The sequence below is a fragment of the Phyllobates terribilis genome, unplaced genomic scaffold (genome assembly GCF_046119375.1).
Source record: "Phyllobates terribilis strain yellow unplaced genomic scaffold, ASM4611937v1 Scaffold_30__1_contigs__length_15301838, whole genome shotgun sequence".
Taxonomy (NCBI): Eukaryota; Metazoa; Chordata; class Amphibia; order Anura; family Dendrobatidae; genus Phyllobates; species Phyllobates terribilis.
Genome location: NW_027362790.1, coordinates 1162102 through 1234190, shown reverse-complemented (window position 1 = coordinate 1234190; position 72089 = coordinate 1162102).

The window sequence follows — 72089 nt, the reverse complement described above, 5'->3', positions numbered from 1 at the left end:
GTATGCTGACCTTCTGTTCCTCTGTCAGGGGGTAAACCTGGAAAAAACTGTATAGCCTTTCCTTGAAGTCAGTTAGGGCATGGGGCTCCCCTGAATATTTGGGCAGCCAGGCCGCTCTAGGGATGTAGGGCAGGGAATAGGGCATCACCGCTGCTGCAGCTGCGTTGGTGGTAGTGGGCGCCTCTGTGTCCGACATCTTCCTCCCCCCTAGTCAAGAGTGGCCTACCTTCCGACGATCCTCTTCTGTAGGCCGCGGCTCCGCTGCTTCTGCTATGGACGAGGACCTGGCGTCGCGTCCTGATGACGTCAGCGTCGCTCTCTCTCCCTTCCAGGACCTTGCGCAGCGTCGGTGCGTGGGGCGGAGCTTCGGATCTCGGGCGGTTTTGACGTCCACGCCCCTCTTCTTCCCGCGCGGCGTCCTGAAGATGGCGTCCGATGGCGGGAAACAGCTGCGGATGGCGGGAAGACGGCAGAAGACGGCAGGAAACGGTCCAAGATGGCGTCTGATGGCGGGAATCGGCTCCGGATGGCGGGAAACGACACCGGACGGCGGGAAACTTCGCCACAGGTAAGTTACAAAAGTCTTTTTCAGGCACGCAGTACCCGGTGGTTGCGGGCACGAAATCCTGCCGACTACGCCAAAGCTGACTCGCCCCCTGGGCTGTGGGGCACTCGGATCCGGGCAATAGGGGGGACGATGGGAGTAGTAGTGGCGACCCGGTTCCATGGCTCAGGGTGGTCAGGCCAATGGTAGTCTGCTACGTTCTGCTGATAATGTCCGACTACGCCACCCGTGGATTGCGGTTATTAGGAACCGCCGCTGCATGCAGACCGCTGGGGCTGATGAGGTGTGCAGCTAGGGTAGTGTGACTCCCCACGGGAAGAGTGCGTCCCCAGGGCAGTATAATGGATGGTGGGAGTGATGGTAGTGAGGGTCCCAGTGCTGATAGTGCTGGAGAAGCAAGGAGCACACAGACAACAGGTTGCAGTCCAGGGTCTTTACTAGAACAGGTAAATTGACCCATAAGCAGTCCCAGCTAGGAGGGGGACCTGGATGTCTGAGAGCAACGGGGAAATTGGCCCTGGTCAGGGTGAGGGTGTAGGCCTACCGTGCTTTCTGCGCTCCTTCTGGCTATCTCCTCCTGATAGGGTAACAGCCCACGTTTCCGAGCTTTCCGTGTATTCTCGCCTGTATGGCCTGCGACGTGGGTTCCTTTCTGCTCCCAGCCTTGTACGGCTTTACTGGTCCCTTCGGTTGTGGCAGGGCCTCCAGGCTTCTTAGGCCAAGAAATATACAGTTCCTTGTGGACTGGTTCTCTGCTGGGGGATGTGGAATCCTTCCAGCCTCAGACACCAAAGTCTGGTAAGGTCAGTCTCTGATTTGCCAAGACAGGCTCTCTTCGCCTCTCGTCTCTGGCTGGTGGCTCTCCTACTGCCACACTTCCTCTTAGGTGCAATCAACTTTCTGTCCCTGCTCCACTCTGGGACACGTCTCAGTGCTGAGACAGGCCATCCAGTTCTTTCTAACCCTGCCCCCAGCACCAGCTTTTATAGGGGCAGCCTGCTCCCCCTACTGGCCTGAGACAGGAGGTACTGCATGCTAATGTTCCCCTGACTAGAGAACCTCCCCCTTGCTCTCAGACACAGCTTTATTACATTTTGTGGCATCCAGGCCAGGGTGACACATCAGTAACCCCTCCCTTCTTCTCCATTCTTCTTCCTCATTCACCATCTTCAGCCACGTTAGAAGCTTATGTGCTTCCAGCCCGTTTCTAAAAAAGTCTTTTTACCTGCTGTACATTTGCACATCATCGAGTATTCTGCTAGAAAATAAATCTTCTTCTGAATCTTCAACAATGTGCTTCTTGCAGTCGAGTTAAACTATCTGAAGACATCACTATGTGTGAGTACGGTAAAGAGACAGCCTAGAAACGGTGTCTCACAGCGCCCTATGCTTGCAGCTTAGTCATGGAGTCAGAATAGTGTGAGTTCAGTGAGAGTTAGTGAAGTGCATAGTGAAGGTCAAGTTCAGGTGCGGTGGGCTGCTAGGGGCAGCATGTGTCACTTGTTCCAGGCAGCGGGAGGCATTACTGGGATCCAGAGCAGTCGCTCCAGTCAGGTCCAGAGCCTAAGGTCTGGCATAGGAGCTGCCGGACACTTTGTGTGCTCTGAAGTACAAAGGAAGATGGGCAGGGACCTGCATAGATGGAAGTTGAAGGCCAGTCCCGGGTGCACTGTAGAGGTGGACGAGAAATACAGGATGAGCTAGCAACAGGGCTGAAGAGGAGTTATGCTAAGAAGGAGGATAATGTGAATTGCTGTGCCTTATCCCATCTGTACCCACCTGATGAACTTGAACTGTCAAGTATATGTTTGACTGTTACAAAGAACTTTGTGTCCCCTAAATTGTGTGCGGCGGCTTCTGAGGACAGAAGCCTGAAGGCAGTGGAGGCCTGCGGCCTACAAGAGAGTGTACTGCACCCCACACCCTAGAGCACACTGGGACTGGGACACCCATTGTCTGTAAAGTGCCAGAGCGAAATCAGACAGACGTTCAGTCACGACTACCGCTCTGTGCCACTTTACAAGATGAGTGATAAGGGAACTTCTCCATCAGAAGAGAAGAGGAAATAATGGTCGCTGCCCAAACTGTGACAAGAACAGGACCACAATGCAACAAGAACTGTCTCACAATGCTCTTGGAACTTACACATAATGCATTGCAAATTGAAACTAGAGCAAATACATTAAATCACTAGCAGACAGTGCAGTTATCAAACAATAAAAAATAGACAGGATTCAAATGCAAGCAACATAATGTCAGAACTGATATACACATAAAGTGACTAGATTCCCTGGATAGCTAAATTCGCAGATGAGGCCAGAACACGGGCTGCCCAGCACTATTTAAGTGCACCCCATGAAGATAGACACTCTAATTTACAAGGCCATAACATATAGGTGCATCTCACAAAATTAGAATATCATCAAAAAGTTAATTTATTTCAGTTCTTCAATGCAAAAAGTGAACCTCATATATTATATAGAGTCATTACAAACACAGTAATCTATTTCTAGTGTTTATTTCTGTTAATGTCGATGATTATGGCTTACAGCCAATGAAAACACAAAAGTCATTAACTCAGTAAATTAAAATAATTAACAAAAAACACCTGCAAAGACTTCCTAAGCATTTAAAAAGGCCCCTTAGTCTGTTTCAGTAGGCTCCACAATCATGGTGAAGACTGCTGACTTGACAGATGTCCAGAAGGCAGTCATTGACACACTCCACAAGGTCCCAGAGTTCCAATTTTCATTTGAAATCAAGGTCCCAGAGTCTGGAAGAAGAGTGGAGAGGCCACAATCCAAGCTGCTTGAGGTCTAGTGTGAAGTTTCCACAATCAGTGATGGTTTGGGGAGCCGTGTCATCTGCTGGTCTAGATCCACTGTGTTTTTTCAACACTAAAGTCAGCGCAGCCGTCTACCAGGAAATTTTAGAGCACTTCATGCTTCCCTCCGCCACAGTATCATAGCTACCAGGGGGGCAAAGGGGGCGGTGGCCCCGGGCCCCTCGCTCTTAGGGGGCCCATCCAGGGCTACGCCAGTGTAACTGTATCTGGCATGCCCCTGGTGCCAGCATCGGGCCCCACCGCCCGTCACCGCCGCAAGTTTACTGATGAGAGGGAGCGCGGATCTCTCTCCCATTAGTCCCTTCTGTGACTGACATCTCTGACATCATCACTTGGTGCCCGGCCCGCTGTGCTGAAGATGTGTGCGGGCTGGGTGCTCTGAGCAGTGAGGGAACCAGGAGGAGAGATGAGTACTGTTTATTTATTTTTTGCCGGGAGAGGGGCGGCATTATATTACAGACTCTGCCTATGGGAAGGGGGAGGTGCATTATACTACAGACTCTGCCTATGGGGGAGCATTATCCTAAAGACTCTGCCCACAGAGAGGGGGGGGCATTATACTAAAGACTCTGCCTATGGGGAGGGGGGGCATTATACTACAGACTGTCTATGGGGAGGGGGGAGCATTATACTAAAGACTCTGTCTACGGGGGGGCATTATACTACAGACTCTGCCTATGGGGGGCATTATACTACAGACTCTGTTTATGAGCAGGGGAGAGCAGTATACTACAGACTCTGCCTATGGGGGGGGACATTGTGCTACAGACTCTGCCTATAAGAGGGGAAGCATTAATCTACAGACTCTGCCTATGGGGGGTGCATTTTACTACAGACTCTGCCTATAGGTGGGGCATTATACTACAGACGCTGCCTATGAGATGGGGGGGCATTATACTACAGACTCTGCCTATGAGGAGGGGGGGCACATTATACTACAGACTCTGCCTATGAGATGGGGGGGCATTATACTACAGATTCTGCCTATGAGGAGGGGGGGGCATTATACTACAGACTCTGCCTATGAGAAGGGGGGGAGCATTATACTACAGATTTTGCCTATGGGGGGGAGCATTATACTACAGACTCTGTCAATGGGGGAGCATTTTACTACAGACTCTGCCTATGGGGGCGCATTATACTATACGAAGGACTATGGGGAGTGCATTATACTATATTGAGGATTATCCGGTGCATTATACTATATGTAGGCTATTTATACAGTGTGGGAGATAATGTGGGTTCTTTGAACAGTGTGGGGGCCATCATACAGTGTGGGAGATAATGTGGGGTCTTTGTATAGTGTGGAGGCCATCATACAGTGTTGGAGCCATCAGCTTGGGGGCTACTAAGGGGTCAGTATACTTTGTGGGGGTACTATACAGTGAGGGGGAATTATATCGTGAATAGGAGAACATCATACTGGTTAGAGCGGAGCTCTACATGGGGGGAGACTCAGGACATTATTAAATCTTAGGTGGGCACTTATTGTTATAGGGGAACTCAGGTTATCGTGACTGTCGAAGGGGCACTATTACTTTCTAGGGGGCACAATGTGGGCACTGTTTTCTAGGACACTTGCACACGGCATTACTTTATTTTAGAGGTTTGTTTTACCATCTAGAGGGCACACAGTAGGTGCAGTAATAGGGACACATTTTGCAGCAGAGGCTCAGTATTGGGGTATCAGCAGGACGAGAAGTTTGTGCAGGTTGGGGATAGATCTGGTCAGTGCCTGAAATGTAAGGAGTCAAATGTGTCTTTGTTGTGATCTCTGCATACCTGAGACTCTTAGCCCTGGCTGGAGAAGTAGTCGTGTCGGTCTGGGCCAGATGGAAAAGACGGGAAAAGTGAACAATTTAATCAGAAAGAACGTCAGCTGTAAGGTACTATATATAACTGAGCTGTGATCTCTTATATGTTCTGCAGGACTGGCATCTATCAATATATGTCACCATATGGCGGTAATATCAGTGCTGGTCTTTGTATAGAGATTATTTTTAGCAACAGCGCGGTCATCTGCTGAGGTTTTCCTACATCCACTATCTGGGTGCGCCGCTATAGTTGTAATCAGGGTTACCTGGTTAGAGGCCCACTCAGAAGTTTCGGCCCCCTGAACCAAAACCTTAGCTACGCCAAGCTTTTTGGAGATGGAAATTTCATTTTCCAGCAGGACTTGGCCCCTGTCCACACTGACAAAAGTACTAATACCTGGTTTAAACACAACAGTATCACTGTGCTTGATTGGCAGCAAACTGGCCTGACCTTAACCCCATAAAGAATCTATGGGGTATTGTCAAGAGGAAAATGAGAGACACCAGACCCAACAATGCAGACGACCTGAAGGCTTCTATCAAAGCCACCTGGGCTTCCATAACCCCTCAGCAGTGCCACAGGCTGATCCCTCCATGCCACATTGCCGCATTGATGCAGTAATTGATGTAAAAGGATCCCCGACCAAGTATTGAGGGCATTTATTGAACATACATTTCAGTAGGATAACATTTTGGATTTTAAAAACATTTTTCAAGCTGTTGTTATAAGGTATTCTAATTAATTGAAATAATGACTTTTGAGTTTTCATTGGCTGTAAGCCATAATCATCAACATTAACAGAAATAAACACTTGAAATAGATCACTCTGTGTGTAATGGCTCTATATAATATATGAGTTTCACTTTTTGTACTGAAGAAATGAAATAAATTAACTTTTCTGGTGATATTCTAATTTTGTGAGATGCACCTGTAGATGGGCTTGGCTGCACCCTGAATAAAAATAGCATGTAAAAAATATATATGATATATATGAGGTATTGGTCGATATTTTGGCCAAAATATACAAGCTCGCAACCTGCTCAAGGGTCCTCATACTTGCGAGTCCCTACACTAACATTAAAAGCAAAGTCACAAAAACAAGGAATTAAAGTTCCCACCAAAATTCAAGAATTAACACCGCAAATACAGCAACAATAATTACAAGGATGCAGCAAACCCATATAATGAAGAAGTCAGCAACACAGGTGCAAAATATTGATGAGACAACCACTCACAACCTACCAATTCATGGAGGGGGTGATAGCTTAGTATTAAAACTGCACACAAATAAGCCTTGTATAGGGCACTGGTCACACACAGGTAGTGCACAATGTCTGGCTTACAGCCTATTAGTGAAGAAGAAACTATTAGATTAGGTGGGCTGCCGAGCACTTTTTAAGTGCACCCCATGAAGACAGACACCCTAGTTTACAAGGCCAACATTGATGGGTCTGGCTGCACGCTGAATAAAAATAACGTGCAAAAATTATATATGATATATATGAGGTATTAGTAAATATTTTGGCCAAAATACACAAGCTCGCAACCCGCGTCAAGGGTCCTCATACTTGCGAGTCCCTACACTAACATTAAAAGCAAAGACAAATTTAAATTCCCACCAAAATTCAAGAATTATCACAGCAAAAAAAGGGCAACAGTGTTTACCTGCCTAGGTCTCAGTACTAATCATACCATATAATAACGATGACAGCAACACAGGTGCAAAATACTGATGCGACAACCACTCACATATTACCAATTAATGGAGGGGGGTGATTACATAGTATTAAAACTGCACACAAAATTATATGGGATTGCTACATACTAATAGTGCATTAGTTCTGAGATCTGGGCAGGTAAATGCTATATTAATAATTGATTTTTGTGGGAAAGTTAAATTCTCTTTTGTTGGCTTTACTTTTAATCTAACTGAAATAAACAAAAGCTTTTTTCCTAAACATTAGGATCTGTGTAGAGCCATCAGCTCAAAAAGGCTTCCTCGGACAGACTTGGCATAAGCAGGTCAAAAGGAACCCTGACTTTTACCATTACACCCCTGTACTGGAATGGAGACGTACTACATGCTCAGGGTTGCATCTAGAGAGTAGCTGCTGGCCAGAGGAGCGAGCTTGAGGCTATAACTCTAACTACAGCTTTTTTATTACCAAATGATGGGTTCTGTCTAAGGCCGTTGGCTCAAACAGGCTTCCTTGGACAGACTTGGCGCAAAACACACCATTTCTCATGGTTCCAAATGAACCCTGGGCTTCACCCTTGAACCTCAATACAGGGACAGTTTCATAGTTTTAAGGTTGAAAGACACAAGTCCATCAAGTTCAACCTTAACGCTAATGTGTTGATCCAGATGAAGGCAAAAACCCCATGAGGCAGATGCTAATTGCTCATATTAGGGGAAAAATTCCTTCCCGACTCCACATATGGCAATCAGACTAGGTCCCTGGATCAACGTCCCATAACAAAATCTAGTACGGATAACCTGCAATTTTATATTATTCAAGAAAGGCACACACATGCCCTCCTTGAATTTTTTTTAGAAAATTAAGTATTTCAAGTTCATGTGGTAGAGAGTTCCATAACCTCATTGCTCACACAATAAAAATTTGCCAACTAACTTCCTTTAGACAAAGTGAATTAGGATCTTTATGCTAGAGTAATTGAATTAACTCTAACTGAAATAGATTAATGCTTTTTTCCTAAATGTTGAAATTTGTTTAAATCCATCAGCTCAAAAAGGCTTTCTCGGACAGACTTGGCGCAAGCTACTCCATTCTGCAGATCCCAAGGGAACCCTAGCCTTTACCATTACACCCCTGTACAGGGATAGATACTTACCATAGGCCCAGGGCTGCATCTACAGAGTAGCAGCTGGCCGGAGGAGCGAGCTTGAGGCTATAGTGGTTGATTCAACTCTAACTAAAGCTTTTTTTTCCTAAATACTGGGATCTGTTTAAGGCTGTTGGTTCAAACAGACTTCCTCGGACAGACTTGGCGCAAGCTACTCCATTCTGCAGATCCCAAGGGAACCCTGGTTTTTACCATTACACCCCTGTACAGGGATAGATACTTACCATAGGCCCAGGGTTGCATCTACAGAGTAGCTGCTGGCCCGAGGAGTGCGCTTGAGGCTTGAGTAGTTGAATCAATCCTAACTAAAGAAAAACCTATCTAATGCCTTTTTCTTGTTAGGACCTCTCTGAGGCCTATGGCTCAAAAAACTTCTTTGGAAAGACTTGGCAAAAGCCAGTCCATCCTACAGGTTCCAAAGGAACTCTGGCCTTCACTCTTCCAGCCCTGTACAGCGATAAAGACTTATTACAGGGCCTTGATTGCATCTACATAGTAGATGCTGACTGGAGGGGCAAACTTAAGGCTAGAATGGTTCAGCCAACCCTAACTATTGCTACTTTCTTAAATGTTAAGATATTTCTGAGGCCGTTGGCTCAAACAGGCTTCCTCGGACAGACTGGGTGCAAAACACACCATTTCTGATGGTTCCAAATGAACCCTGGGCTTCACCCTTGAACCTCAATACAGGGACAGTTTCATAGTTTTAAGGTTGAAAGACACAAGTCCATCAAGTTCAACCTAAAAGCTAATGTGTTGATCCAGAGGAAGGCAAAAACCCCATGAGGTAGATGCTAATTGCCCCATATTAGGGGAAAAATTCCTTCCCGACTCCACATATGGCAATCAGACTAGTTCCCAGGATCAACATCCCATAACAAAATCTAGTACGGATAACCTGCAATTTTATATTATTCAAGAAAGGCACACACATGCCCTCCTTGAATTTTTTTTTAGAAAATTAAGTATTTCAAGTTCATGTGGTAGACAGTTTCATAACCTCATTGCTCACACAATAAAAATTTGCCAACTAACTTCCTTTAGACAAAGTGAATTAGGATCTTTATGCTAGAGTAATTGAATTAACTCTAACTGAAATAGATTAATGTTTTTTTCCTAAATGTTGAAATTTGTTTAAATCCATCAGCTCAAAAAGGCTTTCTCGGACAGACTTGGCGCAAGCTACTCCATTCTGCAGAACCCAAGGGAACCCTGGCCTTTACCATTACACGCCTGTACATGGATAGATACTTACCATAGGCCCAGGACTGCATCTACAGAGTAGCTGCTGGCCTGAGGAGCGAGCTTGAGGCTATAGTGGTTGATTCAACTCTAACTAAAGCTTTTTTTCCTAAATAATGGGATCTGTTTAAGGCTGTTGGCTCAAACAGACTTCCTCGGACAGACTTGGCGCAAGCTACTCCATTCTGCAGATCCCAAGGGAACCCTGGTTTTTACCATTACACCCCTGTACAGGGATAGATACTTACCATAGGCCCAGGGTTGCATCTACAGAGTAGCTGCTGGCCGGAGGAGTGCGCTTGAGGCTTGAGTAGTTGAATCAATCCTAACTAAAGAAAAACCTATGTAATGACACTTTCTTGTTAGGACCTGTCTGAGGCCTATGGCTCATAAAAGCTTCTTTGGAAAGACTTGGCAAAAGCCAGTCTATCCTACAGGTTCCAAAGGAACTCTAGCCTTCACTCTTACAACCCTGTACAGTGATAAAGACTTATTACAGGGCCTTGATTGCATCTACATAGTAGATGCTGACTGGAGGGGCAAACTTAAGGCTAGAATGGTTCAGCCAACCCTAACTATTGCTACTTTCTTAAATGTTAAGATATTTCTGAGGACGTTGGCTCAAACAGGCTTCCTCGGACAGACTGGGCGCAAAACACACCATTTCTGATGGTTCCAAATGAACCCTGGGCTTCACCCTTGAACCTCAATACAGGGACAGTTTCATAGTTTTAAGGTTGAAAGACACAAATCCATCAAGTTCAACCTAAAAGCTAATGTGTTGATCCAGAGGAAGGCAAAAACCCCATGAGGCAGATGCTAATTGCCCCATATTAGGGGAAAAATTCCTTCCCGACTCCACATATGGCAATCAGACTAGTTCCCAGGATCAACATCCCATAACAAAATCTAGTACGGATAACCTGCAATTTTATATTATTCAAGAAAGGCACACATATGCCCTCCTTGAATTTTTTTTAGAAAATTAAGTATTTCAAGTTCATGTGGTAGAGAGTTTCATAACCTCATTGCTCACACAATAAAAATTTGCCAACTAACTTCCTTTAGACAAAGTGAATTAGGATCTTTGTGCTAGAGTAATTGAATTAACTCTAACTGAAATAGATTAATGCTTTTTTCCTAAATGTTGAAATTTGTTTAAATCCATCAGCTCAAAAAGGCTTTCTCGGACAGACTTGGCGCAAGCTACTCCATTCTGCAGATCCCAAGGGAACCCTGGCCTTTAACATTACACCCCTGTACAGGGATAGATACTTACCATAGGCCCAGGGCTGCATCTACAGAGTAGCTGCTGGCCGGAGGAGCGAGCTTGAGGCTATAGTGGTTGATTCCACTCTGACTAAAGCTTTTTTTTCCTAAATACTGGGATCTGTTTAAGGCTGTTGGCTCAAACAGACTTCCTCGGACAGACTTGGCGCAAGCTACTCCATTCTGCAGATCCCAAGGGAACCCTGGTTTTTACCATTACACCCCTGTACAGGGATAGATACTTACCATAGGCCCAGGGTTGCATCTACAGAGTAGCTGCTGGCCGGAGGAGTGCACTTGAGGCTTGAGTAATTGAATCAATCCTAACTAAAGAAAAACCTATGTAATGCCACTTTCTTGTTAGGCCCTGTCTGAGGCCTATGGCTCAAAAAAGCTTCTTTGGAAAGGCTTGGCAAAAGCCAGTCTATCCTACAGGTTCCAAAGGAACTCTGACCTTCACTCTTACAGCCCTGTACAGCGATAAAGACTTATTACAGGACCTTGATTGCATCTACATAGTAGATGCTGACTGGAGGGGCAAACTTAAGGCAAGAATGGTTCAGCCAACCCTAACTATTGCTACTTTCTTAAATGTTAGGATATTTCTGAGGCCGTTGGCTCAAACAGGCTTCCTCGGACAGACTGGACGCAAAACACACCATTTCTGATGGTTCCAAATGAACCCCGGGCTTCACCTTTGAACCTCAATACATGGACAGTTTCATAGTTTTAAGGTTGAAAGACACAAGTCTATCAAGTTCAACCTAAAAGCTAATGTGTTGATCCAGAGGAAGGCAAAAACCCCATGAGGCAGATGCTAATTGCCCCATATTAGGGGAAAAATTCCTTCCCGACTGCACATATGGCAATCAGACTAGTTCCCTGGATCAACGTCCCATAACAAAATCTAGTACGGATAACCTGAAATTTTATATTATTCAAGAAAGGCACACACATACCCTCCTTGAATTTTTTTTAGAAAATTAAGTATTTCAAGTTCATGTGGTAGAGAGTTTCATAACCTCATTGCTCACACAATAAAAATTTGCCAACTAACTTCCTTTAGACAAAGTGAATTAGGATCTTTATGCTAGAGTAATTGAATTAACTCTAACTGAAATAGATTAATGCTTTTTTCCTAAATGTTGAAATTTGTTTAAATCCATCAGCTCAAAAAGGCTTTCTCGGACAGACTTGGCGCAAGCTACTCCATTCTGCAGATCCCAAGGGAACCCTGGCCTTTACCATTACACCCCTGTACAGGGATAGATACTTACCATAGGCCCAGGGCTGCATCTACAGAGTAGCTGCTGACCGGAGGAGCGAGCTTGAGGCTATAGTGGTTGATTCAACTCTAACTAAAGCTTTTTTTTTCCTAAATACTGGGATCTGTTTAAGGCTGTTGGCTCAAACAGACTTCCTCGGACTGACTTGGCGCAAGCTACTCCATTCTGCAGATCCCAAGGGAACCCTGGTTTTTACCATTACACCCCTGTACAGGGATAGATACTTACCATAGGCCAAGGGTTGCATCTACAGAGTAGCTGCTGGCCGGAGGAGTGCGCTTGAGGCTTGAGTAGTTGAATCAATCCTAACTAAAGAAAAACCTATGTAATGCCACTTTCTTGTTAGGACCTGTCTGAGGCCTATGGCTCAAAAAAGCTTCTTTGGAAAGGCTTGGCAAAAGCCAGTCTATCCTACAGGTTCCAAAGGAACTCTGACCTTCACTCTTACAGCCCTGTACAGCGATAAAGACTTATTACAGGACCTTGTTTGCATCTACATAGTAGATGCTGACTGGAGGGGCAAACTTAAGGCTAGAATGGTTCAGCCACCCTAACTATTGCTACTTTCTTAAATGTTAGGATATTTCTGAGGCCCGTTGGCTCAAACAGGCTTCCTTGGACAGACTGGGCGCAAAACACGCCATTTCTGATGGTTCCAAATGAACCCTGGGCTTCACCCTTGAACCTCAATACAGGGACAGTTTCATATTTTTAAGGTTGAAAGACACAAGTCCATCAAGTTCAACCTAAAAGCTAATGTGTTGATCCAGAGGAAGGCAAAAACCCCATGAGGCAGATGCTAATTGCCCCATTTTAGGGGAAAAATTCCTTCCCGACTCCACATATGGCAATCAGACTAGTTCCCTGGATCAACGTCCCATAATAAAATCTAGTACCACTAACCTGAAATGTTATATTATTCAAGGAACATTTTTCATCAAGCAGTTTTCACCGGAAATGTGTTGCACAACTGTTTGAATCTCAGTAAATTCCTGCACAACTTACATTTGAATACTCTGACCTTTTTACACCCACTCTTTTAACTTCTTAAATAGTGAACAGAGCTTATCTGGACCGCTTGTGGCTTAGCTTTACCTGAAAACTTATTACAAATTAGGCTGGAAAAGTGGTGTAAAATAGGACTGAAATTGACTCCATCTTTTGACTGGAGTACATTTCTTGAGGTGTAGTACGTCAGCTTTAAGGGGATATTTCAATAAATGAATGACCCTGGCTGCAGGTATAAAGAATCAAACTGTGCTGTCCTGACCCATTCCTGGGATTGTGTATGGCACTGCCATCACCTCAATACTGCCGCAGCCAACAAATGTAATCAGACGGACTGCCCAGCTGAGCGCACTGAGCTGCTGCAGCTCTGAGATGGTGGAACCTCTTTTTTTTAATTAAATGACCTGCAGCTAGGGACATTCATTTATTGAAAGGGAACAACCTCTATATACTGGTTATTTCTGTAGCACATCTCTAACTGCTTAATCCTCCTCCTGCATCACATTGCTACCCTGCCTAATTCTCCCTCTCCTGTAGCACATCACTTCCTGCCTAATCCCCTCTCTCCTGCATTTCATCAGTCCCCTGCCTAATCCTCCTTTTCTTGCAGCACATCGCTCCCCTGCCTAAGCCTCCCACTCCTGCAGCACATTGCACCCCTGCCTAATCCCCTCCCCTTCCTGCAGCACATCGCACCCCTGCCTAATCCCCTCACCATTCTGCAGAACATTGCACCCCTGCCTAATCCCCTCCCCTTTCTGCAGCACATCGCACCCCTGCCTAATCCCCTCACCTTCCTGCAGCACATCTCTCCATCCCCGCCTAATTCTCCCCCTCCTGCATTATATCACTCCCCTGCCTAATCCTCCTTCTTCTGCAGCATATTACTCCCCTCCCTCCGGCAACACATCTCTCCCTGCCTAGTCCTCTCCTCCTGCATTACATCACTCCGCTGCCTAATATTGCTCTTCCTGCAGCACATCGTTCCCCCGCTTAAGCACAGCACTCCCTGCCTAATCCCCTCCTCTTGCATTACATCACTCCCCTGCATAAGCCACCTCTTCCTGCAGCACATCGCTCCCCTGCCTAAGCCTCCTGCTCCTGCAGCACATTGCACCCCTGCGTAATCCCCTCCCCTTCCTGCAGCACATCGCACCCCTGCCTAATCACCTCACCTTTCTGCAGCACATTGCACCCCTGCCTAATCCCCTCCCCTTTCTGCAGCACATCGCACCCCTGCCTAATCTCCTCACCTTCCTGCAGCACATCTCTCCATCCCCGCCTAATTCTCCTCCTCCTGTATTATATCACTCCCCTGCCTAATCCTATTTCTTCTGCAGCATATTACTCCCCTCCCCCCGGCAACACATCCCTCCCTGCCTAATCCTCTCCTCCTGCATTACATCACTACCCTGCCTAATATTGCTCTTCCTGCAGCACATCGCTCCCCCGCTTAAGCACAGCGCTCCCTGCCTAATCCTCTCCTCCTGCATTACATCACTCCCCTGCATAATCCTCCTCTTCCTGCAGCACACCACTCCCCTGGCTAATCTTCCCCCTCCTGCAGCACATCGCTCCCCTGACCCCCTCTTACGTGACATCTTTTCTATCAGTTACATTTGTGAAGTAACTGCTGTCTCCTGTGAGCAGTGGAGAGCGAAGCTGAGAGCCAGGAGGCTCTGCCCCTCTGCCCCTTCTTGCCACATCATCATCCATCTACATCAGGGCTGTCAAACTCAAATATATAGAGGGCCAAAAGGAAGAGTTTAACTCCGAAAAATAAGTCAACACTTTATCAGATGTTTCTGTGAAAACTTGAGTACAACAAATAAGATTTTGTTAATTTCCCTCAGTTATAAAAAAAATAGTTATGAGAAAAGTGTGACAAAAAGGAGTCATAAAATGCACCAAAATGAAATATCACAATTTATGGCTCAAATTGAGGTGAAGCAAGGAAGAGGTTGAGCTTAGCTAATGAGATGCATCAAACATACAGGTGCTTCTCACAAAATTAGAATATCATCAAAAAGTTAATTTATTTCAGTTCTTCAATCCAAAAAGTGAAACTCATATATTATACAGAGTCATTACAGAGTGATCTATTTTAAGTGTTTATTTCTGTTAATGTTGATAATGATGGCTTACAGCCAATGAAAACACAAAGTCATTATCTCAGTAAATTAGAATAATTAGCAAAAAACACCTGCAAAGGCTTCTTACGCATTTAAAAAGGTCCCTTTGTCTGTTTCAGTAGGCTCCACAATCATGGGGAAGACTGCTGACTTGACAGATGTCCAGAAGGCAGTCATTGACGCACTCCACAAGGAGTGTAAACCACAAAAGGTCATTGCTAAAGAAGCTGGCTGTTAACAGAGTGCTGTATCCAAGCATATTTATGGAAAGTTGAGTGGAAAGAAAAAGTGTGGTAGGAAGAGGTGCACAAGCAACCGGGATAACCGCAGCCTTGAAAAGATTATTAAGGAAGGGCCATTCAAACATTTGGGGAAGATTCACAAGGAGTGGACTGCTGCTGGAGTCATTGCTTCAAGAGCCACCACACACAGACGTATCCAAGACATGGGCTACAAGTGTCACATTCCTTGTGTCAAGCCACTCATCACCAATAGACAACGCCAGAAGCATCTTACCTGGGCCAAGGAGAAAAAACACCTGGACTGTTGCTCAGTGGTCCAAGGTGTTGTTTTCCGATGAAAGTAAATTTTGCATTTAATTTGGAAATCAAGGTCCCAGAGTCTGGAGGAAGAGTGGAGAGGCCACAATCCAAGCTGCTTGAGGTCTCGTGTGAAGTTTCCACAATCAGTGATGGTTTGGGGAGCCATGTCATCTGCTGGTGTAGGTCGACTGTGCTTTATCAAGACCAAAGTCAGCGCACCCGTCTACCAGGACATTGTAGAGCACTTCATGCTTCCCTCTGCCGACAAGCTTTTTGGAGATGGAAATGTCATTTTCCAGCAGGACTTGGCGAATGTCCACACTGCCAAAAGTAAAATGGTGTGTTTGGCGCCCAGTCTGTCCAAGGAAGCCTGTTTGAGCCATCGGCCTCAGAAATATCCTAACATTTAAGAAAGTAGCAATAGTTAGGGTTGGCTGAACCATTCTAGCCTTAAGTCTGCCCCTCTAGTCAGCATCTACTATGTAGATGCAATCAAGGCCCTGTAATAAGTCTTTATCACTGTACAGGGCTGTAAGAGTGAAGGCAAGAGTTCCTTTGGAACCTGTAGGATAGACTGGCTTTTGCCAAGTCTTTCCAAAGAAGCTTTTTTGAGACATAGGCCTCAGGCAGGTCCTAACAAGAAAGTGGCATTACATAGGTTTTTCTTTAGTTAGGATTGATTCAACTACTCAAGCCTCAAGCGCACTCCTCCGGACAGCAGCTGCTCTGTAGATGCAAACCTCGGCCTATGGTAAATATCTATCCCTGTACAGGGGTGTAATGGTAAAAGCCAGGGTTCCCTTGGGATCTGCAGAATGGAGTAGATTGCGCCAAGTCTGTCCGAGGAAGTCTGTTTGAGCCAACAGCCTTAAACAGATCCCAGTATTTAGGGAAAAAAAAAGCTTTAGTTAGAGTTGAATCAACCACTATAGCCTCAAGCTCGCTCCTCCGGCCAGCAGCTACTCTGTAGATGCAGCCCTGGGCCTTTGGTAAGTATCTATCCCTGTATAGGGGTGTAATGGTAAAGGCCAGGGTTCCCTTGGGATCTGCAGAATGGAGTAGCTTGCGCCAAATCTGTCCGAGAAAGCCTTTTTGAGCTAATGGATTTAAACAAATTTCGACATTTAGGAAAAAAGCATTCATTTATTTCAGTTAGAGTTAATTCAATTACTCTAGTATAAAGACCCTAATTCACTTTGTCTAAAGGAAGTTAGTTGGCAAATTTTTATTGTGTGAGCAATGAGGTTATGGAACTCTCTACCACACGAACTTGAAATACTTAATTTTCTAAAAAAAATTCAAGGAGGGCATGTGTGTGCCTTTCTTGAATAATATAGAATTGTAGGTTATCCGTACTAGATTTTGTTAAGGGACGTTGATCCAGGGAACTAGTCTGATTGCCATATGTGGAGTCGGGAAGGGATTTTTCCCCTAATATGGGGCAATTAGCATCTGCCTCATGGGGTTTTTGCCTTCCTCTGGATCAACACATTAACTTTTAGGTTGAACTTGATGGACTTGTGTCTTTCAACCTTAAAACTATGAAACTGTCCCTGTATTGAGGTTCAAGGGTGAAGCCCAGGGTTCATTTGGAACCATCAGAAATGGTGTGTTTTGCGCCCAGTCTGTCCGAGGAAGCCTGTTTGAGCCAACGGCCTCAGAAATATCCTAACATTTAATAAAGTAGCAATAGTTAGGGTTGGCTGAACCATTCTAGCCATAAGTTTGCCCCTCCAGTCAGCATCTACTATGTAGATGCAATCAAGGCCCTGTAATAAGTCTTTATCACTGTACAGGGCTGTAAGAGTGAAGGCCAGAGTTCCTTTGGAACCTGTAGGATACACTGGCTTTTGCCAAGTATTTCCAAAGAAGCTTTTTTGAGCCATAGGCCTCAGACAGGTCCTAACAAGAAAGTGGCATTACATAGGTTTTTCTTTAGTTAGGATTGATTCAACTACTCAAGCTTCAAGCGCACTCCACCGGCCAGCAGCTACTCAGTAGATGCAACCCTTGGCCTATGGTAAGTATCTATCCCTGTACAGGGGTGTAATGGTGAAAACCAGGGTTCCCTTGGGATCTGCAGAACGGAGTAGCTTGCGCCAAGTCTGTCCGAGGAAGTCTGTTTGAGCCAACAGCCTTAAACAGATCCCAGTATTTAGGAAAAAAAAAGCTTTAGTTAGGGTTGAATCAACCACTATAGCCTCAAGCTCGCTCCTCCGGCCAGCAGCTACTCTGTAGATGCAGCCCTGGGCCTATGGTAAGTATCTATCCCTGTACAGGGGTGTAATGGTAAAGGCCAGGGTTCCCTTGGGATCTGCAGAATGGAGTAGCTTGCGCCAAGTCTGTCCAAGAAAGCCTTTTTGAGCTGATGCATTTAAACAAATTTCAACATTTAGGAAAAAAGCATTAATCTATTTCAGTTAGAGTTAATTCAATTACTCTAGCATAAAGATCCTAATTCACTTTGTCTAAAGGAAGTTAGTTGGCAAATTTTTATTGTGTGAGCAATGAGGTTATGAAACTGTCTACCACATGAACTTGAAATACTTAATTTTCTAAAAAAAATTCAAGGAGGGCATGTGTGTGCCTTTCTTGAATAATATAAAATTACAGGTTATCCGTACTAGATTTTGTTATGGGACGTTGATCCAGGGAACTAGTCTGATTGCCATATGTGGAGTCGGGAAGGAATTTTTCCCCTAATATGGGGCAATTAGCATCTGCCTCATGGGGTTTTTGCCTTCCTCTGGATCAACACATTAGCTTTTAGGTTGAACTTGATGGACCTGTGTCTTTCAACCTTAAAACTATGAAACTGTCCCTGTATTGAGGTTCAAGGGTAAAGCCCAGGGTTCATTTGGAACCATTAGAAATGGTGTGTTTTGAGCCAAGTCTGTCCAAAGAAGCCTGTTTGAGTCAACGGCCTCAGAAATATCTTAAAATTTAATAAAGTAGCAATAGTTAGGGTTGGCTGAACCATTCTAGCCATAAGTTTGCCCCTCCAGTCAGCATCTACTATGTAGATGCAATCAAGGCCCTGTAATAAGTCTTTATCGCTGTACAGGGCTGTAAGAGTGAAGGCAAGAGTTCCTTTGGAACCTGTAGGATAGACTGGCTTTTGCCAAGTCTTTCCAAAGAAGCTTTTTAGAGCCATAGGCCTCAGACAGGTCCTAACAAGAAAGTGGCATTACATAGGTTTTTTTTTAGTTAGGATTGATTCAACTACTCAAGCCTCAAGCGCACTCCTCCAGCCAGCAGCTACTCTGTAGATGCAACCCTGGGCCTATGGTAAGTATCTATCCCTGTACAGGGGTGTAATGGTAAAAACCAGGGTTCCCTTGGGATCTGCAGAATGGAGTAGCTTGCGCCAAGTCTGTCCGAGGAAGTCTTTTTCACCCAACAGCCTTAAACAGATCCCAGTATTTAAGGAAAAAAAAGCTTTAGTTAGAGTTGAATCAACCACTATAGCCTCAAGCTCGCTCCTCCGGCCAGCAGCTACTCTGTAGATGCAGCCCTGGGCCTATGGTAAGTATCTGTCCCTGTACAGTGGTGTAATGGTAAAGGCCAGGGTTCCATTGGGATCTGCAGAATGGAGTAGCTTGCACCAAGTCTGTCCGAGGAAGCCTTTTTGAGCCAATTGCCTTAGACAGAACCCATTATTTAGTAATAAAAAAGCTTTAGTTAGAGTTATAGCCTCAAGCTCGCTCCTCTTGCCAGCAGCTACTCTGTAGATGCAACCCAGAGCATTTGGTTAGTCTCCATTCCTGTACAGGGGTGTAATGGTAAAGGTCAGGATTCCTTTTGAGCTGCTTATGCCAAGTCTCTCCGAGGAAGCCTTTTTGAGCTGATGGCTCTACACAGATCCTAATGTTTAGGTAAAAAGCTTTTGTTTATTTCAGTTAGATTAAAAGTAAAGCCAACAAAAGAGAATTTAACTTTCCCCAAAAAATCAATTATTAATATAGCATTTACCTGCCCAGATCTCAGAACTAATGCACTATTAGGATGTAGCAATCCCATATAATTTTGTGTGCAGTTTAATACTATGTAATCACCCCCCTCCATTAATTGGTAATATGTGAGTGGTTGTCACATCAGTATTTTGCACCTGTGTTGCTGTCATCGTTATTATATGGTATGATTAGTACTGAGACCTAGGCAGGTAAACACTGTTGCCCTTTTCTTGCTGTGTTAATTCTTGAATTTTGGTGGGAATTTAAATTTGTCTTTGCTTTAATGTTAGTGTAGGGACTCGCAAGTATGAGGACCCTTGACGCGGGTTGCGAGCTTGTGTATTTTTGCCAAAATATTTACTAATACCTCATATATATCATATATATTTTTTGCACGTTATTTTTATTCAGGGTGCAGCCAGACCCATCAATGTTGGCCTTGTAAACTAGGGTGTCTGTCTTCATGGGGTGCACTTAAAAAGTGCTGGGCAGCCTGCCTAATCTAATAGTTTGGGCTTCACTAATAGGCTGTAAGCCAGACATTGTGCACTACCTGTGTGTGACCAGTGCCCTATACAAGGCTTATTTGTGTGCAGTTTTAATACTAAGCAATCACCCCCTCCATGAATTGGTAGGTTGTGAGTGGTTGTCTCATCAATATTTTGCACCTGTGTTGCTGACTTCTTCATTATATGGGTTTGCTGCATCCTTGTAATTATTGTTGCTGTATTTGCTGTGTTAATTCTTGAATTTTGGTGGGAACTTTAATTCCTTGTTTTTGTGACTTTGCTTTTAATGTTAGTGTAGGGACTCGCAAGTATGAGGACCCTTGAGCAGGTTGCGAGCTTGTATATTTTGGCCAAAATATCGACCAATACCTCATATATATCATATATATTTTTTACATGCTATTTTTATTCAGGGTGCAGCCAAGCCCATCTACAGGTGCATCTCACAAAATTAGAATATCACCAGAAAAGTTAATTTATTTCAGTTCTTCAATACAAAACGTGAAACTCATATATTATATAGAGCCATTACACACAGAATGATCTATTTCAAGTGTTTATTTCTGTTAATGTTGATGATTATGGCTTACAGCCAATGAAAACTCAAAAGTCATTATTTCAATTAATTAGAATACCTTATAACAACAGCTTGAAAAATGTTTTTAAAATCCAAAATGTTATCCTACTGAAATGTATGTTCAATAAATGCCCTCAATACTTGGTCGGGGCTCCTTTCACATCAATTACTGCATCAATGCGGCAATGTGGCATGGAGGGATCAGCCTGTGGCACTGCTGAGGGGTTATGGAAGCCCAGGTGGCTTTGATAGAAGCCTTCAGGTCGTCTGCATTGTTGGGTCTGGTGTCTCTCATTTTCCTCTTGACAATACCCCATAGATTCTTTATGGGGTTAAGGTTAGGCGAGTTTGCTGGCCAATCAAGCACAGTGATACTGTTGTGTTTAAACCAGGTATTAGTACTTTTGTCAGTGTGGACAGGGGCCAAGTCCTGCTGGAGAATGAAATTTCCATCTCCAAAAAGCTTGGCGTAGCTAAGGTTTTGGTTCAGGTGGCCGAAACTTCTGAGTGGGCCTCTAACCAGGTAACCCTGATTACAACTATAGCGGCGCACCCAGATAGTGGATGTAGGAAAACCTCAGCAGATGACCGCGCTGTTACTAAAAATAATCTCTATACAAAGACCAGCACTGATATTACCGCCATATGGTGACATATATTGATAGATGCCAGTCCTGCAGAACATATAAGAGATCACAGCTCAGTTATATATAGTACCTTACAGCTGACGTTCTTTCTGATTAAATTGTTCACTTTTCCCGTCTTTTCCATCTGGCCCAGACCGACACAACAACTTCTCCAGCCAGGGCTCAGAGTCTCAGGTATGCAGAGATCACAACAAAGACACATTTGACTCCTTACATTTCAGGCACTGACCACATCTATCCCCAACCTGCACAAACTTCTCATCCTGCTGATACCCCAATACTGAGCCTCTGCTGCAAAATGTGTCCCTATTACTGCACCTACTGTGTGCCCTCTAGATGGTAAAACAAACCTCTAAAATAAAGTAATGCCGTGTGCAAGTGTCCTAGAAAACAGTGCCCGCATTGTGCCCCCTAGAAAGTAATAGTGCCCCTTCGACAGTCACGATAACCTGAGTTCCCCTATAACAATAAGTGCCCACCTAAGATTTAATAATGTCCTGAGTCTCCCCCCATGTAGAGCTCCGTTCTAACCAGTATGATGTTCTCCTATTCACGATATAATTCCCCCTCTCTGTATAGTACCCCCACACAGTATACTGACCCCTTAGTAGCCCCCAAGCTGATGGCTCCAACACTGTATGATGGCCTCCACACTATACAAAGACCCCACATTATCTCCCACACTGTATGATGGCCCCCACACTGTTCAAAAAACCCACATTATCTCCCACACTGTATAAATAGCCTACATATAGTATAATGCACCAGATAGTCCTCAATATAGTATAATGCACTCCCCATAGTCCTTCGTATAGTATAATGCGCCCCCATAGGCAGAGTCTGTAGTAAAATGCTCCCCCCATTGACAGAGTCTGTAGTATAATGCTCCCCCCCCCATAGGCAGAGTCTGTAGTATAATGCTCCCCCCCTCCTCATAGGCAGAGTCTGTAGTATAATGCCCCCCCATAGGCATTGTCTGCAGTATAATGCCCCCCCCATAGGCAGAGTCTGTAGTATAATGCTCCCCCCTCCTCATAGACAGAGTCTGTAGTATAATGCCCCCCCTTCCTCATAGGCAGAATCTGTAGTATAATGCCCCCCCATCTCATAGGCAGAGTCTGTAGTAGAATGGGCCCCCCCTCCTCATAGGCAGAGTCTGTGGTATAATGCCCCCCCATCTCATAGGCAGAGTCCATAGTATAATGCTCCCCCTCTTATAGGCAGAGTCTGTAGTACAATGTCCCCCCCATAGGCAGAGTCTGTAGTATACTGCTCTCCCCTGCTCATAAACAGAGTCTGTAGTATAATGCCCCCCATAGGCAGAGCCTGTAGTATAATGCCCCCCCATAGAGAGAGTCTTTAGTATAATGCTCCCCCCCTCCCCATAGACAGTCTGTAGTATAATGCCCCCCCTCCCCATAGGCAGAGTCTTTAGTATAATGCCCCCCCCTCTCTGTGGGCAGAGTCTTTAGGATAATGCTCCCCCATAGGCAGAGTCTGTAGTATAATGCACCTCCCCCTTCCCATAGGCAGAGTCTGTAATATAATGCCGCCCCCCTCCCGGCAAAAAATAAATAAACAGTACTCACCTCTCCTCCTGGTTCCCTCACTGCTCAGAGCACCCAGCCCGCACACATCTTCAGCACAGCGGGCCGGGCGCCAAGTGATGATGTCAGAGACGTCAGACACAGAAGGGACTAATGGGAGAGAGATCCGCGCTCCCTCTCTCATCAGTAAACTTGCGGCGGTGACAGGCGGTGGGGCCCGATGCTGGCACCAGGGGCATGCCAGATACAGTTACACTGGCGTAGCCCTGGATGGGCCCCCTAAGAGCGCGGGGCCCGGGGCCACCGCCCCCTTTGCCCCCCTGGTAGCTATGATACTGTGGCGGAGGGAAGCATGAAGTGCTCTAAAATTTCCTGGTAGACGGCTGCGCTGACTTTGGTGTTGAAAAAACACAGTGGTCCTACACCAGCAGATGACACGGCTCCCCAAACCATCACTGATTGTGGAAACTTCACACTAGACCTCAAGCAGCTTGGATTGTGGCCTCTCCACTCTTCTTCCAGACTCTGGGACCTTGATTTCAAATGAAAATTGGAACTCTGGGACCTTGTGGAGTGTGTCAATGACTGCCTTCTGGACATCTGTCAAGTCAGCAGTCTTCACCAAGATTGTGGAGCCTACTGAAACAGACTAAGGGACCTTTTTAAATGCTTAGGTAGTCTTTGCAGGTGTTTTTTGTTAATTATTTTAATTTACTGAGTTAATGACTTTTGTGTTTTCATTCGCTGTAAGCCATAATCATCAACATTTGTGAAGCACCTGGGGGTTCCAAGTGCTCATTATGCATCTAGATAGGTGCCTTGGGGGGTCTAGTTTCCAAAATGGGGTCACTTGTGGGGGAGCTCCAATGTTTAGGCACACAGGGGATCTCCAAACGCGACATGGTGTCTGCTAACAAATTGAATGGAAAATCAGCTCAAATTGTTAGCGGACACCATGTTGCATTTGGAGTGCCCCTGTGTGTCTAAACATTGGAGCTCTCCAACAAGTGACCCCATTTTGGAAACTATACCCCCCAGGGAACTTATCTAGATGGGTGGTGAGCATTTTGAACCCCCAGGTGATTCACAAATTAATCCGTAAAAATGAAAAAGTATATTTTTTTTCCACTTTTTCATTTTTATGAAACAATTTGTGAAGCACCTGGGGGTACCAAATGCTCACTATGCATCTAGATAGGTGCCTTGGGGGGTCTAGTTTCCAAAATGGGGTCACTTGTGGGGGAGCTTCAATGTTTAGGCACACGGGGCGCAGGAGGGGGCACACTCAGGCACACGCGGCGCAGGAGGGGGCACGCTCAGGCACACGCGGCGCAGGAGGGGGCACGCTCAGGCACACGGGGAGCAGGAGGGGGCTGAGGAGATGGAAGAGCCAGCAGCAGCAGGGGGGGTGATCACTGGGGCAAAAGGGGGCAGAAAGGGGGGCAGGAGCCAGCAGCAGCAAGCGGGGGTAGGAGCCGGCAGGCAGTAGCTGGCAGCAGCAGGGGGGGTGATCACTCGGATGGGGGGGTGATCACTGGGGGGAGGGGGTGATGATTGGGAGGGGGGGTGTTCACTGGGGAGAGGGGGTGATCATTGGGAGGGGGTGATCATTGGGAGGGGGGGTGATCACTGGGAGGGGGAGATGGTGGGTGAGATCACTGGGACTGGGGGATGGTGGGTGTGATCACAGGCGCAGGGCATTTACACTGAGCCTGCTGCTGCCTGTGATCACAGTCCACCGGCTGTCAGAAGGAGAGCAGCAGCCGGTGGATGAAGACGTGGAAGATATTGGGAGCGGAGGTCGGGGTGCAGGTAAGAAATTGTGAGGGGGTAGTGGAGGTGGGGGGGGTCGGGGGGAAGTGGGGGCAATACTACCTGCTGCGGATCAGCGGTGGCGGATCAACGGCGGCAGCAGACGATCCACGGCGGCGGCGGCAGCAGGACGATCCACGGCGGCGGCAGCAGGACAATCCATGGCGGCGGCAGCAGGACGATCCACGGCGGCAGCAGACGATCCAGGGACGGGATGGAGCTGGGGAGTTTCAGCCATCGTGAACAACTCCCTCCACATCTGATTGGGGCTAGTGTCCATGTGACGCTAACACCCAATCAGATCTGGGGGGAGGGGGGGACAGAGGTGACACTCCCCCCAGCCAATGGCTCATGCTATATGCATCAATCCATGCCCAGATAGTAAATATTTCACCAATTTCCATTGGTGAAATATTTAATTCATTCCGATTGTCAGTTTCACTAAAGTGAAAGTGAAACTGCCAATTGGGGGGGTTTTAGGCACGGGAGGGTTAATCCACCACCTGTGGGGTCAACTACAGGTGTCACAGTTGCAGTAGCAACTGTGACACCTGAGCGACCCTGCTCGCAGGCACTGCAGGGGAGCGATCCCTCCATGTCACAGACGCTGTGACACGGGTCGGGAACGAACTGAATTCCATGTCACAGACGGTGTGAAACGGGTCGGGAAGGGGTTAATGATAGTGCAATATGGTCTGTAAGATTCCCAAATCATGGGACATGGCGCACACTATCAGGAAGTGCCCCTCTTTTTATTAACACTAGTGCCCATCCACTGCACTAGTTCTATCAATAACTATTTCCTATCTCATATACTAAACCTATTATCCTTATCCTATGTGTTATGCAATTCAAAAATTCTATAAACAAATTAGGAAATCCCAGAATTATAATAGAAACCCTAAAATACAAATGTTATTAAATCTCATTAAAAGCGGGACATATATCACCTTAAGTGAAAACAAATTAGTCACACCCCTAATGATAAACCCTTATTCAGACTGCGGGAAGAGGCACTTCTCAATCAGAGGCAGGCCACACCCATTGAGTACTATATACAGTGGGTACGGAAAGCATTCAGACCCCTTTACATCTTTCACTCTTTGTTTCATTGCAGCCATTTGGTAAATTCTAAAAAGTTCTTTTTTTTTTCTCATTAAAGTACACTGTGCACCCCATCTTGACTGAAAAAAAAACAGAAATGTAGAAATTTTTGCAAATTTATTAAAAAAGGAAAACTGAAATATCACATGGTCATAAGTATTCAGACCCTTTGCTCATATTTAAGTCACATGCTGTCCATTTCTTGTGATCCTCCTTGAGATGGTTCTACTCTTTCATTGGAGTCCAGCTGTGTTTAATTAAACTGATAGGACTTGATTTGGAAAGGCACACACCTGTCTATATAAGACCTCACAGCTCACAGTGCATGTCAGACCAAATGAGAATCATGAGCTCAAAGGAACTGCCTGTTACGATGTTAGTAGATACCCTGAAGTCCAATGGCGTGGGCCAAAAGCAGAGACTGAGACAAGAGTAGTGTGAAAGTCTATTTTAAACTCAAGTGCAAAAGATCACAGCAAACAGTTTATGAAGGTAAGTTCATTCCAAACAACACTTCTTAGAACCTAATCTGTAAGGCACGGCCTTCATTACTATTAGGGTATGTAAACGTTAACGATAGTCCAAGTTTACTTAGGTACAGTAATATGCAAACAGAAATAAGGATAGTAAGCAGACGTAGGCATTCCTCAGTTGATTGTGGACTCACGTAGTGCAGAAGAGAAGACAAACTGGAATATGGATCTGGATATTGAAGAATGCAGGAGGTGCAGCGGAGGAAACAGCGATGTCTTAAGCAGAGCTGGAGCCGGGTATTTAAACACAGAGCAAGATGGTGACTATACCAGAGGTGTAGAGATCCAGGAGAAGTTTGCTTCAGGAAGACAAAAGTTCAGAGATCCCAGCGTGAGTGAACAACAGCCAGCGGTTCCTTTCAGCAGAAGTCCCCTTAGCAGAGGATTCAGGCAGCAATCCTTTCAGCGGATGACTAGGAGTAAACACAAGGTCAGCAAGACTCTATTCAGAGGGCTAGCACAGGTGAGTAGCAAGCTACAAGCACACAATACTCAGGCAAGGCATGATTGCAACACATGCAGTTTAAGTAGGTCCACAGGCAGGAAACACATGACCCCAGTGAGGCAATGGAAGCCATCTTGGCTAAGGGAAAAACTATTGGCAAAGTAAAATTAAACCTGGCATCCTGACACTGCCCAAGGAGCTTAGAGACAGAATTGTGGCAAGGCACAGATCTGGCCAAGTTTACAAAAGAATTTCTGCATTAGTCAAGGGTCCTAAGAACACAGTGGCCTCCATAATCCTTAAATGGAAGAAGTTTGGGACCACCAGAAGTCTTCCTAGACCTGGCCGTCCAGCTAAACTGAGCAATCGTGGGAGAAGAGCCTTGGTGAGAGAGGTAAAGAAGAACCCCAAGATCACTGTGGCTGAACTCCAGAGATGCAGTAGAGAGATGGGAGAAAGTTGCATAAAGTCAACTATCACTGCAGCCCTCCACAAGTCGAGCCTTTATGGCAGAGTGGCCCAACGGAAGCCTCTCCTCAGTGCAACACATATGAAAGCCCGCACAGAGTTTGCTTAAAAACACATGAAGGACTCCTAGTCTATGAGAAATAAGATTCTTTGGTCTGATGAGACGAAGATAGAACTTTTTGGTGATAATTCTAAGCGGTATGTGTGGAGAAAACAAGGCACTGCTCGTCACCTGCCCAATACAATCCCAACAGTGAAACATGGTGGTGGCAGCATCATGGGGGTGTTTTTCAGCTGCAGGGACAGGACGGCTGGTTGCAATTGAAAGAAACATGAATGCGGCCAAGTATACAGATATCCTGGATGAAAACCTCTTCCAGAGTGCTCTGGACCTCAGACTTGGCCGAAGGTTCACCTTCCAACAAGACAATGACCCTAAGCACACAGTTAAAATAACAAAGGAGTGGCTTCAGAACAACTCTGTGACCATTCTTGACTGGCCCAGCCAGAGCCCTGACCTAAACCCAATTGAACATCTCTGGAGAGACCTGAAAATGGCTGTCCACCAACGTTCACCATCCAACCTGACAGAACTGGAGAGGATCTGCAAGGAAGAATGGCAGAGGAACCCCAAATCCAGGTGTGAAAAACTTGTTGCATCATTCCCAAGAAGACTCATGGATGAACTAGCTCAAAAGGGGGCTTCTACTCAATACTGAGCAAAGGGTCTGACATGCACTGTGAGCTGTGAGGTCTTATATAGACAGGTGTGTGCCTTTCCAAATCAAGTCCTATCAGTTTAATTAAACACAGCTGGACTCCAATGAAAGAGTAGAACCATCTCAAGGAGGATCACAAGGAAATGGACAGCATGTGACTTAAATATGTGCAAAGGGTCTGAATACTTATGACCATGTGATATTTCAGTTTTTCTTTTTTAATAAATTTGAAAAAATTTCTACATTTCTGTTTTTTTTCAGTCAAGATGGGGTGCACAGTGTACTTTAATGAGAAAAAAATGAACTTTTTAGAATTTACCAAATGGCTGCAATGAAACAAAGAGTGAAAAATTTAAAGGGGTCTAAATACTTTCCGTACCCACTGTACTTCAATAAAACTCACCCTATAGATACCCTAGCCTGAACCTGCATGTCAACGGAGATGGGCATCCTACATATAGATGACAATGGCACCCTTGCTGAACGGCAGCTGCCCCTAGACCCTAAAAGTCCCTTATTCGTACTTACATAGACCAAAGATCTGACAGTCTACCAGAAACTGGTACAGATATCACATCAAACAATCAATCCTCAGTGTGTACTAAATGATTAAAGTGACAACAGTGAATAAAGTGACAATGTGCAAATTTATAAAAACACCCAAGAACGTTCCTAATATCTTTGGACCTCCAAGCCAAAGGATACATTCGGGCATCCAAACAAAGGCTACAATCAGCCCTGTTCAACACCCTAGATGCTGATTACCTGCCTTATAGTGGAGGGTGACACCCTAGTTAATGTTGACACTGTGGCGCCCCGCTCCACGGCGGCTATCCCTGGATAACCCTAGCCAGCCCTGGAATTAATCACCCATAGAGGTATCAATGACATAAATGATCACAAGACTAAACAATAAAAGGAACTTATCTTGATAAAGTGCAATACTGATGCGGATCATCTTTATGCCGCATGTCCCGATTTTAAAGAGATTTAATAAAATTTGTATTTTAGGGTTTATGTTATACTTATGTCTTATGGTATCCTAAGCTTATCTTATGCTATACTCACATTATGCATTAACACTTCACATGCTGTTACATCACCATTATACATTACATAAGACACATATCACTTTTACATATAAAACCGCAAGAGAGTGTTCACATGAGGTGTTTGTTGTCTTCAGGGGCAGGAACAGGGTAAGACAGTCCACATCCCTACAGTTTTGTATCTTGGGCTCTGTGCACACAGCCTGCTCCAAGCTTAGCCGGTAAGAGCCCTATCTATGTGGTACAATACTGGGGTTCATCGTATGTTTTCCGCATCTACTGTATGGAGGTTTCTCTACTATCAATAAAGAGAAGGTTTTTCGCAGCCTTATTCTTAAGAAGACAGGGGGTTTAGCTCCATGTCACACTACACACCGTGGTAAGGTGTATGAGGGGAGCATAGCCCGCCTAATCTAATAGTATGGGCGTCACTAATAGGCTGTAAACCAGACACTGTGCGTGACCAGCGCCAAAATATCTACCAGTACCTCATATATAGATTTTGCACGTTATTTTTATTCAGGGTTCAGACAAGCCCATCAATGCTGGATTTGTAAACTAGGGGGTCTGTCCTCATGGGGTGCACTTAGATGGTGCTTTGCAGCCCACCTAATGTAATAGTATGAGTGTCACTAATAGGCTGTAAGCCCTATATTGAGCACTATCTGTGTTAGGTGTTTTCTGGATCTGAAATGGGTTCAGAATCATCAGTGGATTCTGTGGTCTCCCATTCTGGTCCAGCCAGGGCTGATGCTGCTCAGTATCATCATCAGTCCCAACACCTAGCTGGTGCACGAGATGTACAAGCTGTCTCTCAGGTCTTTGTTCCTAGCAACATGAAGGATAGGTTGCGGAGGGAAACATGGCTGTTACAGCCTAAGTCCAGGATACACTGCACTGAGCATGCCCGTGACATGGCGGACCGTGATTAGTGGTTTGGGAGTCAGCTGATCCGGTGACCTGGCACCGCCTGATTGGTCGCGGGTGACGTCACCAATAATGTGACGGTGGGCAGGGCTTAATATTTAAATAGCACGCCCACAAACATGGCGGCGCGCTCTGATCATTGAGCTGAGTTGGTGTTATTGTGTGGACGCTTGGTCGTTTCGGCTCCATGTGTGCTTTTGCTGTTATAGCTTCTGACAGGCAGGTTTAGCAGGGGATAGGCAGCCTTAGATGGAGGGAGGCAGGTAGCTTCGTCTGACAGTCTGGCTCCGACAAGGGGGTCGCTATACACCCCGAGCAGACTGCGGACTCCGTATTCCCGGCACCGCCTGTTAGCCACGTGGAGAGATACTCCGCAGTCCGGTAGCACGCTGGCTGGGAGCATGTATACGCCGGCGTGAATCACACACGCATCCTAGCGCCTGCTGCGTAGCCTCTGTGCAGTTAACAGGGCTACAGCTACATTATGTGTCGCACATCTCTCGTGCAGTTAACGGAGATAGTGCGAATCCCTATTCCCGTTCCGGTGTGCAGTAACACGGGGGGGGATTGTTATTTCAGTTGGTTGTTTTACCTTCTTACCCGGAAGGTGTTCGGCCGCAGTCCTCCAGGCTGCATCGCGGACCCCGGGTTCGTTTGCTTTCCATTATTTAATAAAGTTGTTTGCAACCATTCCCCTAACAATCTGTGTGTGACCAGTGCCCTATACAAGCCATTTTTTGTGTGCAGTTTTAATACTAAGCAATGACCCCCTCCAAGAATTGGTAGGTTATGAGTTGGTTGTCTCATCAGTATTTTGCACCTGTGCTGCCCCTGCCTTTATTATATGGTTTGCTTCATCCTGATTAGTGCATTAGTTTTGAGACCTGGGCTGGAGAATAAATACTGTTCCTCTTTTTTGCAGTGTTAATAATTTTTTTCAGTTTTAATTCAACTACTCTAGCATCAAGCTCCTAATTCGCTTTGTCTAAAGGAAGTTAGATGGCAATTTTTTATTGTGTGAGTTATGGAACTCTCTACCACATGACCTTGTAATACTTAATTCTCTAAAAAAAGTTCAAGGAGGTCCTGTGTGACTTTCTTGAATAACATTACAGGTTATTCATACTAGATTTTGTTATGGGACGTTGATCCAGGGAACTAGTCTGATTGCCATATGTGGAGTCGGGAAGGAATTTTTCCCCTAATTTTGGGCAACAGCATCTGCCTCATGGGGTTTTTTGACTTCCTCTGGATCAACACATTAGCTTTTCACAGGTCTCTATATATAGTGTGATGGCTCCCACAGCTCTTTATATACAGTACTAGATGGTGGCCCGATTCTAACGCATCGGGTATTCTAGATTCTGTATGCGGCCGACCAGGCGCAATCAGCAGAGCGGTGTTTAAATTTGGCACCAATATTGCTGATTGGTCGCGGCGACAATATCGCTGATTCCGACCAATCAGCGAATCGTATTACTGAGGACTGGACAGCGACGCTGCCTGTGCGGGTACTTCCGCTGCGAGGAACCGGGAGATGGCCGGCTGCTCACAGCCGAAGTATCCCGACTGGCGGCGCCGCTCCCCCAGCGGCCCTAGCCACTGATCTCCCGATGGTAGCCGCATGGAGGTCAGCTTCGCCGCCGGTCGCGGTACTTCTGCTGAGAGCAGCCGGGAGATGAGCGGCTAGCGCCGGTCATCTACCGGCTGCATCGCCGCTGACCTCCGTGCGGCTGATGAGCCGCTAACGGCCGCCACCTTTTTCTAAAATCCCGCGTCACTGATTGGCCGCGGCCGGACCAATTAGCGACGCAGGATTTCCTGGACAGAAGGACAGACAGACAGACGGGATAAGACGATTATATATATTAGATGATGACCCCACAGACCCTATACACAGCATGATGTTTCCACAGCTCCTTGTATACAGTATGATTCCCTCATTGTTCCCTAAATACAGTATGATGTGCTCACAGCTCCATATACACAGTATGATGTCTCCACACATGCAGATACACAATATGATACCTATACACAATATGATGCCCCTACATCTCCCTATACACAATATGATGCCCCTACATCTCCCTACATCTGAACAAGTCTCTCCAGCTTCAAAAAGATTATGGACGCATCACATTTTTTTTTACGGACAGGGAAAAAAGTGCCCTATTTTTATGGACTGTCCAAGAATTTCTGGACAGTTGGCTACCCTGCTATTAGTTCCACTGCGGTGGCAGCCTAGGTGGATGCTAGAAGCACAACCGTCTCTCCCTAAGATTCGGAGAGGGAAGGCCACCGATTCCTGACCCTTGCTGTGGCCTTTTCCTTGGGAGGGATGGTTTATTGAGGGCCCATATATACACACAGTCATGGCCGGAAGTGTTTAGCAACCTTGAGATTGTTCCAGAAAGTGAAGTATTTCTCTCAGAAAATTATTACAATTACACATGTTTTGTTACACAATTGTTATAATATTTATTTCCTTTGTCTGTATTGAAACAGCACAAAAAAATTAGAAAAAAAGGAATATTGGACATAATTTCACACAAAACTCCAAAAATGGGCCGGACAAAATTGGCACTTTCCAAAATTGTGGAAAAACAACTTTGCTTCAAGCATGTGATGCTCGTTAAAACTCACCTGTGGCAAGTAACAGTCGTGGGTAATATGAAAGTCATACCTGAGACCAAATAAAAAGTGGAGAAGATAGATAGATATGAGATTGATAGATAGATAGATAGATATGAGATAGATAGATGGATAGATAAAAGATAGATGATAGATAGTCCTATGATATGAGATAGAGGTCGTTATAGACAGGTTTATACACTCTCTCCCGAAGTCGGTGAAATCCTGGGTTGCCCAGGGAGATCCCCATAATGCTGATGACTTGGTGGGGTTGGTGGAAAGATACCAGGCGGTTGAGAGTCCGTTGGGAAAACAAGGGGTCGTAGCCTCTCAATACTGGGGTTCCCAAAAGGTGGCGGACACCCAAAAGAAGGGAGTTAGCGCCACACCTGGGGGGCATCCTAGAGTTCAGGAGGAGTCTGAGTTGCTGCCCAAGGTCCCACCCCATAATATGGTGTGTTGGAGATGTCATACCCCTGGCCATATTGCCGCCCGGTGTCCCATAAACGCTGAACCAATGGACTGCAACATGGGCCGGCGTTGCTCTTATTTTGCCTACCCCGCCTGCAGCGCGGTTCGTCAACATGGCGAGGTCCCTCAGGCATGCTCAGTGTCAGTTAAAGGGGCACAAGTCTCTGGACTATTGGACTCAGGAAGTTTGGTGACCCTGATAAGGGCCACACTCCCTCATCGGCTGGTTCCTGGGAAGGTGGTGGGTGTCCGGTGTATCCATGGGGACGCTAAGAACTATCCTGTGGCCCAGGTGGATGTAAACACAGACTGTGGCACCACATCTCATGAAGTGGCGGTCGTTAAGGACCTATTGCATCCCATAATAATTGGACGTGACTTTGCATTATTCTGGGAAATGTGGGGGAAAGCGGGGACACCTGGCTGCTTGGACGACAGCCAGATCGCCCCTAAGGAAACTTACCCGCAGAACATAGTAGATGAGTTTCCCATGTGTGTGCTGGTGGACAATGAGGATGAAGTAGCATCCCCTGAGGCCAATATCCCTGAGCTGGAGGTGTCCGAGGGAAACTTTGGAACTGCCCAACTCAGGGATTTAACTCCGAAAGGGGCCTTTGAAAATGTTACTGTGTTAAATGGGGTGCCTCAGGAACCGGAGGCTGACACTCGGTTCCCTCATTTTGCTGTGAATGGGGATTTGCTGTACAGAATAACCAAGCCAAGGGGTGAGGTAATAGAACAGTTGCTGGTGCCAGGGCCCTATAGACGCAGGGTGTTAGACATGGCTCATTCTTATGTGTTGGGTGGTCACCTGGGTGCAGACAAGATTCAAGAACGGATCCTCCAAAGATTCTACTGGCCAGGTTGCTATAGAGAAATATAGAGTTATTGTCGTTCCTGCCCCACATGCCAGATAACCTCCCCAGTGGCCCACTTCCGCAGTCCCCTAGTGCCACTACCAGTCATCGAGGTTCCATTCGAACGCATAGCAATGGGTCTAGTGGGGCCTCTGGTCATGTCCGCCCAAGGGCATCAGTATATCCTGGTGGTATTAGATTAAGCTACCCGGTATCCGGAGGCCGTACCACTACGAAACTCCTCCGCCAGGTGTATAGCCCCGGAGTTAGTCCACATGTTTTCAAGAACCGGGTTGCCTAAGGAGATCCTAACAGACCAAGGAACTCCATTTATGTCGAAGGTCATGAGGGAATTGTGCAAGACACTGCACATTGCACAACTGAGAACCTCCGTGTACCATCCCCAGACGGACGGACTGGTCGAGACGTTTAACAAAACCTTGAAAGCAATGTTGAGGAAAGCAGTGGAAAAGGATGGCCGAGACTGGGACTATCTGTTGCTCGCCATGAGGGAAGTTCCCAAAGCTTCCACAGGTTTCTCCCCGTTTGAACCACTCTATGGACGACACCCTCGAGGACTCCTGGAGGTGGCGAAAGAGTCCTGGGAAGCTGAGACCACTCCCTATAGGAGAGTGGTGTAGCACGTTGCCCAGATGCAAAAGAGGATTGCCCATGTGATGCCCATTGTGAGGGAGCACCTCCTCAAGCCACAAGAGGCACAGTCCAGGGTGTATAATAGGTCGGCCAGGGTGAGATCGTTCAACCCAGGAGATCGAGTGCTTGTGCTAGTCCCACAGTGGTGAGCAAGTTCATGGCCAAGTGGCAGGGCCCCTATGAGGTGGTAGAGAAAGTGGGGGAAGTCAACTATAAGATCCACCAACCAGGGAAGAGGAAGCCCTACCACATTTACCATGTTAACTTGATTAAGCCAGATAGAGAGCCTGCGGAAGCTCCCTGTTTAGTGGCTGAGGCTGAGGCCGATGTGAAAGAGGTCAAGGTGGCAGAGTCACTGTCATGTGCCCAAAAGCAATAGTGCAAAGAGTTGTTACAGCGAAATAAAGACATGTTTTCGGAGTTGCCAGGACTCACTCAGGTCATAGAGCATGAGGTTCTCACAGAGCCTCATGTTCGCGTCAATCTAAAACCATACCGGATCCCCGAAACCCGCAGAGAGGTGATCTCTAAAGAAGTAAGGCGGATGCTTAACCTGGGAGTCATTGAAGAGTCCAAAAGTGGATGGTCCAGTCCTATAGTCTTAGTGCCGAAACCAGATGGGGAATGGCGGTTTTGCAACGACTATAAGAAGCTGAACGAGGTCTCAAAGTTCGACGCGTACCCAATGCCTAGGTTAGATGAGCTTATCGAAAGGCTAGGACCCTCTCGGTACATCACCACTCTGGACCTCACCAAAGGATATTGGCAAATTCCCCTGTCCAAAGAGGCCAAGGAGAAGACAGCCTTCTCGACGCCAATACGTCAGGATGCCGTTTGGTTTGCAGGGAGCTCCGGCCACCTTCCAGGGAGCCATGGACCGGATCTTAGCACCCCACAAACAGTATGCAGCGGCCTACCTAGATGACATCGTCATATTTAGCCAGGACTGGGAAAGTCATCTGGACAAAGTTCAAGCCATACTTGATGCCCTAAGGAAGGTGGGCTTTACTATCAACCCGAAGAAATGTGCCATGGGGATGGAGGAAGCCAAGTACCTAGGGTACGTGGTTGTAGAGGGGAAATAAAACTACAAATAAATAAGGTCGAGGCGATCTTGAACTGGCCACAGCCCCTCTCGAAGAAGCAGGTCAGGGCGTTTCTAGGCATTGTGGGCTACTATCGAAGATTTGTCCCAAACTTTGCCCTGATAGCAGCCCCACTGACGGATCTTCTGAAAGGGATGAAGTCAGCTATGGCTAAGTGGGCCCCGGAAGCAGAAGCGACCTGCCAGGAATTGAAACTGGTCCTCTGTAAACAACCAGTCTTGTTGGCACCCAGCTTCTCCAAGGAGTTTGTGGTCCAGATGGATGCATCGGATGTCGGGCTGGGAGCTGTCTTGTCCCAGGAGGTTAACGGAGAAGAACACCCTGTAAAATACCTCAGTCGGAAGCTCTCCGCTTGTGAGAAGAACTACTCCATTGTAGAAAAATAATGTTTGGCCATTAAGTGGGTGTTAGACACTGAGGTATTACCTATTAGGTAGAAGGTTCAGGTTAGTGTCAGACCATGCCCCATTGAGGTGGATGCGAGAAAAGAAGGGAAACAATGCCAGAGTGACTAGGTGGTTCCTGGCTCTACAAGATTTTAGTTTCCGGGTAGAGCATAGGCCTGGGAAACAACATGGGAATGCCGCTGCCTTGTCAAGGGTTTATTGTATGGTGACAGAAGGTGCCAAGCCTTCCGGCTTTGGACAGAGGGGGGGTGTATGTAAGGTTGCTGCCGGACAGGTTGTGGATGGGAGGTATGTGTCCTCGAAGTGCCATGCTTCGGTGATGTAGGATCCGGAGAAGCAGGCTCCAGCACACATAGTGCTGAGAGGAATTTAATGGGTCCGGATTACAGGGCCGGGTTTTATGAGCAGCTGAAAGAGCTGGGGGGGAACAGCTGCTCACTTACCTCCAGTCCAGGTCTTGGAAGGCTAATTTAAGACAGCTGCGCCTGTCTCTGTCTGTGTTTGCTGGGCAAGGTGAGCAGACCTTGCAGGTGCTTCTTAGACTCTGCAGGAGGCAGAGAAAAGCACCTTGTTTAAACGGCTGAAGCCGTGCTGCATGGACTTGTTATTTTGAGCTTTGTTCTGTTATTCCTTTTTGTGCCAGGAAAAGGCTGTAACTTTTGTTTCTTAACTGGTGTATGGACACTAAAATAAGCCACCAGTTTGTTTGAACCCGTGGACTGCATCACTGTGTGAACCCGTGCCTACCTCCAACGCGGCTCAGTGAGTACAAATCCCTACATTATCTATCTATCTATTTATCTATCTATCCATCTATCTATCCATCTATTTATCCATCTATCCATCTATCTATCCATCTATCATACATGGATAGATAGAAAGATAGATAGATACATATATGGATAGATAGATGGATAGATAGATATGAAATAGAGAATATAAGGATAGATAGATGATAGATAATCCTATGATATGATAGGTTTGATCGTGCATTTCCAATGTCTCTTACCACTGCTGCCATGATAGAGCATTTTCTACACTTTCTCGGTTCCCTCTTCCATTGCTGGAGGCTAACTTCTGCCGCATGAAATACAGTGGTGGCCAAAAGTATTGGCACCCCTGCAATTCTGTCAGATAATACTCTGTTTCTTCCTGAAAATGATTGCAATCACAAATTCTTTGGTATTATTATCTTCATTTAATTTGTTTTCAATGAAAAAACACAAAAATAATTGTCCTAAAGCCAAATTGGATATAATTCCACATCAAACCTAAAAAAGGGGATGGACAAAAGTATTGGCACTGTTTGAAAAATCATGTGATGCTTCTCTAATTCGTGTAATTAACAGCACCTGTAACTTACCTGTGGCACCTAACAGGTGTTGGCAATAACTAAATCACACTTGCAGCCAGTTAACATGGATTAAAGTTGACTGAACCTCTGTCCTGTGTCCTTGTGTATACAACATTGAGCATGGAGAAAAGAAAGAAGACCAAAGAACTGTCTGAGGACTTGAGAAACCAAATTGTGAGGAAGCATGAGCAATCTCAAGGCTACAAGTCCATCTCCAAAGACCTGAATGTTCCTGTGTCTTCCGTGCGCAGTGTCTTCAAGAAGTTTAAAGCCCATGGCACTGTGGATAACCTCCCTAGATGTGGACGGAAAAGAAAAATTGACGAGAGATTTCAACGCAAGATTGTGCGGATGGTGGATAAAGAACCTCGACTAACATCCAAACAAGTTCAAGCTGCCCTGCAGTCTGAGGGTACAACAGTGTCAACCCGTACTATCCGTCAGCGTCTGAATGAAAAGGAACTGTATGGTAGGATACCCAGGAAGACCCCACTTCTTATCCCGAGACATAAAAATGCCAGGCTGGAGTTTGCCAAAACTTACCTGATAAAGCCTAAAACGTTTTGGAAGAATGCTCTCTGGTCAGATGAGACAAAAGTCGAGCTTTTGGGAAAAACCATCAACATAGAGTGTACAGGGAAAAAAAAGAGGCATTCAAAGAAAAGAACATGGTCCCTACAGTCAAACATGGTGGAGGTTCCCTGGTGTTTTGGGGTTGCTTTGCTGCCTCTGGCACTGGACTGCTTGACCGTGTGCATGGCATTATGAAGTCTGAAGACTACCAACCAGGGGTGGATTAAGAGGAGCAAGGACCCAGGGGCAGTTTAGAAGGCACGGGCCCCCCACACACACACCTGATTTATCACGTGACATGTCACATGATCCCCTGTGATAAATCATGTGATAGTTCACGTGAAATTAATTTGGCACAATATTAATTATAATATCTTTTTTTAGGCTGTGTGCCCACTATGCGTTTTTTAAGCGTTTCCGCAGCGACAATTCCGCTGCCGAAACGCTTAAAAAACGCTTGGTAGAAGGTCTGCCATGTTCCCCAATGATAATCTGCATGTGCTGTGTACATGCTGCGGAAATTTCCGCTGCGGATTATCATTGCGGAAAAATCCGCAGCATTACCAATTATTTTGCAGAAGCGCGGCTTTTCGCCGCCATTGACTTCCATTAGAACGCATGGAATCCGCATCCCTGCATCTGTAGATGCGGAATCCATGCGTTTCAATGTGCGGATGGTACCCGGGTGTGGAGGACAGGAGACTCTCCTCCGGACCCGGGTACCATAGAACCTGTAAAAAAAGAATAAAATAAAAAATAAATATTATACTTACCTTCTTATGGCCCCCAGTCTCCATAGCGATGCGTCCTGGCTTGCCGGCAGCTCGCGATGGTCTGAAAAGGACCTGCCGTGACGTCATTTAGTCATGTGACGGGTCACGCGACCGCTGACATCGGCAGGCCATCAGAAGGTAAGTATATATTTTTTTATTTTTTACCATTCTTTTACGGTCACACTATATAAATCCTTGCTGGTTGCATGGATTTATATAGTGTGACCAAGTTGTCAAGCACTTTCCAAGTGATGCTAAAGTCGCTTGGAAAGCGCTTGTCAACCCGCATGCGGAAATGTAAGTGAAGAACGCTTCACATCTGCATGTCCCTGGCAGGAAAACGCATGTAAAATCCGCATGTACAATCCACATGTAAAATCCGCATGCGTTTTTTCTGCCAGGGAGATGCAGAAACACTCAAAAAAAATCCGGAACATTTCTGTATCGTGGGCACATAGCCTTACATTAATTGTATGACTCAATATTGAGCACACGTAGCCATCTATACACAGCGGGAGGCCGCACATAGCTATCTATACACAGCGGGACGCCGCACGTAGCCTTCTATATACAGCGAGAGGCCGCACGGCGCCATCTATACACAGCAGGAGGCCGCACGGCGCTATCTATACACAGCGGAAGGCCACACGGCGTCCCCCCCAGAGGCAGCAGGAGGCCGCACAGCGCCATCTATACACAGCAGGTGGGGGCACGTAGCCATCTATACACAGCAGGAGGCCGCACAGCGCCATCTATACACAGCAGGAGGCCGCATGGCGCCATCTATACACAGCAGGAGGCCGCACGGCGCCATCTATACACAGCAGGAGGCCGCACGGCGCCATCTATACACAGCAGGAGGCCGCACGGCGCCATCTATACACAGCAGGGGCCGCACGGCGCCATCTATACACAGCAGAAGGCCGCACGGCGCCATCTATACACAGCAGGGGGCCACACGGCGCCATCTATACACAGCAGGGGGCCGCACGGCGCCATCTATACACAGCAGGAGGCCGCACGGCGCCATCTATATACAGCAGTAGGTCGCACGGCGCCATCTATACACAGCAGGAGGCCGCACGTAGCCATCTATACACAGCAGGAGGCCGCACGTAGCCATCTATACACAGCAGGAGGGCACACAGCGCCATCTATACACAGCAGGAGGCCGCACGGCGCCATCTGTACACAGCAGGGGGCCGCACGGCGTCATCTATTCACAGCAGGGGGCCTTATGGCGCCATCTATACACAGCAGGGGGCCGCACGGCGCCATCTATACACAGCAGGAGGCCGCACGGCGCCATCTATACACAGCAGAGGGCCGCACGGCGCCATCTATACACAGCAGGGGGCCGCACGGCGCCATCTATACACAGCAGGAGGCCGCACATAGCCATCTATACACAGCAGGAGGCCTCATGTAGCCATCTATACACAGCAGGAGGCCGCACGGCACCATCTATACAAAGCAGGGGCCGCACGGCGCCATCTATATACAGCAGGAGGCCGCACGGTGCCATCTATACATAGTGGGAGGCCGCACTGCGCCCCCCCCAGAGACAGCAGGAGGCCGCACGGCGCCAACTATACTCAGCAGGAGGCCGCACGCAGTCACGCATGCAGTCACGCACACACACAAACATATACAGACATATACAGTTATATGAAAAAGTTTGGGCACCCCTATTAATCTTAAGCTTAATGTTTTATAAAAATTGGTGTTTTTGCAACAGCTATTTCAGTTTGATATATGTAATAACTGTTGGACACAGTAATGTTTCTGCCTTGAAATGAGGTTTATTGTACTAACTGAAAATGTGCAATCTGCATTCAAACAAAATTTGACAGGTGCATAAGTATGGGCACCTCACCAGAAAAGTGACATTAATGTTTAGTAGATCCTCCTTTTGCAAAAATAACAGCCTCTAGTCGCTTCCTGTAGCTTTTAATGAGTTCCTGGATCCTGGATGAAGGTATTTTTGACCATTCCTCTTTACAAAACAATTCCAGTTCAGTTAAGTTTGATGGTCGCCGAGCATGGACAGCCCTCTTCAAATGATCCCACAGATGTTCAATGATATTCAGGTCTGGGGACTGGGATGGCCATTCCAGAACATTGTAATTGTTCCTCTGCATGAATGCCTGAGTAGATTTGGAGCGGTGTTTTGGATCATTGTCTTGCTTAAAGATCCATCCCCTGCGTAACTTCAACTATGTCACTGATTCTTGAACATTATTGTCAAGAATCTTCTGATACTGAGTGGAATCCATGCGTCCCTCAACTTTAACAAGATTCCCGGTGCCGGCATTGGCCACACAGCCCCAAAGCATGATGGAACCTCCACCAAATTTTACTGCGGGTAGCAAGTGTTTTTCTTGTAATGCTGTGTTTTTTGCCGCCATGCATAACGCCTTTTTGTATGACCAAACAACTCAATCTTGGTTTCATCAGTCCACAGGACCTTCTTCCAAAAAGAAATTGGCTTCTCCAAATGTGCTTTTGCATACCTCAGCCGACTCGGTTTGTGGCGTGCTTGCAGAAACTGCTTCTTTCGCATCACTCTCCCATACAGCTTCTCCTTGTGCAAAGTGCGTTGTATAGTTGACCGATGCACAGTGACACCATCTGCAGCAAGTTGATGCTGCAGCTCTCTGGAGGTGGTCTGAGGATTGTCCTTGACTGATCTCACCATTCTTCTTCTCTGCCTTTCTGATGTTTTTCTTGGCCTGCCACTTCTGGCCTTAACAAGAACTGTCCCTGTGTTCTTCCATAGTAACATAGTAAGCTATGTTCCTCACAGTGGAAATTGACAGGTTAAATCTCTGAGACAGCTTTTTGTATCCTTCCCCTGAACAACTATGTTGAATAATCTTTGTTTTCAGATCATTTGACAGTTGTTTTGAGGAGTCCATGATGCCACTCTTCAGAGGAGATTCAAACAGGAGAACAACTTGCAAGTGGACACTTTAAGTAGCTTTTCTCATGATTGCATACACCTGGCTATGAAGTTCAAAGCTCAATGAGGTTACAAAACCAAAAAAGTGCTTTAGTAAGTCAGTAAAAAGTAGGTAGGAATATTTAAAACAAGAAAATGATAAGGGTGCCCATACTTATGCACCTGTCAAATTTTGTTTGAATGCAGATTGCACATTTTCTGTTAGTACAATAAACCTCATTTCAAGGCAGAAACATTACTGTGTCCAACAGTTATTACATATATCAAACTGAAATAGCTGTTGCAAAAACACCAATTTTTATAGAACATTAAGCTTAAGATTAATAGGGGTGCCCAAACTTTTTCATATAACTGTACATACAAGCATAAACACATTTGAAACACAAAAATACATATAAACTGACATCACACAATGATATCTGCCTACACACACACACACACACACACACACACACACATATACATACATACATACAGTCATGGCCAAAAGTATTGAGAATGAGACAAATAGTAATTTTTCCAAAGTTTACTGCTTCATTTTTTGTAATGGCAATTTGCATATACTCCTGAATGTCAAAGAGTGATCAGCTTAACAGCAATTACTGTACTTGCAAAGTCAATATTTGCCCAGAAAATGAACTTTAACCCCCAAAACACATTTCAATATCATTGCAGTCCTGCCTTAAAAGGAGCAGCTAACATCGTTTTAGTGATTGATCCATTAACACAGGTGTGGGTGTTGATGAGGACAGGGCTGGCGATCAATCAGTCATGATTAAGTAAGAATGACATCACTGGACACTTTAAAAGGAGGCTGGTTCTTGGTATCATTGTTTCTCTTCAGTTAACCATGGTTATCTCTAAAGAAACATGTGCAGCCATCATTGCACTGCACAAAAATGGCCTAACAGGGAAGAGTATCGCAGCTACAAAGATTGCACCTCAGTCAACAATCTATCGCATCATCAAGAACTTCAAGGAGAGAGCTTCCATTGTTGTCAAAAAGGCTCCAGGGCGCCCAAGACAGACCAGCAAGCGCCAGGACCGTATCTTAAAACTGTTTCAGCTGCGGGATCGGACTACCAGCAGTGCCGAGCTTGCTCAGGAATGGCAGCAGGCTGGTGTGAGTGCTTCTGCACGCACTGTGAGGCGGAGACTCTTTGAGCAAGGGCTGGTTTCAAGGAGGGCAGCAAAGAAGCCACTTCTCTCCAGAAAAAACATCAGGGACCGACTGATATTCTGCAAAAGGTACAGGGAGTGGACTGCTGAGGACTGGGGCAAAGTCATTTTCTCTGATGAATCCCCTTTTCGATTGTTTGGGACATCTGGAAAACAGCTTATTCGGAGAAGAAGAGGTGAGCGCTACCACCAGTCTTGTCTCATGCCAACTGTAAAGCATCCTGAAACCATTCATGTGTGGGGTTGCTTCTCAGCCAAGGGAATCGGCTCACTCACAGTCTTGCCTAAAAACACAGCCATGAATAAAGAATGGTACCAGAATGTCCTCCAAGAGCAACTTCTCCCAACCGTCCAAGAGCAGTTTGGCGCCCAACAATGCCTTTTCCAGCATGATGGAGCACCTTGCCATAAAGCAAAGGTGATAACTAAATGGCTCATGGAACAAAACATAGAGATTTTGGGTCCATGGCCTGGAAACTCCCCAGATCTTAATCCCATTGAGAACTTGTGATCAATCATCAAGAGACGGGTGGACAAACAAAAACCAACAAATTCTGGCAAAATGCAAGCATTGATCATGCAAGAATGGACTGCTATCAGTCAGGATTTGGTCCAAAAGTTGATTGAGAGCATGCCAGGGAGAATTACAGAGGTCTTGAAGAAGAAGGGGCAACACTGCAAATATTGACTTGCTGCATTAACTCATTCTAACTGTCAATATAACCTATTGGTACTCATAATATGATTGCAATTATATTTCTGTATGTGATATAAACATCAGACAAACACTAATAAAAACCAGAGGCCAGCAGATCATGGGAAAATATAATTTTGGTGTCATTCTCAAAACTTTTGGCCATGACTGTACATACATACAGACACAGACTCACCATCCCCCGGCTCCATTCCTCCTGCCTACTCTGATTTCTCCGTTGCAGCAGTGCAGGCCGGGCGCGCACTGCGTGACATCACAGCGCACAGGGCCGTGTCTCCTAGCAGTGACGGGGCCGTGTCTCCTAGCAGTGACGCGGTTGGGCCAGCACAGGGAAGTTAACTGCTGCAGTGCTGGCCCGGCCGATGAAGAAGTAGCGGCGGCCGCTGCTGGGGGAGCGGTCCGGGGCCCCCCCTCCCGCCACTGCTACCGGTATGTGCCGCGGTGGCCCGCACATATAATGAGGGCAATCCGGCATTAGACACCCCGCCCGGAGCCGCGGGCCCTCTGCAGGCTCGGGGGCCTGGGCGGTAGCCCGGATTGCCCTCATTATAATCCGCCTATGCTGCCAACAAATTTTGCAGCATAATGTAGGGCCCGGTGTGAGAAAGCTGGGTCTCTCTCAGAGGTCATGGGTCTTCCAGCAGGACAATGACCCAAAACACACTTCCAAAAGCACTATAAAATGGTTTGAGAGAAAGCACTGGAGACGTCTAAGGTGGCCAGCAATGAGTCCAGACCTGAATCCCATAGAACACCTGTGGAGAGATCTCAAAATGGCAGTTTGGAGAAGGCACCCTTCAAATATCAGGGACCTGGAGCAGTTTGCCAAAGAAGAATGGTCTACAATTCCAGCAGAGCATTGTAAGAAACTCATTGATGGTTACCGGAAGCGGTTGTTCGCAGTTATTTTGGCTAAAGGTTGTGCAACCAAGTATTAGGCTGAGGGTGCCAATACTTTTGTCCGGCCCATTTTTGGAGTTTTGTGTGAAATGATCAAGGTTTTGATTTTTGCTTCATTCTCTTTTGTGTTTTTTCCTTGCAAGCAAATTAAATGAAGATAATAATACCAAAGAATTTGTGATTGCAATCATTTTCAGGAAGAAACTGAGTATTATCTGACAGAATTGCAGGGGTGCCAATACTTTTGGCCACCACTGTAATACACTGTGTTCCTAATTATTATGCAAATAATATTTTCTCAGATTTTCCCAAATTACCTATATGAATTGCAGTCATTGTAATTTTCCAGTCAAATAACTATTAGAGTACAATTGAAAGGTTTTTGTACAAACTGCCTATGATAACAGTATATTTAAAAAAAAATAAAAAACTCAAACTGCACTCAAAATGCATGTTCCAAATTATTATGCACAGCAGAGTTTTCAACCTTTTCATTTTAATAAAGAACAAAAAAATGGTCATTTTTGAAATTATAAGCATTAGCAGGTTATTACAAACTGAAATCAAACAGTTTTCAACTCAAAACTTTATTCTAGGTGATGTTACATTTGCACATAGCACCGCTTGTTCGAAAGGAGCTTCTGAACTCTCTCGTCCATTGAATTTGTCAGGTTTTGGATGGTTTCTGCTTCCAATTATTTTGCATGAGGACAGAATACCCTCCCAGAGCTGTTGCTTAGATGTGAACTGCCTCCCGCCATCATAGACACTCCTTTTGATGATGCTCCAGAGGTTCTCAATGGGGTTGAGGTCAGGGGAGCATGGGTGCCACACCATAAGTTTGTCCCCTTTTATGCCCATAGCAGCCAGAGATGCAGATGTGTTATGTGCAGCATGAGACGGGGCATTATCATGCATGAAATGATCTCGATGGTCCAGATGGATGGAGTGGAGGATGGCTGGTTGATGGACACCCCATGCAAACACGGCTACGGCGCTAACAAGGAGAAGGTGGAGTAATGTTTTGGGCTGGAATCATGGGGAGAGAGATTGTCGGCCCTTTTAGGATCCCTGAAGAGGTAAAGATGAACTCCATAATGTATGTTGAGTTTCTCAAACAGCACTTCCTTCCATGGTTCAAGAAGAAGAACCGTGCATTCCGCAGCAAGATCATTTTCATGCATGATAATGCCCCGTCTCATGCTGCACATAACACATCTGCATCTCTGGCTGCTATGGGCATAAAAGGGGACAAACTTATGGTGTGGTACCCATGCTCCCCAGACCTCAACCCCATTGAGAACCTCTTGAGCATCATCAAAAGGCGTGTCTATGATGGCTGGAGGCAGTTCACATCTAAGCAACAGCTCTGGGAGGGTATTCTGTCATCATGCAAAACAATTGGAAGCAGAAACCATCCAAAACCTGACAAATTCAATGGACGAGAGAGTTCAGAAGCTCCATTCGAACAAGCGGTCCTATGTGCAAATGTAACATCACCTAGAATAAAGTTTTGAGTTGAAAACTGTTTGATTTCAGTGTGTAATAACCTGCTAATGCCTATAATTTCAAAAATGAACATTTTTTTTGTTCTTTATTAAAATGAAAAGGTTGAAAACTCTGCTGTGCATAATAATTTGGAACATGCATTTTGAGTGCAGTTTGAGTTTTTTATTTTTTTAAAAATATACTGTTATCATAGGCAGTTTGTACAAAAACCTTTCAATTGTACTCTAATAGTTATTTGACTGGAAAATTACAATGACTGCAATTCATATAGGTAATTTGGGAAATCTGAGAAAATATTATTTGCATAATAATTTGGAACACAGTGTAAGTGAGCTGTCATTTATTCATAAGACGTTCTATTCTTCAGAGCTGAGACTGTAAAATAAAAAGTGAAGAATAAAATATCTGATGACTGTTCTGTCACTGTGAGTAAGAAACAGATAATAAAATTAAAGGAAAAAATAACTGAGGGGAGAACCCTGCAGGTTTATTGTCCTTCTATAGCTGTATGGTGGCAGGATGGTGACACTGCTGGAGTCCTGGTGAGGATCTGTGTAGCATCGGCGTCTCTGCCCCTTGCTAGGCAGAGACGCCATCCCTCTAACCTCCCCGCTCCTGGCGCGGCGTCCTCTAGCGCTTCTCTCCCCACTGCTTCCGGCACGCGCTCCTTCCCTGGCTGTGTGCTTAGGGCGCGCGCTCGCGCACTTCCCCTCTCTTAAAGGGACCGCGCACGCCGTCCTAAGGAGTCCCCGGCCAATTGCCAGAGGACCTCCCATATATAAGGCACCTCCTCCAAAATGGAGGAGCCCGAGCAAAGTTGTTTGCACTGTGTCTGATCTGTGCTTCAGCCCTGAGGTCCCGCTGCTAGCCTGACTCCTCTTCCTGCCTGCCAGCCTATTATCTGCCCGTTACCTGCCAGCCTGCTCACCTGGAGTGCTCACCTGTTATCTGCCGGTTACCTGCCTTGGCTATCTGTCCGCTCACCTGGGAGCATCCGCCTGCCTTGTCTGTCAGACCGCTCACCTGGGAGCGCCCACCAGTTACCTGCCAGTTACCTGCCTCGTCTGTCTGGCCGCTCACCTGGGAGCACCCGCCTGTTACCTGCCTCGTCTGTCTGTCCGCTCACCTGGGAGCGCCCACCTGTTACCTGCCAATTACCTGCCTCGTCTGTCTGCCCGCTCACCTGGGAGCGCCCATCTGTTACCTGCCAGTTACCTGCCTCGTCTGTCTGCCGGCTCACCTGGGAGCACCCACCAGTTACCTGCCAGTTACCCGCCTCATCTGTCTGCCCGCTCACCTGGGAGCACCTGCCTGTTTCCTGCCAGCCTGCCTGGAGACCCTGCCGTCACATGCTGTGACCACCTTCCTGGTAAACCTAAAGACTGCTGCTTGCTCTGCTTTCTTGAACTGTGACCACCTGTCTGCTACCAGAGACTTCCGCCTGCTTGCCGTGTCCATCCGCCATACCGGTCAGTCCCAGCCATCTGACCCGTGGGAGCCACCTGCTCTCTTACAAGGTCGTCCCCAGAGTAGCACCTGGTCCCTCAGCCCGGATCCTCCCTGGTCACAGTGTCGTTAGCTGCCGTACGACCAGGGTTGGTTCGGGTGGATACTTAGTCACGCCCCTCTGGGTCCCTCCTTGCACCTCAGCACAGAGGTTCCACCACCCGGACCCATAACAATCTGCATGATATTAATTTCTGTTGACTTTTTATTGCCAACATATTCTGCAGTGATGTACATATAGTCCCTGCCCACAATGCGGTACACATGAGGGACAATTTCATATTAAGCCAAGTAACCTATGATGTCAAGGTCTCATATTTACAAGGTGCTTATTGGCAATCTGAGCCGGCGAATGGCTCTGTGTCCGTATATTCGCTAAATACTGCCCGCAATATCTTGTAGAAAGCTCACAGTGTCTACAAATGTATAAATAGTTCTCTTTGGAGAATTTAATTAGATCCATTCATACCTTACCTTATAATGAGGACTTAAAGGGCTTTTATAACTAGGTAAAACAAGCTTAACGGGACTGTCCAGGACTTATATATTAATGACCGATTTTAGGATAAGTCATCAACAGGGTGGGACTGGGCTGGCGGGGTACCCTCCTGCAGAGGAGAGGGGGAGAAGAGAATGAAGAAAAAAAAAACCTGCGGTTTTAAGGGGCACGGGCCCTTTAAAAGCGCAGGCACAGTGTATGCAGGGACGCGCGCACGCGGCGCTCATTACCTGAACCGCCGCGACACACGTCCCAGTGAAGCAGCTGAAACTGCGCGTCTCCCTTCCCCGGCCAGCATATGATGTCATCGTCATGCGCCTGCTGTGAAGGAGGCGCGCAACTCAGCCGCCGGAGAAGAAGGACACCGCACGGGAGCGCAGGAAGGTAAGAGGTGTCTGTGTCTGTGTGTGTGTCTGTGTGTGTGTCTGTGTGTATATGAGTGGATGCAGAATGGGATGGGCCGCTGGCTGGACACACAAGGGGGGGCCCGCTGGACACACAAGGGGGGACCCTGGCTGGACACACAAGGGGGGGCCCGCCTGGACACACAAGAGGGGCCTTGCTGGACACACAAGGGGGAGCCCTGGCTGGACACACAAGGGGGAACCCTGGCTGGACACACAAGGGGGAGCCCTGGCTGGACACACAAGGGGGGAGCTGGCTGGACACACAAGAGTGAACCCTGACTGGACACACAAGGGGGGAACCCTGGCTTGACACACAAGGGGGGGAGCCTGGCTGGACACATAAAGGGGAGCCTGGCTGGACACATGGGAAAGGGGGGGCAGGATGGCTATATGGGGGGCAGGCTGGACACACAAGGGGGGGCCCGGCTGGACACACAAGAGGGGCCTTGATGGACACACAAGGGGGAGCCCTGGCTGGACACACAAGGGGGAGCCCTGGTTGGACACACAAGGGGGGAGCTGGCTGGACACACAAGAGGGAACCCTGGCTGGACACACAAGGGGGGAACCCTGGCTGGACACACAAGGGGGGGAGTCTGGCTGGACACATAAGGAGGAGCCTGGCTGGACACATGGGAAAGGGGGGCAGGATGGCTATATGGGGGTGCAGGCTGGACACATGGAGGCCAGGATGGATATGTGGGGGGGATGGATATATGGGGGGGCCGGATATATGGGGGGCGGGGCAGGCTGGACACATGATGGCCAGGATGGATATGTGAGGGGGCAGGCTGGACACATGAGGGGCTAGGATAGATATGTGGGGGGGGCAGGCTCGATACACGTGGGCTAGGATAAATATATGGAGGGGCCACGTTGGACATATGGGGGCCAGAATGGATATATGGGGGGGTGTCAGGATGGATATATGCAGGGGGGAAGGGCAGGATGGATATATGAGGGGGCAGGCTGGACACATGGAGGCCAGGATGGATATATGGGGGGGCAGGCTGGAAACATGGAGGCCAGGATGGATATATTGCGGGGGGCAGGCTGGATACATGGAGGCCAGGATGGATATGTAGGGGGGCATGCTGGACACATGGAGGCCAGGATGGATATATAGGGGGGCAGGCTGGACACATGGGGCTTTAGGACGGATATATGGGAGGGGGCAGGCTGGACACATGGAGGCCAGGACAGATATATGGGGGGGCAGGCTGGACACATGGAGGCCAGGATGGATATATGGGGGGAACAGGCAGGCCACATGGGGGACTAGGATGGATATATGGGAGGGGGCAGGCTCGATACACGTGGGCTAGGATAAATATATGGAGGGGTCACACTGGACATATGGGGGCCAGAAGGGATATATGGGGGGGTGTTAGGATGGATATATGCAGGGAAGGGGGGGCCAGGATGGATATATGGGGGTGCCAGGCTGAACAAGGGACTTAATTACTGTTTGGGGCCAGATTGAGGAACATACTTTATTAGTTTATGGTGGCCAGTGGGGAACATTATTATTTTAGAGTCCAATTAGGGACATTATTACTTCTGTAATATAATTTACTTTTTAGGAAATTGTTTTCCATGGGATGGGACAAAAGCGGGCTCCTGTTACTGTGCAGGGCCGCACTATATTGATTTTTTTCTTCAACTAGTGTAGTGTAGAAGTCGGGGGGTGGAGTGGGAATATTCTCTAGAAGAGATCAGTTATTGATAACTGTGTGTTATTTTCTGCAGAGATGATTCCTGGCTGGAAGAAGTGATGGCCGTCTGTGCTAGATGAAGAAGAAAAGCGAAGATGAAGGACTTCACCTAGAGACGTCACTGGTGAGTCAGTGTATTACATGTACACTTACACTACACACGTGGTCAAAATTGTTGGTACCCCTCGTTTAATGAAAGAAAAACCCACAATGGTCACAGAAATAACTTGAATCTGACAAATATTTTGCTGAACAACCTTTTGAGGCAATCACTGCAATCAAACAATTCCTGTAACTGTCAATGAGACTTCTGCACCTCTCCACAGGTATTTTGGCCACTCCTCATGAGCAAACTGCTCCAGTTGTCTCATGGTTGAAGGTTGCCTTTTCCAGATGTCATGTTTCAGCTCTTTCAGCTCTTTCCAAAGATGCTCAATAGGATTTAGGTCAGGGCTCATAGAAGCCACTTCAGAATAGTCCAATGTTTTCCTCTTAGCCATTGTTGGGTGTTTTTAGCTGTGTGTTTTGGGTCATAATACTGTTGCAAGACCCATGACCTGCGACTGAGACCACGCTTTCTGACACTGAGCAGCACATTTCTCTCTAGAATCCCTTGATAGTCTTGAGATTTCATTGTACCCTGCACAGATTCAAGACACCCTGTGCCAGATGCAGCAGACCAGCCCCAAAGCATAAAAGAGACTCCTCCATGTTTCACAGTAGGGACAGTGTTCTTATCTTGATATGCTTCATTTTTCCATCTGTGAACATAAAGCTGATGTGCCTTGCCAAAAACTTCCATTTTTGTCTCATCTGTCCATAGGGCATTCTCCTAAAAGCTTTGTGACTTGTGAACATGTAGTTTGGCAAATTCCAGTCTGGCTTTTTTATGTTTTTTTTTCAACAATGGTGTTCTCCTTGGTCGTCTCCCATGAAGTCCACTTTAGATCAAACAACGACGGATGGTGCGATCTGACACTGATGTTCCTTGAGCTTGAAGTTCACCTTTAATCTCTTTAGAAGTTATCCTGGGCTCTTGTTACCATTCATATTATCCGTCTCTTTGATTTGTTATCAATTTTCCTCCTGCGGCCACGTCCAGGGAGGTTGGCTACAGTCCCATGGATCTTAAATTTCTGAATAATATGTGCAACTGTAGTTACAGGAACATCAAGCTGCTTGGAGATGGTCTTATAACCTTTACCTTTAACATGCTTGTCTATAATTTTCTTTCTAATCTCCTGAGACAACTCTTTCCTTTGCTTCCTCTGGTCCATGTTGAGTGTGGTACACACCATGTCACCAAACAGCACAGTGAGTATCTGTAGCCCTAAATATAGGCCCACTGACTGATTACAAGATTGTAGACACCTGTGATGCTAATTAGTGGACACAACTTGATTTAACATGTCCCTTTTGTCACATTATTTTCAGGGGTACCATCATTTCTGTCCAGGCCTATTTCATGAGTTTAATTTTTTTTTCATTTCTGTGGAAGCAGGGTTGAAAAGCAATGTCTGTCTTTCATTTGTTCATTTTCATCGATTTTTAATTTATTATTACTTTTGTCAGATTCAATTTTTTTCTGTGACCATTGTGGGTTTTTCTTTCATTAAACGAGGGGTACGAACAATTTTGACCACGTGTGTATATAGTATATACAGAGCTCCTGTGTATGTCACTGGTGATCACTGTATTACCTATACACTATATACAGAGCTCCTGTCTATAATGTCACTGGTGATCACTGTGTTACCTGTACACTGACACTATATACAGAGCTTAGTTAGTATTAGTGGTTTTGTATTCATGATCAGTATTGTAGTATTTGGTCACTTTGGGGTGGTAATATATGGTCTGGTCATAGTGTGGCCATATTTGTTCCTTGTATGTGGTATTATTCGGTCACTATGTAGTGGTAATATGTGATCTAGTCATGGTGTGGCGATATTTGTCCCTTTTGTATGTGGTATTATTGGTGTTGATATAGTGGACTGTGTTGTGTATGGCGGTCATTCTGTTCTCGCTGATCTTAACTAGGAAAAGATTTTTTTCCATTAGGCCACAGCCCCACCATCAGTATTTGTTCAGTATTTTTCTCAGGAGTGGCTGCCAAAACCAGGAATGGTTGATAAATGCAGAATTGGTGACTTGTTTCTATTATACCTTTTCTCTGATTGTTCATCACCTGTTTTGGCTCCCACTCCTGAGAAAAAATACTGACTGGATACTGACCGAATACTGATAGTAGGGCCGTGGCCTTAGCGATTAAATACTTGGACCAGAGCGGCAGAGATGCACTTACAGGGGTTCTCCGGTGAAAACAAGTAATCACCTCTCCACAGGATCATTGATAATATTGATTGGTGGGGGTCTGACTGCTTGCACACACCGGCAGAATGTGGAGCTTTTCTCCCCATTAGACTGGAGCGGCATGTGAGATGCGACCACTGATCCATTCATTCTCTCAGTGGCTGTGAGCGCTGCTCTTTTTTGCAAGTCTCTAAGAGAATGAATAGAGCTGCGGTCAGACGTCCCACCTGCCGCAGCATTTTAAAATAGGGATAAGTGTTCTGTCAGGGATAAAACTTCCCCATTCTTCCGATAGGTGCGTTTTCCAATGTTCGGACACAAATGCTCAATAAGTGATCACCTATCCTGTAGAGCCCATGGATCGGTGATAACTTGTTTTAACTAGTGTTGAGCGAGTATGTTCTGTCCGAGTATGCTCGGCCCGAGCTCTGAGTATTTACAGCTGCTCGGTGATATGGTTGAATCGCTCCCGTGTGCATGATTTGCAACTGTTTGACAGCTTTAACCCCTTAACGACATGTCACGTATTAGTACGCGCATGTCGTTATCCTCCGGTTCAGTGAGGGCTGCTGCGCTGAGCCCGCACTGAACCAAGCACATGTCAGCTGATTATTACAGCTTACATGTGCCCGCAACAGGCGCGGGTGGAATCGCGATCCACCCGCGGCTGTTAGCATATTAAATGCCGCTGTCAATCTCCGACAGCGGCATTTAACGCGCGCTTCCTGAAAGCGCGTCACTTACCCCTCCCATCGGCGACCCCGTCACATGATCGTGGGTCGCCGATGGGTGGTCATGACAACCCTGGGTCTGCAGCAGACACCAGTGGTTGTAATGATCCTGTCGCTGTGAGCGCCACCTAGTGGTCGGCGCTCATAGCACAGGACCATTTCTGCTGCATACAGGGGATCTGATCGTCCCCTGTATGTAGCAGAGGCGATCGGACAGCTGCTGCTTCTAGTCTCCTATGGAAACTACAGAAGCAAGCAAAAAGTGAAAAAAAAAGTTTTAAAAAATATGAAAAAAAAATAAAAAAATATAAAAGTTTAAATCACCCCCCTTTCGCCTCATTCAAAATAAAATCATAAAAAAAAACCCTACATACACATATTTGGTATCGCCGCATTTAGAATTGCCCTATCAATATAAAAAAAGAATTAATGCGATCGGTAAATGGCGTAATGAGAAAAAAATTCTAAACGCCAGAATTACGTTTTTTGGTCGCCGTAAAATTGCAATAAAATGCAATAACGGGCGATCAAAACATCGGATCTACCCCAAAATAGCATCTATAAAAACTTCAGCTCGGTTCACAAAAAATAAGCCCTCACCCTGCCCCAGATCCCGAAAAATGGAGACGCTACGGGTCTCGGAAAATGGCACCATTTTTTTTTTTTACCAAACTTTGGAATTTTTTTTCATCACTTAAATAAAAAAGAACCTATACATGTTTGGTGTCTACGAGCTCTTAATGACATGGAGAATAATAATGGCAGGTCAGTTTTAGCATTCAGTGAACGTGGTAAAAAAAATAAAAAAAAACCTCAGTGGTATTGCACTTTTTTTGCAATTTCACGGCGCTTGGAATTTTTTTCCCATTTTCCCGTACACGGCATGGTAAAACTAGTAATGGCGTTGAAAAGTACAACTCGTCCCGCAAAAAATAAGCCCTAACATGGCCATATTGACCAAAAAATAAAAACGCTATGGCTCTGGGAACAAGGGGAGCAAAAAGCGAAAATGCAAAAACGGAAAATGCTCCGCGGCTTAAGGGGTTAATACATGTGAGGAATGTCTATTTCTTACACATTCCTCACATGTATTAAAACCGTCAAACAGTCGCAAATCATGCACACGGGAGCGATTCAACCATATCACCGAGCAGCTATAAATACTCGGAGCTCGGCCCGAGCATACTCGCCGAAAGGGTTAACAGAACATACTCGCTCAACACTAGTTTTAACCAAAGAAGCCCTTTAATGCAAACATGTCCATCCCAGTTAGAGTGTCGCCCAGTAGATGTGCAGGAGCCGCCAGTCAATGCTCCACTATAACAGCGAGAGCGGATAACAGATATTTGCATCTTGCTGTAGGTGGGCCCCTAGAGTTAATTTCCCCTGTGGGCCCCAGACACCGCAGTCCGACCCTGGTCATCAATATCAGATCAGTGAGGTTCCAACACACGGCCCCCTCACCAATAAGACAGCAGCTGGAAATACTCAGCGTAGAGCCCAAACAGCACAGCGCTGTACACTGTGTAGTGGCCGATCTTGGTACTGCAGCTCCTATTGAAATGATTGTGATCTGAGCTGTAGTACCTGAAACCAGCCATTGCACAGTGTGCGGAGCTGTGCTATTCCAGCTCTTAACACTGTGTACATCATCTTGCAGAAGTAGCTGATGTCTGGGGATTTCAGGTGTCAGACCCCCACTAATCACTGTATGAGTTCTGCTCTACTCCTTTATTAAAGGGGTGGTCTTGTGTTCCTCTCATCAGAAGCTGAAGATTTACAGTTCTGGCCGGTGGCTTGGCTGAGCCGCTTGTCTGAATTGTGCCCTCTTGCATTCTGCGGGCAGAGGCGGCTTTGCCTCTGCAGAATGGGACAGGCACAGGGGCGCTGAAGTCCACCAGTCTGCAAGTGAGCGCTTCTTGCCAAGGAGACCGGCCACTTCTCAGATGGTCAGTAACCATAGCAATGAGCTGTACACTGCAGAATTAAAAATCTTTTCCTTCTTGAGAACAGAGAAGATTTTGAATAAGAAGGAAATTGCAAAGTTTCTTGTTTTTACAAGCTCTTTGCAATCTTAGCCTTTTAATACATTCATTTTATTTAGTTATATATTTATTTTACTCTCTTATATAGCGCCGTTAGATTTTGTAGCACCTTACAGACATTATCATCACTGTCCCCATTGGGGCTCACAATATGAATTCCCTATCAGTATGTCTTTGGAGTGTGGGAGGAAACCGGAGAACCCGGAGGAAACCCACACAAACACGGGGAGAACATACAAACTCCTTGCAGATGTTGTCCTTGCTATTATATGAACCCAGCCCTACAGCGTTAATCATTGACCCACCATGTTGCCCACATTCCTCGGCTTTTTTAAGATTTTCTGCAATGAATAAGAACACTGAAGAAAATCTAGATTGATCAACATTTCCTATCACAAATGCAGTTGCTGCAAAACTTGTCCATAGTCCTGTTCCCAGCTGAAAATTGGATACAATTGTATCTTGTGTAGACAATGCTCTGTGAGCTAAATAGCCGGGATCCACTGCTACAAGGCAGGAAACAGACAGATTCTGCTGATGGGTTCTGCTCCCAGAGCATTATTCAGCCCGGACATCTCAGCTCAGAGCAAAACCAGCTATAAGGCTGTGTGCACACCTAGCAGATTTGATGCAGATTTACATGCGTTTTTTCTGCCAGAGAGAAGCGTTTTCACATGCGTTTTTTCAAGCACTTTTCCAAGCAATTTTGAGCATCACTTGGAAAAGTGCTTAACAAGTTGATCACACAATATAAATCCATGCAACCGACATGGATCTATAATGTGTGAACAACTTAGATGCTTTAAATGCAGCATCTATAGTAAAAAAAAGAAAACGTTAATAAATAAAAAAAAACAACGGTATATTCACCTCTCCGGCGGCCCCCGGTCTGCTCTCCGGTCTCCTCCGGTCTGCTCCCGGCCGCGTCTTCTCTCTTCAGCATCCTGCAGTGTACGGTCAGGACCTGCGGTGACGTCATTTAGTCAGCTGATGGTCACGCGACCATCACCTGATGCCGACGTCAGTGGTCATGCAACCATCACCTGACTAAATGACGTCACCGCAGGTCCTGACAGTACAGACAGCAGACCGGAGGAGACCGGAGAGCAGACCGGGGGCCGCCGGAGAGGTGAATATACAGGTTTTGTTTGTTTTTAACTTTTTTATTTCTTTTTTTCACCGCGTGGTAGCCGGGATGAAGAGGAGTTGTAGTCTCGTCTTCCTCCCAGATACCACACGCATCGCGAATAAGCTTCAGCGTAATCGCAGTAGAAATGGTCATGCTGCGTTTTGCAAAGTAATGCGAATTCGGCGCGCAAATTAGCGCATCATGTGCACAGCACATCCGAATTCACATGGCTTTGCATGGCAGACTGTTCTACAAACGTTTTCGCGGCCGTAAAAATGCCGCAAAAATGCTACAAAAACGCTGCGTGGGCACATGGCCTAAGGCTGTGTGCCCACAATGCGTTTTTTAAGCGTTTCGGCATGGCAAAAACGCTGCAGAAACGCTTAAAAACGCATGTTAGAAGGTCTGCCATGTTCCCCAATGATAATCCGCATGTGCTGTGCACATGCTGCGGAAATTTCCACTGCGGATTATCATTGCGGAAAAAAACGCAGCACTACCAATTATTTTGCGTAAGCGCTGCTTTTTCGCCGCCATTGACTTGCATTGGAACAAATGGATTCCGCTTCACTAGATAAGCACATGCGGAATACATGCGTTCAATGTGCGGATGGTACCCGCGTGTGGAGGATGGGAGACTCTCCTCCGGACCCGGGTACCATAGAACCTGTCAAAAAAAAGAATAAAATATAAATAAATGTTATATTTACCTTCTGACGGCCCCCGCTGCACTCGTCCTCCCATGCCGGCAGCTCGCGATGGACTGAAGGACCTGCGCTGACGTCATAGTCATGTGACAGCAGGTCCTTCAGTGTACCGCGATCTGCCGGCAGCCAGGACGGAGCGAAGCAAGACTGCGGGGGCCATCGGAAGTTAAGTATAGATTTATAGATGGTGGCCTGATTCTAACGCATCGGGTATTCTAGAATATGTATGCGGCAGACCGGGCGCAATCAGCAGAGCGGTGTTTAAATTTGGCGCCAAAATCGCTGATTGGTCGCGGCCAACAACCGAGACCAATCAGAAAAGCGGTGTTGAAATTTAGCGGCTATATCGCTGATTGGTCACGGCCGGCAGTCGCGACTAATCAGCAGGGCGGGGTTTAAATTTTGCGCCAATAATGCTGATTGGTCGCGGCCAGCGAACGTGACCAATCAGCAGAGCGGGGTTTAAATTTTGCGCCAATAGTGCTGATTGGTTGCAGCCGCCGGTCGCGACCAATCAGCAAAGCGGTGTTTAAATTTGGCGCCAATAGTAGTGACTAGTCACGGCCACGACCATTCAGCAGAGCGGTGTTTAAATTTGGCGGCAATAATGCTGATTAGTCACGGCCGGCAATTTGGCGCCAACAATACTGATTAGTCGCGGCCGGCAACCGCGACCAATCAGCAGAGCGGGGTTTAAATTTGGCGCCAAAATTGCTGATTGGTGGCGGCCGGCTGTCTCGACCAATCAGCAGAGCGGGGTTTAAATTTGGCGCCAATAATGCTGATTGGTCGCAATCGCCGCCCGCGACCAATCAGCAGAGCGGTGTTTAAATTTGGCGCCAATACTGCTGATTGGTCGCGGCCGGCAACCGCGACCAATCAGCATAGCGGGGTTTAAATTTGGCGCCAATATTGCTGATTGGTCGTGGACGGCGACCGCGACTAATCAGCAGAGCGGTGTTTAAATTTGGCGCCAATACTGCTGATTGATCTCGGCCAGCGACCGCGATCAATCAGCAGAGCGGTGTTTAAATTTGGCGCCAGTAATGCTGATTAGTCGCGGCCGGCATCCGCGACCAACTAGCGGAGCGGGTTTAAATTTGGCGCCAAAATCGCTGATTGGTCGCGTCTGGCGTCCGCGACCAATCAGCACAGCAGTGTTTAAATGTGGCGGCAAGATCGGTGATTGGTCGCGGCCGCTATTTAAATGTGGCGCCCAAATCGGTGATTGGTCACGGGCAGCGGCCGCGACCAATCAGCAGAGCGGTGTTTAACTTTAGCGCCAAGATCACTGATTGGTCGCGTGTGGAGAGCGAGACCAATCAGTGAATCGTATTGGTGAGGACCGGGGAGCGGAATCGTATTAGTGAGGACCGGGGAACGCCGCTGCCTGTGCGGCTACTTCCGCTGCGAGAAGCCGGGAGATGAGCGACTGCTCGCAGCAGAAGTATCCGGACCCGCAGCGCCGCTCCCCGGTCCTCCCTTGACACCCTAGCCGCTGATGTCCCCACAGTATCCGCATGGTGTTACAAAGGTCCGGACATTTGTGTTAAAAATCGGTGATTGGTCGCTGGCGCTGCCCGCGACCAATCACCGATTTGGGCGCCAAATTTAAATATCGGCCGCGACCAATCACCGATCTTGGCTCCACATTTAAACACCGCTGTGCTGATTGGTCGCCGACGCTTGGCGCGACCAATCACCGATTTTGGCGCCACATTTAAATAGCGTCCGCGACCAATCAGTACAGCGGTGTTTAAATGTGGAGCCAAGATCGGTGATTGGTCGCGGCCGATATTTAAATTTGGCGCCCAAATCGGTGATTGGTCGTGGGCAGCGTCCGCGACCAATCAGCACAGTAGTGTTTAACTTTTGCGGCAAGATCAGTGATTGGTCGCGGGCCAAGACCGCGACCAATCACCGATTTGTGCGGCACATTTAAATAGCGGCTGCGACCAATTGGATGTCAGCGCCACTCCCCGGTCCTCCCTTCACACCCTAGCCGCTGATGTCCCCACAGTATCCGCATGATGTTACAAAGGTCCGGACAATTGTGTTAAAAATCGCTGATTGGTCGCCGACGCTGGGCGCGACCAATCACCGATTTTGGCGCCACATTTAAATAGCGTCGGCGACCAATCAGCGATTTTTAACACAAATGTCCGGACCTTTGTAACACCATGCAGATACTGTGGGGACATCAGCGGCTAGGGTGTGAAGGGAGGACCGGGGAGCGGCGCTGACATCCATGCGGCTAGGGTGTGAAGGGAGGACCGGGGAGCGGCGCTGACATCCAATTGCTCGCGGCCGCTATTTAAATGTGCCGCACAAATCGGTGATTGGTCGCGGTCTTGGCCCGCGACCAATCACTGATCTTGCCGCAAAAGTTAAACACTACTGTACTGATTGGTCGCGGACGCTGCCCGCGACCAATCACCGATTTGGGCGCCAAATTTAAATATCGGCCGCGACCAATCACCGATCTTGGCTACACGATCTTGGCTCCCGGCTGCATCTCCGTCCCGCAGATGGGTCCGGCGGTCGATGTCCTTCTGCTGGTACCGGCCGGGAGATGAGCGCCTCGCGGCGCTCATCTCCCGGCTGCATCGCCGCTGAGCTCCGTCCCGCAGATGAGCCGCTAACGGCCGCCATCTTTTTTCAGAAATCCCGCGGCGCTGATTGGCCGCTGCCGGACCAATGAGCGACGCGTTATTTCCAGGACAGACGGACAAACAGACAGACAGACAGACGGGATAAGACAATTATACAGTAGATTTTTTTATTTTTAACCAGTCTTTGGGGTCACACTATATAAATCCATGCCGTTTTCATGGATTTCTATAGTGTGACCAAATTGACAAGCACTTTCCAAGTGATGCTAAAATCGCTTGTAAAGCGCTTGTCAACCCGCATGTGGAAATGCATGTGAAGAACGCTTCACTTCTGCATGTCCCTGGCAGGAAAAACGCATGTACAATCCGCATGTACAATCCGCATGTACAATCCGCATATACAATCCGCATGTACAATCCGCATATACAATCCGCATATACAATCCGCATGTACAATCCGCATGTACAATCCGCATGTACAATCCGCATGCACAATCCGCATGTACAATCTGCATATACAATCCGCATGTACAATCCGCATGTACAATCCGCATGCGTTTTTTCTGCCAGGGAGATGCAGAAACGCTCAGGAAAAATCCGGAGCTTTTGTGCATCGTGGGCACATAGCCTAAGTCTCTGCATTTGTCTGCTTACACATCTGTACATTTCTGAACACATTCAGCAAAAATTGCAGTACATTTGTTAAAATTGGGCATATAGCATACTATAGGTGCTTCTCACAAAATTAGAATATCATCAAAAAGTTAATTTATTTCAGTTCTTCAATACAAAAAGTAAAACTCATATTATATAGAGTCATTACAGACAGAGTGATCTATTTTAAGTGTTTATTTCTGTTAATGTTATTATCTCAGTAAATTAGAATACTTTATAACACCAGCTTGAAAAATGTTTTTAAAATCCGAAATGTTGTCCTACTGAAATGTATGTTCAGTAAATGCCCTCAATACTTGGCCAGGCTCCTTTTGCATCAATTACTGCATCAATGCGGCAATGTGGCATGGAGGCGATCAGCCTGTGACACTGCTGAGGTGTTATGGAAGCCCAGGTGGCTTTGATAGAAGCCTTCAGCTCGTCTGCATTGTTGGGTCTGGTGTCTCTCATCTTTCTCTTGACAATACCCCATAGATTCTCTATAATAGATTCTCTATGGGGTTAAGGTCAGGTGAGTTTACTGCCAATCAAGCACAGTGATACTGTTGTGTAAACCAGGTATTGGTACTTTTGGCCGTGTGGACAGGTGCCAAGTCCTGCTGGAAAATGACATTTCCATCTCCATAAAGCTTGTGGGCAGAGGGAAGCATGAAGTGCTCTACAATGTCCTGGTAGACGGGTGCGCTGACTTTGGTCTTGATAAAACACAGTGGACCTACACCAGCAGATGACATGGCTCCCCAAACCATCACCGATTGTGGAAACTTCACACGAGACCTCAAGCAGCTTGGATTGTGGCCTCTCCACTCTTCCTCCAGACTCTGGGACCTTGATTTCCAAATTAAATGCAAAATTTACTTTCATCGGAAAACAACACCTTGGACCACTGAGCAACAGTCCAGGTGTTTTTCTCCTTGGCCCAGGTAAGATGCTTCTGGCGTTGTCTATTGGTGATGAGTGGCTCGACACAAGGAATGTGACACTTGTAGCCCATGTCTTGGATACGTCTGTGTGTGGTGGCTCTTGAAGCAATGACTCCAGCAGCAGTCCACTCCTTGTGAATCTTCCCCAAATGTTTGAATGGCCTTTCCTTAGCAATCTTTTCAAGGCTGCGGTTATCCCGGTTGCTTGTGCACCTCTTCCTACCACACTTTTTCTTTCCATTCAACTTTCCATAAATATGCTTGGATACAGCACTCTGTTAACAGCCAGCTTCTTTAGCAATGACCTTTTGTGGTTTACACTCCTTGTGGAGTGTGTCAATGACTGCCTTCTGGACATCTGTCAAGTCAGCAGTCTTCCCCATGATTGTGGAGCCTACTGAAACAGACAAAGGGACCTTTTTAAATGCGTAAGAAGCCTTTGCAGGTGATTTTTGTTAATTATTCTAATTTACTGAGATAATGACTTTGTGTTTTCATTGGCTGTAAGCCATCATTATCAACATTAACAGAAATAAACACTTGAAATAGATCACTCTGTAATGACTCTGTATAATATATGAGTTTCACTTTTTGGATTGAAGAACTGAAATAAATAAACTTTTTGATGATATTCTAATTTTGTGAGAAGCACCTGTATGTTTGATGCATCTCATTAGCTAAGCTCAACCTCTTCCTTGCTTCACCTCAGTTTGAGCCATAAATTGTGATATTTCATTTTGGTGCATTTTATGACTCCTTTTTGTCACACTTTTCTCATAACTATTTTTTTTATAACTGAGGGAAAATAACAAAATCTTATTTGTTGTACTCAAGTTTTCACAGAAACATCTGATAAAGTGTTGACTTATTTTTCTGAGTTAAACTCTTCCTTTTGGCCCTCTATATATTTGAGTTTGACAGCCCTGATGTAGATGGATGATGATGTGGCAAGAAGGGGCAGAGGGGCAGAGCCTCCTGGCTCTCAGCTTCGCTCTCCACTGCTCACAGGAGACAGCAGTTACTTCACAAATGTAACTGATAGAAAAGATGTCACGTAAGAGGGGGTCAGGGGAGCGATGTGCTGCAGGAGGGGGAAGATTAGGCAGGGAGCGCTGTGCTGCAGGAAGAGGAGGATTAGGCAGGGGAGTGATGTAAGGCAGGAGGGGAAGGCTTAGGCAGGGAAGCGATGTGCTGCAGGAAGAGGTGGCTTATGCAGGGGAGTGATGTAATGCAATAGGAGAGGATTAGGCAGGGAGCGATATGCTGCAGGAAGTGCAAGATTTGGCAGTGGGCGATGTGGTGCAAGAGGGGATTTGGCAGTGGGTGATGTGGTGCAGGAAGGGGGAGATTTAGAAAGGGCACAATGTGCTGCAAGGAGGGGAGGATTAGACGGGAGCAATGTGCCGCAAGAGGGGGAGGTTTAGACAGGGGAGTGATGTGCTGCAGGAGTGGGAGAATTAAGCGGTGAGAAATATGCTGCAGGACGGGGAGGGTTAGGCAGGGGAGCAATGTGCTGCAGGTGGAAGGAGAATCTGTGACTACAGCCCAGTGTTTAAGGTTTATTGGAGCCTGTCTTTTATATATTTTATTGTTTTTTTTTCTGACAAAACTGCATAACATCTGACATGAAGTCCGCTTAGCAGTCACTGTCCCTGTAGATTGTTACTGTCCAGGTTCACCGCTGTCTCTTTTTGTTTTTAGTGCCAATCTGACAGCAGTGAAGGTTCCGCTGATAATGGCGGTCGGGTTCCGAATAGAATGTTCATGTCTGTTCTCATTGTAGTAACATCACGGAATATGCTAATTTCTTCTGACCACACCCGATGACTGAATAAAGGCGCCTCACCCACTTGTCTATGTCATCACTTTGTGGTGTCACAATGATCTAAGGGGATAAAAAAACGCTCCTGGCAGCTTTACAGTCATTCGTCCCTTCGTGTTAAAGGAGCAGGATGATAGAGCTGCACCATGCCAGCCAGAAGAAAAGAAAGTGGAGCCCTTCAAGATGATGAAGCAAGAAAGCAGACTGTGGAAGGCCATCCAGGACCAAGAGCATCATGAGGGCCTGGTAACGTATACTACACAACTGTTCTGTATATGCTCATGCCATGTAAACCTATGGTGGCCGATTCATCAAGGCTGGTGGATTTCTATACCAGCATTCATGAAGCGCCTATTGGAGGAACGTGCACCAAATTCATTAAAAAGACTAAACCTCTTAATGAACTTGACTCATCCTTAAAGGGGTTGTTCCCTTTCAATAAATGAATGTCCCTAGCTGCAGGTCATTTAATTAAAAAAAAGAGGTTCCACCATCTCAGAGCTGCAGCAGCTCAGTGCGCTCAGCTGGGCAGTCCGTCTGATTACATTTGTTGGCTGCGGCAGTATTGAGGTGATGTCAGTGCCATACACAATCCCAGGAATGGGTCAGGACAGCACAGTTTGATTCTTTATACCTGCAGCCAGGGTCATTCATTTATTGAAATATCCCCTTAAAGCTGACGTACTACACCTCAAGAAATGTACTCCAGTCAAAAGATGGGAGTCAATTTCAGTCCTATTTTACACCACTTTTCCAGCCTAATTTGTAATAAGTTTTCAGGTAAAGCTAAGCCACAAGCGGTCCAGATAAGCTCTGTTCACTATTTAAGAAGTTAAAAGAGTGGGTGTAAAAAGGTCAGAGTATTTAAATGTAAGTTGCGCAGGAATTTACTGAGATTCAAACAGTTGTGCAACACATTTCCGGTTAAAACTGCTTGATGAAAAATGTTCCTTGAATAATATAACATTTCAGGTTAGTGGTAATAGATTTTATTATGGGACGTTGATCCAGGGAACTAGTCTGATTGCCATATGTGGAGTCGGGAAGGAATTTTTCCCCTAAAATGGGGCAATTAGCATCTGCCTCATGGGGTTTTTGCCTTCCTCTGGATCAACACATTAGCTTTTAGGTTGAACTTGATGGACTTGTGTCTTTCAACCTTAAAACTATGAAACTGTCCCTGTATTGAGGTTCAAGGGTGAAGCCCAGGGTTCATTTGGAACCATCAGAAATGGTGTGTTTTGCGCCCAGTCTGTTCAAGGAAGCCTGTTTGAGCCAACGGCCTCAGAAATATCCTAACATTTCAGAAAGTAGCAATAGTTAGGGTGGCTGAACCATTCTAGCCTTAAGTTTGCCCCTCCAGTCAGCATCTACTATGTAGATGCAATCAAGGCCATGTAATAAGTCTTTATCGCTGTTCAGGGCTGTAAGAGTGAAGGCCAGAGTTCCTTTGGAACCTGTAGGATAGACTGGCTTTTGCCAAGTCTTTCCAAAGAAGCTTTTTTGAGCCATAGGCCTCAGACAGGTCCTAACAAGAAAGTGGCATTAGATAGGTTTTTCTTTAGTTAGCATTGATTCAACTACTCAAGCCTCAAGTGCACTCCTCCGGCCAGCAGCTACTCTGTAGATGCAACCCTGGGCCTATGGTAAGTATCTATCCCTGTACAGGGGTGTAATGGTAAAAACCTGGGTTCCCTTGGGATCTGCAGAATGGAGTAGCTTGCGCCAAGTCTGTCCGAGGAAGTCTGTTTGAGCCAACAGCCTTAAACAGATCCCAGTATTTAGGAAAAAAAAAAGCTTCAGTTAGAGTTGAATCAACCACTATAGCCTCAAGCTCGCTCCTCCGGCCAGCAGCTACTCTGTAGATGCAGCCCTGGGCCTATGGTAAGTATCTATCCATGTACAGGCGTGTAATGGTAAAGGCCAGGGTTCTCTTGGGATCTGCAGAATGGAGTAGCTTGCGCCAAGTCTGTCCGAGAAAGCCTTTTTGAGCTGATGGATTTAAACAAATTTCAACATTTAGGAAAAAAGCATTAATCTATTTCAGTTAGAGTTAATTCAATTACTCTAGCATAAAGATCCTAATTCACTTTGTCTAAAGGAAGTTAGTTGGCAAATTTTTATTGTGTGAGCAATGAGGTTATGGAACTCTCTACCACATGAACTTGAAATACTTAATTTTCTAAAAAAAATTCAAGGAGGGCATATGTGTGCCTTTCTTGAATAATATAAAATTGCAGGTTATCCGTACTAGATTTTGTTATGGGACGTTGATCCAGGGAACTAGTCTGATTGCCATATGTGGAGTCGGGAAGGAATTTTTCCTCTAATATGGGGCAATTAGAATCTGCCTCATGGGGTTTTTGCCTTCCTCTGGATCAACACATTAGCTTTTAGGTTGAACTTGATGGACTTGTGTCTTTCAACCTTAAAACTATGAAACTGTCCTTGTATTGAGGTTCAAGGGTGAAGCCCAGGGTTCATTTGGAAACATCAGAAATGGTGTGTTTTGCGCCAAGTCTGTCCAAGGAAGCCTGTTTGAGCCAACGGCCTCAGAAATATCCTAACATTTAAGAAAGTAGCAATAGTTAGGGTTGGCTGAACCATTCTAACCTTAAGTTTGCCCCTCCAGTCAGCATCTACTATGTAGATGCAATCAAGGCCCTGTAACAAGTCTTTATCACTGTACAGGGATGTAAGAGTGAAGGTCAGAGTTCCTTTGGAACCTGTAGGATAGACTGGCTTTTGCCAAGTTTTTCCAAAGAAGCTTTTTTGAGCCATAGGCCTCAGACAGGTCCTAACAAGAAAGTGTCATTAGATAGGTTTTTCTTTAGTTAGGATTGACTCAACTACTCAAGCCTCAAGCGCACTCCTCCGGCCAGCAGCTACTCTGTAGATGCAACCCTGGGCCTATGGTAAGTATCTATCCCTGTACAGGGGTGTAATGGTAAAAACCAGGCTTCCCTTGGGATCTGCAGAATGGAGTAGCTTGCGCCAAGTCTTTCCGAGGAAGTCTGTTTGAGCCAACAGCCTTAAACAGATCCCAGTATTTAGGAAAAAAAAAGCTTTAGTTAGAGTTGAATCAACCACTATAGCCTCAAGCTCGCTCCTCCGGCCAGCAGCTACTCTGTAGATGCAACCCTGGGCCTATGGTAAGTATCTATCCCTGTACAGGGGTGTAATGGTAAAGGCCAGGGTTCCCTTGGGATCTGCAGAATGGAGTAGCTTGCGCCAAGTCTGTCCGAGAAAGCCTTTTTGAGCTGATGGATTTAAACAAATTTCAACATTTAGGAAAAAAGCATTAATCTATTTCAGTTAGAGTTAATTCAATTACTCTAGCATAAAGATCCTAATTCACTTTGTCTAAAGGAAGTTAGTTGGCAAATTTTTATTGTGTGAGCAATGAGGTTATGAAACTCTCTACCACATGAAATTGAAATACTTAATTTTCTAAAAAAAATTCAAAGAGTGCATGTGTGTGCCTTTCTTAAATAATATAAAATTGCAGGTTATCCGTACTAGATTTTGTTATGGGACGTTGATCCAGGGAACTAGTCTGATTGCCATATGTGGAGTCGGGAAGGAATTTTTCCCCTAATATGGGGCAATTAGCATCTGCCTCATGGGGTTTTTGCCTTCCTCTGGATCAACACATTAGCTTTTAGGTTGAACTTGACAGACTTGTGTCTTTCAACCTTAAAACTATGAAACGGTCCCTGTATAGAGGTTCAAGGGTGAAGCCCAGGGTTCATTTGGAAACATCAGAAATGGTGTGTTTTGCGCCAAGTCTGTCCAAGGAAGCCTGTTTGAGCCAATGGCCTCAGAAATATCCTAACATTTAAGAAAGTAGCAATAGTTAGGGTTGGCTGAACCATTCTAACTTTAAGTTTGCCCCTCCAGTCAGCATCTACTATGTAGATGCAATAAAGGCCCTGTAATAAGTCTTTATCACTGTACAGGGCTGTAAGAGTGAAGGCCAGAGTTCCTTTGGAACCTGTAGGATAGACTGGCTTTTGCCAAGTCTTTCCAAAGAAGCTTTTTTGAGCCATAGGCCTCAGACAGGTCCTAACAAGAAAGTGTCATTAGATAGGTTTTTCTTTAGTTAGGATTGATTCAACTACTCAAGCCTCAAGCGCACTCCTCCGGGCAGCAGCTACTCTGTAGATGCAACCCTGGGCCTATGGTAAGTATCTATCCCTGTACAGGTGTGTAATGGTAAAAACCAGGGTTCCCTTGGGATCTGCAGAATGGAGTAGCTTGCGCCAAGTCTGTCCGAGGAAGTCTGTTTGAGCCAACAGCCTTAAACAGATCCCAGTATTTATGAAAAAAAAGCTTTAGTTAGAGTTGAATCAACCATTATAGCCTCAAGCTCGCTCCTCCGGCCAGCACCTACTCTGTAGATGCAGCCCTGGGCCTATGGTAAGTATCTATCCCTGTACAGGGGTGTAATGGTAAAGGCCAGGGTTCCCTTGGGATCTGCAGAATGGAGTAGCTTGCGCCAAGTCTGTCCGAGAAAGCCTTTTGAGCTGATGGATTTAAAAAAATTTCAACATTTAGGAAAAAAGCATTAATCTATTTTAGTTAGAGTTAATTCAATTACTCTAGCATAAAGATCCTAATTCACTTTGTCTAAAGGAAGTTAGTTGGCAAATTTTTATTGTGTGAGCAATGAGGTTATGAAACTCTCTACCACATGAAATTGAAATACTTAATTTTCTAAAAAAAATTCAAGGAGGGCATGTGTGTGCCTTTCTTGAATAATATAAAATTGCAGGTTATCTGTACTAGATTTTGTTATGGGACGTTGATCCAGGGAACTAGTCTGATTGCCATATGTGGAGTCGGGAAGGAATTTTTCCCCTAATATGGGGCAATTAGCATCTGCCTCATGGGGTTTTTGCCTTCCTCTGGATCAACACATTAGCTTTTAGGTTGAACTTGATGGACTTGTGTCTTTCAACCTAAAAACTATGAAACGGTCCCTGTATAGAGGTTCAAGGGTGAAGTCCAGGGTTCATTTGGAAACATCAGAAATGGTGTGTTTTGCGCCCAGTGTGTCCAAGGAAGCCTGTTTGAGCCAACGGCCTCAGAAATATCCTAACATTTAAGAAAGTAGCAATAGTTAGGGTTGGCTGAACCATTCTAGCCTTAAGTTTGCCCCTCCAGTCAGCATCTACTATGTAGATGCAATCAAGGCCCTGTAATAAGTCTTTATCGCTGTACAGGGCTGTAAGAGTGAAGGCCAGAGTTCCTTTGGAACCTGTAGGATAGACTGGCTTTTGCCAAGTCTTTCCAAAGAAGCTTTTTTGAGCCATAGGCCTCAGACAGGTCCTAAGAAGAAAGTGGCATTAGATAGGTTTTTCTTTAGTTAGGATTGATTCAACTACTCAAGCCTCAAGCGCACTCCTCCGGCCAGCAGCTACTCTGTAGATGCAACCCTGGGCCTATGGTAAGTATATATCCCTGTACAGGGGTGTAATGGCAAAAACCAGGGTTCCCTTGGGATCTGCAGAATGGAGTAGCTTGCGCCAAGTCTGTCCGAGGAAGTCTGTTTGAGCCAACAGCCTTAAACAGATCCCAGTATTTAGGAAAAAAAAGCTGTAGTTAGAGTTGAATCAACCACTATAGCCTCAAGCTCGCTCCTCTGGCCAGCAGCTACTCTGTAGATGCAGCCCTGGGCCTATGGTAAGTATCTTTCCCTGTACAGGGGTGTAATGGTAAAGGCCAGGGTTCCCTTGGGATCTGCAGAATGGAGTAGCTTGCGCCAAGTCTGTCCGAGAAAGCCTTTTTGAGCTGATGGATTTAAACAAATTTCAACATTTAGGAAAAAAGCATTAATCTATTTTAGTTAGAGTTAATTCAATTACTCTAGCATAAAGATCCTAATTCACTTTGTCTAAAGGAAGTTAGTTGGCAAATTTTTATTGTGTGAGCAATGAGGTTATGAAACTCTCTACCACATGAAATTGAAATACTTAATTTTCTAAAAAAAATTCAAGGAGGGCATGTGTGTGCCTTTCTTAAATAATATAAAATTGCAGGTTATCCGTACTAGATTTTGTTATGGGACGTTGATCCAGGGAACTAGTCTGATTGCCATATGTGGAGTCGGGAAGGAATTTTTCCCCTAATATGGGGCAATTAGCATCTGCCTCATGGGGTTTTTGCCTTCCTCTGGATCAACACATTAGCTTTTAGGTTGAACTTGACAGACTTGTGTCTTTCAACCTTAAAACTATGAAACGGTCCCTGTATAGAGGTTCAAGGGTGAAGCCCAGGGTTCATTTGGAAACATCAGAAATGGTGTGTTTTGCGCCAAGTCTGTCCAAGGAAGCCTGTTTGAGCCAATGGCCTCAGAAATATCCTAACATTTAAGAAAGTAGCAATAGTTAGGGTTGGCTGAACCATTCTAACTTTAAGTTTGCCCCTCCAGTCAGCATCTACTATGTAGATGCAATCAAGGCCCTGTAATAAGTCTTTATCACTGTACAGGGCTGTAAGAGTGAAGGCCAGAGTTCCTTTGGAACCTGTAGGATAGACTGGCTTTTGCCAAGTCTTTCCAAAGAAGCTTTTTTGAGCCATAGGCCTCAGACAGGTCCTAACAAGAAAGTGTCATTAGATAGGTTTTTCTTTAGTTAGGATTGATTCAACTACTCAAGCCTCAAGCGCACTCCTCGGCCAGCAGCTACTCTGTAGATGCAACCCTGGGCCTATGGTAAGTATCTATCCCTGTACAGGTGTGTAATGGTAAAAACCAGGGTTCCCTTGGGATCTGCAGAATGGAGTAGATTGCGCCAAGTCTGTCCAAGGAAGTCTGTTTGAGCCAACAGCCTTAAACAGATCCCAGTATTTAGGAAAAAAAAGCTTTAGTTAGAGTTGAATCAACCACTATAGCCTCAAGCTCGCTCCTCCGGCCAGCAGCTACTCTGTAGATGCAGCCCTGGGCCTATGGTAAGTATCTATCCCTGTACAGGGGTGTAATGGTAAAGGCCAGGGTTCCCTTGGGATCTGCAGAATGGAGTAGCTTGCGCCAAGTCTGTCCGAGAAAGCCTTTTTGAGCTGATGGATTTAAACAAATTTCAACATTTAGGAAAAAAGCATTAATCTATTTCAGTTAGAGTTAATTCAATTACTCTAGCATAAAGATCCTAATTCACTTTGTCTAAAGGAAGTTAGTTGGCAAATTTTTATTGTGTGAGCAATGAGGTTATGAAACTCTCTACCACATGAAATTGAAATACTTAATTTTCTAAAAAAAATTCAAGGAGGGCATGTGTGTGCCTTTCTTGAATAATATAAAATTGCAGGTTATCCGTACTAGATTTTGTTATGGGACGTTGATCCAGGGAACTAGTCTGATTGCCATATGTGGAGTCGGGAAGGAATTTTTCCCCTAATATGGGGCAATTAGCATCTGCCTCATGGGGTTTTTGCCTTCCTCTGGATCAACACATTAGCTTTTAGGTTGAACTTGATGGACTTGTGTCTTACAACCTTAAAACTATGAAACGGTCCCTGTATAGAGGTTCAAGGGTGAAGCCCAGGGTTCATTTGGAAACATCAGAAATGGTGTGTTTTGCGCCAAGTCTGTCCAAGGAAGCCTGTTTGAGCCAACGGCCTCAGAAATATCCTAACATTTAAGAAAGTAGCAATAGTTAGGGTTGGCTGAACCATTCTAACCTTAAGTTTGCCCCTCCAGTCAGCATCTACTATGTAGATGCAATCAAGGCCCTGTAATAAGTCTTTATCACTGTACAGGGCTGTAAGAGTGAAGGTCAGAGTTCCTTTGGAACCTGTAGGATAGACTGGCTTTTGCCAAGTTTTTCCAAAGTTGCTTTTTTGAGCCATAGGCCTCAGACAGGTCCTAACAAGAAAGTGTCATTAGATAGGTTTTTCTTTAGTTAGGATTGACTCAACTACTCAAGCCTCAAGCGCACTCCTCCGGCCAGCAGCTACTCTGTAGATGCAACCCTGGGCCTATGGTAAGTATCTATCCCTGTACAGGGGTGTAATGGTAAAAACCAGGGTTCCCTTGGGATCTGCAGAATGGAGTAGCTTGCGCCAAGTCTGTCCGAGGAAGTCTGTTTGAGCCAACAGCCTTAAACAGATCCCAGTATTTAGGAAAAAAAAGCTTTAGTTAGAGTTGAATCAACCACTATAGCCTCAAGCTCGCTCCTCCGGCCAGCAGCTACTCTGTAGATGCAACCCTGGGCCTATGGTAAGTATCTATCCCTGTACAGGGGTGTAATGGTAAAGGCCAGGGTTTCCTTGGGATCTGCAGAATGGAGTAGCTTGCGCCAAGTCTGTCCGAGGAAGCCTTTTTGAGCCAATTGCCTTAGACAGAACCCATCATTTAGTAAAAAAAAAGCTTTAGTTAGAGTTATAGCCTCAAGCTCGCTCCTCTGGCCAGCAGCTACTCTGTAGATGCAACCCTGAGCATGTGGTAAGTCTCCATTCCTGTAAAGGGGTGTAATGGTAAAGATCAGGCTTCCTTTTGACCTGCTTATGCCAAGTCTGTCAAAGGAAGCCTTTTTGAGCTGATGGCTCTAAACAGATCCTAATGTTTAGGAAAAAAGCTTATGTGTATTTCAGTTAGATTAAAAGTAAAGCCAACAAAAGAGAATTTAACTTTTCCCAAAAAATCAATTATTAATATAGCATTTACCTGCCCAGATCTCAGAACTAATGCACTATTAGGATGTAGCAATCCCATATAATTTTGTGTGCAGTTTTAATACTATGTAATCACCCCCCTCCATTAATTGGTAATATGTGAGTGGTTGTCACATCAGTATTTTGCACCTGTATTGCTGTCATCGTTATTATATGGTATGATTAGTACTGAGACCTAGGCAGGTAAACAATGTTGCCCTTTTTTCCTGTGTTAATTCTTGAATTTTGGTGGGAATTTAAATTTGTCTTTGCTTTTAATGTTAGTGTAGGGACTCGCAAGTATGAGGACCCTTGACGCGGGTTGCGAGCTTGTGTATTTTGGCCAAAATATTTACTAATACCTCATATATATCATATATATTTTTTGCACGTTATTTTTATT